The sequence below is a fragment of the Triticum aestivum genome, chromosome 5D (assembly GCF_018294505.1).
Source record: "Triticum aestivum cultivar Chinese Spring chromosome 5D, IWGSC CS RefSeq v2.1, whole genome shotgun sequence".
In the NCBI taxonomy this organism is placed as follows: Eukaryota; Viridiplantae; Streptophyta; class Magnoliopsida; order Poales; family Poaceae; genus Triticum; species Triticum aestivum.
Window position 1 is genome coordinate 475428462 of NC_057808.1, and position 72089 is coordinate 475500550.

Here is a 72089-nt window from a genome sequence, read left to right on the forward strand (position 1 = left end):
GAGCAGCTCCAAGAAGGCTCGGGCATTCATTGGCAAGGAAATGGACTCTGAAGCTGAATCTGAAGAAAATGAGGAAGAGGAGGCATCTAAGGATTCCGTATCCGGTGTGGCGAGCCTAGCCCTCGCTACTGCATTCGTCAACAAGTCTATCTTCAACCCTGAAGAAAATGACCTCACCAACAAGGCTGATGAAGGCAATGATGACTACGCTCCCACCTATTGCTTCATGGCAAAGGGTGCCAAGGTACTCAAATATTCCTCATCTGAATCAAGTGAAAATGAAACTGATGAAAACCTTAAGCCCAGCTATTCTAAACTTGCTAAGATTGCTGTGAAACAACAAAGGGCTCTTGAAAAGGTTCAAAACATGCTAGACAAAAGTGATGATATGTTGGGTGAAGAAATGGATCGCACTAAAACCTTGACTGAAAATCTTCAGAGAATTCAGACTAGGTTTCACAACCTTCAAGGTCATCATAACACTCTCTTGTCTGATCATGAGAAGCTTTCTTATGAATTTCTTCAAAGAAAGCAAGATCTTGAAAAGCTAAGAGTGAGTTAGGAAGATCTTCAGAAGGAGCGCGATTCATTACTTGCTCAACAAATCAGTGCTGCTCAGGAAGAATTTGTTCCTCCATGTTTGAAATGCATTGAACGTGAATCTGCTAATTCTTCACCTGAATGTTCAAATGCTTCTAATGCTACAAATTCCTCAACTGTCTCTTCTATCATTAATTCCTCATCTGAGGACATTGCTAGTATCACTGACAATGTAGGGCTGAAGGAATTGTACATGACAGGCATGTACAAAAGCCTCAAAGGGCATCAGACTCTTTGTGATGTGCTTAAAAAGCAGATCCTCAACAGGAACCCTAGGAAAGAAGGTATTGCCTTTGAGAGGAAACTCAATGCTGATGGTACATATTGGAAGCCTGAGCAGTACTCCAAAACCACATGGGTTGTTGCAAAGGGACCTCCAGTTGATCCATCTAATTTATCTGGCTTTACATGTGAATCTTCTCATTCTTCTGATGAGTCATTTGACTCCAACTATAAACTATTCAAAAATCAGAATGGTGAAGTATTTGCTAGATATGTTGGCACTAACTGCAGGAACGGTCCTCCTATGAAGAAAATTTGGGTTCCCAAAAGATGCCTTGAAAGTCTTCAGGTGAATGTCCTCATGATACCACCTGTGAAGAACAGGAACCTCAGATCAAATTCTTCATATGGACCAAATTCTTCATATGGATCCAAGTCCTCATACAGACCAAATTCCTCACATGGACCAAATTCCTCAAGAGGATCAAAGTCCTCATATCAACATCATCGTGCTAACAACTCTGTTTCGCAGGGAAGAGCCAAGGGCTATGAATATGAGCATTATTCTTCTAATCATTATGTTCATAAGTCCTCGAAGAATTTCTCTGCTTATTCATATGCTTACCCTAACTTCTCTTATGTGAAACGAAATGGATTGACTTCTATGCCACCTTTCTCATATGGATCTCACAGAGTGATGAACTCTTTGCCACCCCTTCAGATGTGGGTGGTGAAGAAAAAGAACTAATCTCTTCTGCAGGGTTAGGTCTCCAGACGTGCTCGAACGTCTGAAGAATTTGCTGGAGACCTGAAGAATGCCTGAAAGGACGTAGGCTAATCATGAAGAAATGAACTTTCATTTCTCATGTCCTCATACTGCTTTATCTGTTCTATTGCTTGATGAAATTGATCTGATGAATTGATCTCATATTCTTCACTGATGAAGTATATGAAGTTCATAAGTTGCACTAATTCATCTGCAGGATGATCAACCCAAAGCCACTGAGTGGGTCCTCGATAGTGGATGTACAAATCACATGACCGGTGACAAGAATCTATTGATTGATGCTCCCTTATCACCATTGCATCTGAAGCATATCATCTTCGCTGACAAAGGCAAAAGTCAGGTATTGGGTCTAGGTAAGGTTGCGATCACAAAGGATCGACACATGGACAAAGTTGTTGGGGAACGTAGCAATAATTCAAAATTTTCCTATGTGTCACCAAGATCAATCTAGGAGATGCTAGCAACGAGCGAGAGGGAGTGCATCTTCATACCCTTGAAGATCGCTAAGCGGAAGCGTTACAAGAACGCGGTTGCTGGAGTCGTACTCGTAGTGATTCAAATCGCGGAAGATCCGATCTAGCGCTGAACGGACGGTGCCTCCGCGTTCAACACACGTACAGCCCGGGGACGTCTCCTCCTTCTTGATCAAGAAAGGGGAGAGGAGAAGTTGAGGGAGAACTCTAGCAGCACGACGGCATGGTGGCAATGGAGCTCGTGGTTCTCCGGCAGAGCTTCGCTACGCACTACGGAGGAGAAGGAGGAGTATGAGGAGGGAGGGCTGCGCCAGGGAAGAGGTGCGGCTGCCCTCCCACCCCTCCACTATATATAGGGGCAAGGGGAGAGGGGGAGGCACCCTAGGGTTTCCCCTAGGGGGCGGCGGCCAAGCAGATTGGATCTCCCTAGGGAAAATCCTAGGGAGACTTGCCCCCCAAGCCAAGCAGGTGGAGGCTTGCCTCCCAAGCCAGGTGGAGGCGCCCCACCTCCCCAAGTAACGTGGGAAAGGGTGTGGGGGCGCACCACCCCTTAGTGGGCTGGTTTGCCCCTTCCCCTTTGGCCCATGAGGCCCTCCAACACTTGCCGGGGCTCCCGAAACACCTTTCGGTCATGCTGGCCATAGCCTGGTACCCCCGGAACACTTCCGGACTCCAATACCCTTCATCCAATATATCGATCTTCACCGCCGGACCACTCCGGAACTCCTCGTGATGTCCGGGACTTCGAACAACCTTCGGTAACCACATACTATTTCCCATAACAACTCTAGCGTCACCGAACCTTAAGTGTGTAGACCCTACGGGTTCGGGAACCATGCAGACATGACCGAGACACCTCTCCAGCCAATAACCAATAGCGGGATCTGGATACCCATATTGGCTCCCACATGTTCCACGATGATCTCATCGGATGAACCACGATGTCAGGGATTCAATCAATCCCGTATACAATTCCCTTTGTCTATCGGTATGTTACTTGCCCGAGATTCGATCGTCGGTATCCCAATACCTCGTTCAATCTCGTTACCGGCAAGTCTCTTTACTCGTTCCGTAACGCATGATCCCGTGGCTAACTCCTTAGTCACATTGAGCTCATTATGATGATGCATTACCGAGTGGGCCCAGAGATACCTCTCCGTCATACAGAGTGACAAATCCCAGTCTCGATTCGTGCCAACCCAACAGACACTTTCGGAGATACCTGTAGTGCACCTTTATAGCCACCCAGTTACGTTGTGACGTTTGGTACACCCAAAGCATTCCTACGGTATCCGGGAGTTGCACAATCTCATGGTCCAAGGAAACGATACTTGACATTAGAAAAGCTCTAGCAAACGAACTACACGATCTTGTGCTATGCTTAGGATTGGGTCTTGTCCATCACATCATTCTCCTAATGATGTGATCCCGTTATCAATGACATCCAATGTCCATGGTTAGGAAACCATAACCATCTATTGATCAACGAGCTAGTCAACTAGAGGCTTACTAGGGACATGTTGTGGTCTATGTATTCACACATGTATTATGGTTTCCAGTTAATACAATTATAGCATGAACAATAGACAATTATCATGAACAAGGAAATACAATAATAACCATTTTATTATTGCCTCTAGGGCATATTTCCAACAAAAGTCATGCTTGTCGAGTCCTTAGGATACAATCTTATGTCTGTCTCAATGCTTTGTGATCTTGATATGGTAGTTGTCTTTGGCAAGTATCGTTGTGTTGTGGTTTTGGAAGCTGACAATTCCAAAGTCTTCGAAGGCTTTAGGAGAGGAGACTTGTATATTGTTGATTTCTCTACAGGACCACAACCAGCCGTGTGCCTACTTGCAAAAGCTTCAGAAGGACGGCTATGGCATCGACGACTTGGTCATGCAGGCATGAGGAATTTGTACACGCTTGCGAAGAAGAAGCATGTCATTGGCATTGAGAATGTCAAATTTCTCAAGGATCACTTGTGTGGAGCTTGTGAAGCTGGAAAGATGACCAAGGCTAAGCAGCCAGCGAAGACTATCATGACCACTACTCGACCATTTGAATTGCTTCACCTGGACCTCTTTGGTCCTAACCATTACTCAGCTGTCACAAATGACGCATCTCTCTATGGGCTTGTTATTGTTGATGATTACTCTCGCTACACATGGGTACACATTGTTACTTACAAACATGAAGTGCAGGAAGTCTTCAAACGATTTTCCTCGAGGGCTTCAACCAACTTTGGTGTGAAGATCAAGCACATCAGAAGTGACAATGGAACTGAGTTCAAGAATTCTGGTCTTGATGACTATCTTGATGAACTTGGTATTACTCATGAGTTATCTGCTCCTTACACTCCTCAGCAAAATGGCGTCATGGAGCGCAAGAACAGAACTCTTGTTGAGATGGCTCGCACTATGCTTGATGAGTACAAGATGCCTCGTCACTTCTGGGTTGAGGCAATTTATACTGCGTGCCACATCATCAACAGGGTATATCTTCACAAATTCTTCAAGAAGACTGCCTATGAACTCCTCACTGACAAGAAACCCAATGTGAGTTATTTAAAAGTCTTCGGTGCTAAATGTTGGATTAGAGATCCTCATCACAATGCTAAATTTGCACCGAAAGCACATGAAGATTTTATGCTTGGTTACGGAAAGGACTCGCACACCTACAGAGTCTTCAACACCGTTCTTCACAAGGTTGTTGAAACTGTAGATGTGCGGTTCGATGAAACTAATGGCTCGCAAAGAGAGCACCTACCCTCTGTGATAGATGAACCAGCACCGGAGGAAACTATCAAGTTCAAGGCAACTGAGGATGTCATTCCTACTGAAGAATCTGCTAAAGAATTCATTCCAGAACGTGAAGAGCGTCGAGCTAATGCACCTGAAGAAATTGCTGAAGAAAATGGTGCTGAAGAAAATGCTGATCAAATTCCTCGACGACAACCAACTCATCCTCGCGTTGCAAAAGAAGTGCAAGTTGAGAAGATCATCGATGACATTGAAGCACCAGGTCCTCTCACATGCTCAAAAGCTTCACATTTATCTAACTTTTGTGGGTACTATGCTTTTGTCTCTATCTCAGAGCCCACTAAGGTAGATGACGCATTTCTGGAGCCTGAGTGGATTCAGGCCATGCAAGAAGAATTACATCAGTTCGAGCTCAACAACGTGTGGGAACTGGTCAATCGTCCAGATCCTCGCAAACACAATATCATTGGCACAAAGTGGATCTACCACAACAAGCAAGATGAAAATGGCCTTGTGGTGAGGAATAAGGCACGGCTAGTATCTCAAGGGTACACACAGGTTGAAGAAATTGATTTCGATGAAACTTTTGCACCTGTTGCTAGACTTGAAGCTATTCGCATATTACTTGCTTATGCTAACCATCATGATATCACTTTATATCAAATGGATGTGAAAAGTGCATTCCTCAATGGTAAGCTTGAGGAAGAAGTATATGTTGCTCAACCACCAGGTTTTGAAGATCCTAAGCATCCTGACAAAGTCTTCAGACTAAATAAGGCCCTCTATGGCCTCAAGCAGGCCCCTCGGGTGTGGTATGATACTTTGAAGGAATTCCTCATGAAGAAAGGCTTCAAACCCGGTTCACTCGACCCTACTCTTTTCACTAAATCATATGATGATGAATTGTTTGTATGCCAAATATATGTTGATGATATCATCTTTTGGCTGTACTGACCAACGTTATAGTGATGGATTTGCCTATATGACGAGTGAAGAATATCAAATGTCTATGATGGGAGAGTTGAAATTCTTCTTAGGTCTTCAAATTCGTCAACAGCGCAATGGCATATTCATCTCTCAGGAGAAATACCTCAAGGATGTACTGAGGAAATTCGGCATGCAAGATTGCAAAGGCGTCAAAATTCTGATGCCCACAAATGGCCATCTGTGCACTGATGAAAATGGTATTGACTTCGATCAAAAGGTATATCGCTCCATGATTGGTTCTTTATTGTACTTATGTGCATCTAGGCCAGATATTATGCTTAGTGTTTGCATGTGTGCCCGATTTCAAGCTACACCGAAGGAATCACACCAAAAGGCTGTGAAGCATATTCTTCGATATCTAGCTCACACACCAACACTAGGATTATGGTATCCCAAGGGCTCGGCTTTTGATCTCGTTGAATATTCTGACTCTGACTATGCTGGTGATCGTGTGGATCGCAAGTCAACATCTGGTACATGTCATTTCCTCGGATGATCTTTGGTCTGTTGGTCCTCGAAGAAACAGAACTGCGTATCACTGTCTACTGCTGAAGCTGAGTACATTGCTGCTGGTTCTTGCTATGCTCAATTGCTATGGATGAAGCAAACACTCAAGGACTACGGCGTCAACGTGAAGAATGTGCCTCTCTTCTGTGACAATGAGAGTGCCATCAAGATTGCTCACAACCCAGTTCAGCACTCGAAGACAAAGCACATTCAGATTCATCATCATTTTCTTCGCGATCATGTGTTGAAGGGCGACATTTCTATTGAGCATGTGAAGACTGAAGAACAGCTAGCCGATATCTTCACAAAGCCCTTGGATGAGAAGAGATTTAGCAAGTTGCGGTGTGAGCTAAATATCTTAGAATCTTCGAATGTTCTTTGAAAAGGACACTCATCCTAACACTTATGCAAAATTGATGACTTAGATGTGCAACACATGAAGAAACGTTTTTCTTCAATCAATGAAGAATAACACTCTAAATGTGAAGAAATGAAGAATTTGATTCTCAGAACCCTACGTCAATTGTACGCGGTGTCTGAAATCATCATTCTTATACGGTGGGTCACGCCACCACAAAAGTTGAAAATCTTCAATTTGAGTTTTTCCTCAGTTTTTTGAAATTCCTCAGTTGCTCATATTCTTCAACTTTGCAAAATCTTCACTGTTTCCGTCGTTGGCTATATAAGTTTATGTCCTCTACAGCATTCACTTATGGCTAATTCTTCAAGTTGGTTTTTCTGCTAAGTGAATGTGATCGGACCCTTCCCCCTCCATTCTATACTCAACCCAATCTATTCACAAATTCTTCATGTGCGTTCTATTTGAAACTCGTTCAAAATCTTCACTGTGTCCTTGACAGCTGAAGAATTTGCGAACGGAACTTTTAACTTATCTTATCCAAAAATTTCGGTTTTGCCGCTCAAACCGTTCCGCTTCCCACGATATACTTATCTATTCACCCACGATCTAACACGATCTCCACTTCTCAGTACGTGGGTGACACGTCATGCGGATGAGAAGGGTCAGGGGCACGTTCGTCCAATTTCTTTGGCTGAACCGTTTTTCACCGTGGCTATAAATACCCCCTCTCCGCTTCCTCACTTCTCTTACTCCGCTCGACCTCTCTCCCGCTCAAGCTTCTCAAACCCTAGCGCCGCCGCTACATCATCATCGCCGGTGAGGAAGAGCTTCACTGCCTCGACCTCGTCGCCGCCGTACTCACGCCGGCCGCGGAAATCTTCACTCCGCCGCCGCCGTAGCCGTCTTCCTCCGCCAAGTTAGGGCGTGGAAGATCTGCACAGACGAGCTTCACTTCTCCACACCTCAGTTCATCGTGTTCTTCGTTCAGGGTAATTAAAAGTTACTTTTACTGCCCACTTTGATTCAAATATTTACTACAAAATCTTCAAAGGTTTTTTTCTTCAAATCCTCACACGCTAAAACACCTCACATGTCATCTGTTCTTGATTCGTTTCTCTAAGCACCATTTTTCTTCAAGATTCCTCAATTGTGTGGATCTTCGATCTATACAACTCTGGAACCTAAGACAAAGAACGCTTAGTGAAATTCTTCAAGACTCATCTGGTCAAATTCCTCAAACTTGTTCTTTTTGAAAAACCTTCTGAGAACGCATATGACCTCTCCAAATTCCTCGCAACTATACTCTGTTCACAGGTACTCATGTCCGCTGCTGAATCACTAGGTTCTCATCAACTTAACTCATTTGCAGCGTTCCTTGAAGAAAAGTGGCATACTTCTTCTGAGAGTTCAATTGTTCAAATTCCTCAACTGAAGAAAATGGCTAGTGAAAAGAGGCCATAGAAAGGAGGAAAGAGGCCTGAGGTCAATACTGCCTTTGAAATCCCTGAGGACATTTATGCTGGGTACTGCACACCCCCTGAGGAAGATAAAAACCAGCGCAAGGTGCGCATTCAGAAGATAGAGGAAGGAGTATAGATATGTGACTCCAAAATACATGAAGAAATTCACTGACAGACAAGTCAGGGCTGCTAGAGCCAAGGGCACAGAAGTGCCACTGCTTTTGGATCCAAAGCTGATCCTCGAGTATATTGATCTCTGGCACAAGGACCCAAACACTCCTATGCCTGATTTCAAGTTGACACCTGGCCAAAGTCACATGCTGACCCATTTCATCAGTGAAGAAAAATGGAAATATGAGAAGGCCGGACAGCTCAAGAAAGCACAGTACAGGAAGGAGAAGTTCCTGAAGAACAACGTTGTCTCTATGACAACTGATGAACTTGTAAAGCTCCAGTCTGAAATAAAAGTCCTCAGCGATGATTTCAACGCTTACTATGCTGATTGGAAAGGAGCCAAGGTCAGGTTCGTCAATCTGACAAAGACACTCACTTCAAGTGTCGCTGCCCCTGTGCACATTGAAGTCACTCAGGCTGAAGCATCTGCTCAGCAAACTGAAGAACATGCTAGCACCGCTGATGAAAATCAGGCTTCTGAAGACAATGTGAGTTCCAAGGCTGATGACTGCATTCCAGCCACTGAAGAAATTCCCAGGGCACCCACTAGTGGTGCGCCTGAAGAAAATGAAGAGGTCAGGGCAACTGCATCAGTTGTGCCTGAAGAAACTGCACCAAATTCCTCTGCTCCTCCTGCGCCTACTCCAACTCCAATCCTTCCATCTGCATCAGATGCGAAGAAGACCAAGGCTGCAGAGTGTGCAGCTGTGAAGAAAAGGAAAGCATCAACTCCTTCAGATTCTTCAGCACCGAAGAAAATGAAGCCTATGACCAGCTCTTTTGCAAACCCGATTGATGATGTTCCAGTCTCAACCATGCCATCAAAGGACCTTGTTCCTTTTGATGAAGAATATGTGATCCCTATCGGATCTGATGAAGAAACTCCTTCTGCTGCTACTTCAGAGGAGATGGATGAAGAAATTGAAGTGGATAAAATCCCTTCAACCCCAGTTATTTCCTCGCCGATGCCTCAGTTCACAGCTGAAGAGGCCGGCATTGAAGAAATTGAAGATGAAGATGTGGACATCGGCTGTACCACACATGTAATGAATGATGACTTTTGGGAAAGTCAGCACCCCAATTCTCCACTCTTCACTCCACTGCAGCAAATTCCTCAGTCCCCAGTCACTACAGTTCAATTGGGATCTGATGAAGCTCATGAAGACATTCCAGCCGCTAGTGCTGAAGAAAATGAAAATGAAGAAATGAAGAACCAGGCTGCCACTGAAGAGGAACCAGAAATTCCTCATCCTGAAGAACCTGAGATTGCGATTCCTGAGGTTGTGATGCAACTCACTGACACTCCTCTGCCCAAACCAAAGGATCCATTCTCCAGGAAGTAGAAATTCAAGACTGATGCCTTCTTTGGCGAGCATGTATTCTTCACTGATTACAACCCTTATGACTCTACTCGCATAAGGAAGAGGCGTTTCTGGACTGCCAGCCAGGCAAATTTCTATTCCTCGGTGCTGTTCGACAAAGACAAAGTCTTCGATCATGAGCACATTCCTCACGTGGACATGGAATCTCTACCGTGCTTCGATACAGTCCTCAGTGTTCTTCATGATGCTGGATTGCTAAACTTCTGCACTGACATATGTGATTGGAACGAAGAACTAATTCTTCAATTTTATGCAACACTGCACATCACTGGAAATTCTGAAGATGTGAATTCATGGGTGCTGGACTGGATGTCGGAAAACACTCATTACAAGGCACCAGCTTCTGAATTGCTTCGTGCCTTACCTCTCAGTCCGCCCCTTGAAGGTGCTTGTTGCGTCTACAATGAACCTGAGCTTACTGATCACTACATGCAAGTGCTGATGAAGCCTTTGAAGCCAGGTCAGACCCCAAGAACAAGATTCCTTGTGAAGGAATTGCTGTATGTGCCTCGGATTGTCTATCGCATTCTGACGAAGACATTGAGTCCAATCAAGGGCCACGACTCAAATGAAGAAGAAGTCGTTGGCATCATGAAGAATCTGCTTTTCAATATCATTCATGGCATCCCCATAAACTTCCATGATTTCTTCATGAGGACTCTGGCCAACGTCGCCATGTCACCGTTTGAGCTGAAGCCTTATGCACCTTGGATTATGAGATTCATCAGGACAAGGTCTTCACTCAACTATAAAGCTGATACACTTAACCATTGCAACTACTTGCCCCCAATTGAAGTCCTCAAATGGACATTTTCCTCAGCTGATGAAAAGGGCAAGGCTACTGCTGTAATTGATGAAGGCATTCGTCCATTGGATGGACAATTTCGCAAGGCTGCATCCTACTCCACCAATGATGACTCTGCCGCCAACGCTCCCAAGCAAAATCCTCAAGGCACAGCACCCAGGGTGATGACTGACCGTGAGCTTCTCCTCAGTCTTCACCAGAAGGTTGATCGCAATCATAAATGGGTCAAGCATCAGTTTGGTTCAATTCTTCACAACATGACCGCTACCCATAATGCAGTGAAGAAAAACCACTACTACCTTCATGAAATCCTCAACCGCACCTGGGCTGTTCTGTCTCAAGTATATAGTGAAGAAGATCTGAAGACAATGGGTCTCAAGGACGATCTTGATTGGGCTGCACCTCCTCTAAAGAAGTACAAGAAGTTCAAGGTTCCTTCCTTGGTGGCTAGCTCCTATTCTTCATCACGTGACACTGATGAACATGAAGATTTGGACGACACTGCAGCAGGCCCTACATCGAAAAACGACCCCAACAACGCTGACGCTCCTTCATCACCTTGATATTCTTCAGGGGCGTTAGTCCTCCTTTTCAACCCTTTTGGTCATTTGATGACAAAGGGGGAGAAATTTGAGTTAGTCTTCAAGCGGGCCTATCTTATATGGGCGTTTTTTTTCTAAGTTACAACTCTCGTTCTTTTGAAGACTTTGCTGGATCGAGTTGTAAACTTAAACTCTATGGTGACCTGATACTTTTGCTGTGTTCTTCTGCATGCTTATTCCTCATTAAAATATTATTACACGCATGCTGAATTACATCAGTCACCATATTTCATCATGCATTTCAAATTCTTCATATATTATGTCAAATACGTGTATGAATTACAAGATATAGGGGGAGTTCTCCATGATTCAACTCTTCAAGTGTGCATTGCTTCAAAAGCAAATTCCTCACTATGCACATCTTCAGGGGGGTTCTTCTATATCTTGCAATCAAGTTCCTCAATATCAGTATTTACACTTCATATGTTTATCCCTGGTGAAAACTTAACCTATATTGTCATCAAGCACCAAAAAGGGGGAGATTGTAAGTGCATCTAGTGCCCCTTAGTGATTTTGGTGTATTGAAGACTTATAGGTTAAGGGACTAATGCGTTTGTGAGTGTACACAGATCTATAAGTCTATGAGGAGTTTGATATTTAGACAGAAAGTCGACCCCTAAAAATGAAGTTCTTCGACTGAAGACTTTCTGAAGACTTTGAAAGTGAAGAAATTGGTGTGACCTTGAAGACTTAGTATTCATTTGAGGAATATGAAGCGTGAAGACTTTTGTTTTTATAGTTTTCATTTTCTCTTGCTTGAGTCATAGGAAACACTGTACTGTTAAAGGGGTCGAGGAAATACTAAGGAAAATTTTCCATGTGATGCTCAACTCAAAATCCTACACCTACCAATCCCTTCGAGTGAAGCCATTGGAAATCTCATACAGTTCAGTCATCTTCTTCAGTGACAGAGACAAAGTTCTTCTGGTCTCTGAGGAATTTGTTCTGACTGAGGAGTTAGGAATTCGCCAGTGCGGATTGCCTACACAGTGAGGAACATGATAGCCCTGAGGAATTTGATACTCAAATTTCCGACCGTTGCTATGCTATGCGCCAGCTGTCCCAAAATATCTACCCACCTAACGGTCATATCATTGAAGGGCATATATTTCTTATCATGTCGGGCTGCTCCCTAGGCTATAAATAGCCGCCCCCTACAACCACTAGCTGGTTGGCTGCTCCGAGAGAAACTGACACTTGTCATTTGAGAGCATCCCATCCTCCGAGGACTTTGAGCGAAAATCATCAAGTGAGGAAAACCCCAAACCCAAACACCTACAAACCCCAAGTGATTGAGCATCACAGAAGAGATTGATCCTGCGTGGATCCGACGCTTGTTACCTTTGAAGACTGTGCTTCTTCCAGACGGTTAGGCGTCAAGGTCTAGAGCATCCAAGAGGAAATTGTGGATTGCCGAGTGACCGAGTTTGTGAAGGTTTGGAAGTCACCTGAAGACTTACCACGAGTGATTGGGCGAGGTCTGTGTGACCTTAGCTCAAGGAGAATACGGTGAGGACTGTGTGTCCGGGATTGGGTGTCCTCAGGTTTAAATACCTAGCCGCTCCAACCAGACGTACAACCGAGACAGCAGTTGGAACTGGTCTACCAAATCATTGTCTTCACCAAGCCAACTGGTTCTATTTCATCAACTCTTTCATTTCCTCATTACTGTGTTGTACAATTGTTCATATCTGTGTTTGAAGACTTTGACTGAAGACTTTGTCAATTTCCTCAGTTCAATTTCTTCAGTCTGTTTGTCTTCATCATGTGTTATCCTGTGTTTACGCTTTCTGTACTCTTGATTGTCTTCATTTCATCATGTTGACTATGCTTGTGTTCTGCTATGCATACTTTTGAGTACTTATTCCGCTGCAAGTAGTTCTTCGCTAAGGAATTTCCTCACCCACAAATTCCTCAGTGAAGAATTTCTAAAAATCGCCTATTCACCCCCCCTCTAGTCGATATAACGCACTTTCACAAATCAATGACCATCGTCAATGGTGAGTTACACCGATGCGGCGTCACAGGAGTGTTCCAGTGGTGTGTTTCTCCTGATGAGGGCCGTGAAATCCTACGAGAGATTCATGAAGGAGATTGTGGTCATCATGCCGGCTCAAAGTCTCTAGTAGCTAAAGCCTTTCGTCATGGGTTTTACTGGTTGACGGCTCACGCTGATGCAGAAGTTCTGGTTAGCAAGTGTGATGGTTGTCAGAAATTTTCAAAACGAGCTCATGTGCCGGCTCAAGAATTGAGGATGATTCCAATTACCTGGTCGTTTGAGGTTTGGGGCATGGATATGGTTGGGCCTTTTAAAAGGTCTAAGGACAAAAAGACTCACCTCTTTGTGGTAGTTGATAAGTTTACAAAGTGGGTGGAGGCAGAGCCGGTCAGTAAGTGTGACGCTGCAACGGCGATTCAATTCATCAAAAAGGTGATTTTCCGTTTTGGTTACCCTCACAGCATTATAACTGACAATGGCACGAATCTGTCTAAAGGCTCTATGAAAGAATTTTGTCAACGAGAGCACATCCGGCTTGACGTTTCATCAGTGGCTCACCCCCAGTCCAATGGTCAAGTGATGTCGATTGAAGCTACGTCGGTATTTCCCCCAAAGAGGAAGGGATGATGCAGCATAGCGGCGGTAGGTATTTCCCTCATATATGAAACCAAGGTTATCGAACCAGTAGGAGAACCAAGCAACACAACGTAAATAGCCCCTGCACACAAATAACAACCACTCCCAACCTGACGTGCTAAAGGGGTTGTCAATCACTTTCGGGTAACGGCGCTAGAAATTGGTGCGTGGACGGGAGAAAGTTGTAATAGATTCAATAAATAGATCGCAAATAAATAAAGGTGCAACAAGGTATTTTTGTATTTTTGGTTTAATAGATCTGAAAATAAATGCAAGGAAAAAGTAGATCGCTAAGGCAAATATATGAGAAAGAAGACCCGGGGGCCGTAGGTTTCACTAGTGGCTTCTCTCGAGAAAGATAGCAAATGGTGGGTAGACAAATTACTGTTGGGAAATTGATAGAACCTCAAATAATTATGACGATATCCAGGCAATGATCATTATATAGGCATCACGTCCAAGATTACTATACCGAATCCTCCCTGCATCTACTACCATTACTCCACACATCAACCGCTATCCAGCATGCATCTAGTGTATTAAGTTCATGGAAAAACGGAGTAATGCAATAAGAACGATGACATGATGTAGGCAAGATCCGTTTATCTATGGCGGTAGATATAGATGTCATATTTTTATCCTTAGTAGCAATGATACATACGTGTCGGTTCCCTTTCTGTCACTGGGATCAAGCACCGTAAGATCGAACCCACTACCGGGCACCTCTTCCCATTGCAAGATAAATAGATCAAGTTGGCCAAACAAACCGCAAATATCGGAGAAGAAATACGAGGCTATCAGAGATCATGCATATAAGAGATCAAAGAAACTCAAATAACTTTCATGGATATAAAAAGATATGACTGATCATAAACTCAGAGTTCATCATATCCCAACAAACACACCGCAAAAAGAGTTACATCATATGGATCTCCAAGAGACCATTGTATTGAGAATTCAGGGAGAGAGAGAGAGAGAGAGAGAGAGAAAGCCATCTAGCTACTAACTACGGACCCGAAGGTCTACAAAGAACTACTCACGCATCATCGGAGAGGCACCAATGGAGGTGGTGAACCCCATCCGAGATGGTGTCTAGATTGGATCTGGTGGTTCTGGACTCTGCGGCGGCTGGATGAATATTTCATCGACCGTCCTAGGGTTTGAATATTGGGGTATTTATAGAGCAAAGAGGCAGTCCGGTGGGCACCCGAGGTGGGCACAACCCACCAGGGCGCGCCTGGGCCTCCTGGCGCGCCCTGGTGGGTTGTCCCCTCCTCGGGACTCCCCCCAGGTGCAACCAGGGCCCAATTTCTTACTTCTGGTCCATAAAAAATCACCGTAAAGTTTCGTGGCATTTGGACTCCGTTTGATTAGGATTTTCTGCGATGTAAAAAAACATGGAAAAAACAGCAACTGGCACTTGGCACTATGTCAATAGGTTAGTACCAAAAATGATATAAAATGATTATAAAACATCCAAGATTGATAATAAAATAGCATGGAACAATAAAAAATTACGGATACGTTGGAGACGTATCATCAAGCTGAAAGAGCCAATCAAGAAATCTTGAGAGGCATAAAACCCCAGCTTATGGTCCCTCTGAAGCAGACGTCGGGTTGTTAGGTTGAGGAGTTACCTTCAGTGCTTTGGAGTATTAATACTATCCCAACAGATCCACATGCTATACACCTTTTTCATGGTTTACGGGGCTAATGCGGTTCTCCCTAGTGACATCCAACATGACTCGCCTCGTGTGGCGGCTTATGTTGAAGCTGATAATGAAAAAGCACGACAAGATGCTCTGGACCTTTTGGATGAGGAGCGTGACCTTGCAGCGGCTTGTTCGGCGATTTACCAGCAAGATTTACGTCGATATCATAGCCGCCGGGTTAAAACTCGAACCTTTCAAGAGGGCGACTTAGTGCTCCGGCTCATCCAGGATCAAACAGATATGCACAAGTTGTCCCCACCTTGGGAAGGGCCCTTTGTGGTCAGAAAATTTTTGAACAATGGTCATATCACCTCATTGATGTTCGAGAACACAAGGACTCTCGCAAGTCGGAGGAGGAGACCCGCCGCCCATGGAATATCGCTCATCTGTGGCCATATTACACTTCAGCTGCGAGTTCTAGTATTGTACATATTTAGACCAATGTATATATTATGATTCAGTTTAATAAAGCCGGCACCCCTGTGAATTCGGGGCCTCTGTCATTTCAGTTTCCAGCAAAATTGAGTCTTTGTTCCCTGATTCTGTTGGTCTCATGGGGGCTTCCTGCTCATCGAGCATAGCTGTTCACACCCATGAGATCTGGTTCTCAAGCCGATTCATTGGTCTCATGGGGGCTTCCTGCTCATCGAGCATAGCTGTTCACACCCATGAGATCCGGTTCTCATGCCGATTCATTGGTCTCATGGGGGCTTCCTTCTCATTGAGCATAGCTGTTCACACCCATGCGATCCGGTTCTCAAGCCGATTCATTGGTCTCATGGGGGCTTCCTGCTCATTGAGCATAGTTGTTCACACCCATGAGATACGGTTCTCAAGCCAATTTATTGGACATTTGGGGCTTCCGTTCAATGAACAGAGCTCGCTCACCCATCTTGATCCGGCCTCCGGACACCTTATTGGTCACATGGGGGCTTCCTGCTCCCCAAGCATAGCTGTTCACACCCATGTGATCCAGCCTCCGGCCACCTTATTGGTCACATGGGGGCTTCCTGCTCCCCAAGCATAGCTGTTCACACCCATGTGATCCGGTTTCCAAGCCGAACATTGAGTTAAACCTATCTGTTTGCTTGATGCCGCTCCGCTAGGTGACCCGCCGAACTCTTGAGAGTTACTCTCTTTTAATAAGACCCTGAACTTGTCAAGGTTAAAATGGCGGCCTTTGTCACGTGAGAGCCAGCTTACACAGAGCTAGGATAAACTCACCCGTTGTCGCAGTCTCTCCGCTATGTGGCCCGTTTGTACTCTTGCCAGTTACTTTTTTCAATAACACCCTGAACTGGTTAAGGTTAAAACAACGGATTTATGTCACGTGAGAGCCGACTTATGGAATAAAAACAAAAAATTTCAAAAATAGAATAGAGCTTCCGGCTTGCAGACTTACATATTTACAGCATCAATATGCTATTGGTCTACTGGTACGATATTATATTTGAATAAGTATTTGGTTTTTTCAAACCGCCCTGGTTATAGACTTTAAGTCGCCACGACATATCATGTGGGATGTTATGACCCGCCCTGACGAAAACCGCCAGGGTGTTTTTTCTTCCATGTGTGCAGGTACATTATGAGTACCATCAGTTTTCCAGAGGATAAAACGTACACAATGGCACGACAAATCATTGTTTTACTAGTCTATTACATGGCTCCACGAGCCCAAATGATTAAGTGTTTTTAGGAAACGTCTGATGATGCAGATTATGAGCCATCCAGCGGATCAATTTTCCTGGTCTTGGCGGGTTGAGGCTTCCGGGTCATCCTGCGCTGGTTCTTCTTCTTCCTCCTTCGTCTGGAAGTTAGGTGATAACCAATTGATGCCAGTCAAGGCTTGAAATTCAGCTTCATCATCAATAAGTTCAGACGGATCGATTTCAGGAGCAAAAGTATGCTTACGGATTGGAGGGATAAGATCCACAATTTTATAAGCCGACGTTGGCATTTTTTGATTGTCTGCTGTATAAGCCGCCTGATATCTTGATAAGTCTGTTTCTTCGACGAGTTGACTCGCCAGCGGACACATCTCTTTCACACAAGCAGCAAAATCCTTCTTATCAAAGGGAGACCCGCCCTCTTTGAAACTAGGCAGTTAGTAGCTAGCTCGGCCAGGTCTAATTCTGCCTGCCATGCCTTAGCCCGGCTTAAAGCCGTCATGGCACCAGCTCTCGCAGCCGACCACTTGATTTCTTCAATTCTTGCGAGCAAGACAGAAAGTTTGCTTAAAACATCACTGAGAAGGGATGGTGCTTGATTGGTTGTGAGATGGTGAGTATTGTGCGCTGAGCACCAGTATATAATTGTTCCACCAGCGTGTAAACCGCCTTGAGCTTTATCAACATCTCTTGACCAAGATTGCTACTCCTGGGGCCTGTATAACATAATGTGGTTAAGTCACCAGGCGGCTCACAAAGTGGAGTGTGGAAATTAATTACAATATTTAACCCTTACTTACCAAAAATGGTGGAGGTCATCTGTGTGATATGGCGTTTTAAGCTGGTAAGTTCTGTGGTGACCTCTTGCAAAGAGGCTTCAGCATTTTCGGCTCTCTGTACCAGGGCAGTCTTTTCTTCAACCCAGGCGGCTTTCTCGGTGTTAAATCCGGTTTTAAGCTTTTCTGCTTCATCCAAGCTGAATTTCAACTTGGAGTCAGCTTTCCGGGTCTCCGCTTCTTGCAGTTCAAGTCGGTTTTTTAAATCTGCCAATTGAGATTGAAATTGAGTTGAGGCTTCCTGTAAGTAAGAGGTTAAACAGTTATCAACAGTTATGTCACAATACAAATTCAAAAAAGTCCCAAGCCCTTTGCAAGCAATAGCACTTTCTTTTATAAGGCAGTGACAGACAAATCCGGTTCATCTTTTTTCAAAGATAACCCGGCCTGTGAGGGTTATAAGGTGAGATTTTATTTGGCAATGATTTAACTGATCCGGTTCATCTTTTTCAAGATAAGCCGGCTCAGGGTGGCTATGACTTGAAGTTTTTTCTAGGATATAATGGTTGAAGTCTCTGGCACAGTCAATACAATCTTTCCTATGACTAAAACTTGGGGGCTGAAGGAATATATCTTAAACAGACGAATCAAAACTTCGTACCTCATATTTCTGATGCATTTATTTGACCATATCAATCTCAAGATTACGGCTAGTGTGCACTTGGCTGAGGTAGCCGGAGAGTACTTCACTGATGGTCAGATGAGAATAATTGGCCATGTCAAACTTGACTTTGCGTTTCTCAATCAATTCTTCTTCGGCAGAGTGTTTCGTCAGGACAGTGGGATTCCTCGGTTCTTGGAAACCAGTGCCTGTGATCAGAACTTCTTCAGTATTTGGTTCTGAAGGCTTGATTGGGCTTGGAGGACCCAAAGGGTCGATAATTGTATGACCAGTGGAGGCATCAGGATTCTCTGGTGGTGGGTCATCGGCAAGCTCCTCCGGGTGTTGCACGGAGGCTTCAGATACTAGTGCTTGCTTCTTCGGTTCATGAGTTTTGGGGTCTTCGATCGATTTTTTTTGTTTTCGCCTTCTTGCTAGGCTTTGCTATTCCACTACAAGAAGATTGAAGGGATCAGTATAAGTATAAAAATGTGCAAACAGCATAAATAAAGTCATTACCCAGGGGCAGTTTTGAAAGCCGGCAACTGGGTCTGAGATGAATCGTCACAGGAAGAATGAGAAGTCCCCTGATAATTGGAGTCGGAAAGATTAAATTGTTGGCGAATAAGACCCGCCTTTAGATATAAAGAGTTTGAATTTTGAGGCACATCTTGTCAGTGTCAAAACCGGCCGATCTCGGGTAGGGGGTCCCGAACTGTGCGTCTAAGGATCGAAGGTAATAGGAGGCAAGGGACACGGTGTTTACCCAGGTTCGGGCCCTCTTAATGGAGGTAATACCCTACTTCCTGCTTGATTGACTTTGATGAGAATAGGGGTTACAAGAGTTGATCTACCTCGAGATTGTAATGGCTAAACCCTAGATGTCTAGCCTATATGATTGTGATTGCCTCTACGGACTAAACCCTCCGGTTTATATAGACACCAGAGGGGCCTAGGGTTGTACAGAGTCGGTTTACAGAGAAAGGAATCTTCACATCCGAACACCAAGCTTGCCATCCACGCAAAGGAGAGTCCCATCCGGACACGGGGGAAGGCCTTCTATCTCGTATCTTCACAGCTCATCAGTCTGGCCCATGTCACATAGCCCGGACGCCCGGGGACCCCCTAATCCAAGACTCCCTCACCTCTTTCCGGCGCTTGCGTGGGGCTGGTGTGTTGGGTAACCCGGTGGATAGTTCTCCGCCTCCAGTAGTCCGAGTTCTGCGCCGGTTCTCATGTTGTTGTTGCTTCAAAATAAAGTTGGGATCCAAGTAAGCTAAGGGGTGAGAAAATCTCACTTTCCGGGTTACTTGTCAAATTTTCTGTCTTGGCAAAGGCTCTGAGTCGGAGGAAATAATAGTTACCTCTTCATCACCCTCCTGGCTGGTTTTCGCGTCATCCTGATAGCAATCAGTGTCAATAAGATAACTAAAAAAGAGCCAAGGGAATCAAGGTCTACCTCCGACTCATCATCCTCCTCCAAGTTTAAAAGCTCTAAGGCGGTGGATTTATTCTTATTCTTCTTAAGGGCTTTAGTCTTAGCCCTGGCTTTCTTGGCCGCTTTCTCGTCATACTTCTTGTTCCAAAAGGCGGATGTAGCCTGTGTAAGTCATATGAAGGTAAGAGATACGCAGATCATATAAATAGTGAGGCAAAATAAGAGTATTAAGGAACTTACATCAGGTGGCGGGTTAAGTTTGCAGAAGGGGTTCAGCCCCACTTTGCTGCAGCTTTCCAAGCTTTCCCCCAGAAGGGTTTTGGTCATATCATTGATTGCTTTATCAGACAAACGTGCTGGGCAGTGGCGCAGAGGATCTTTGGCATCACCAGTATATGTGCACATTAACCCGGGCCGACGGCTCAAAGGTATGATCCTCCAAGCCACCCAGCAACGGACCAGGTTGACACAAGTCAATCCATTGGCCAACAACGCTCTAACCTTTGAAAAGGTAGGCATATACTTGGCTCGTTCAGCGGTAGTAAGCCAGTCTAGAAGAGGGTGCTTGGCGTTGAGCCGGTGGTCGCGATAACCCGGGAAGGGATTTTCTTCAGATGGGGATGTATCTTGGCAATAGAACCAAGTTTAATTCCAGTCTTTAGGATGACTTGGAAGCACAGCAAAAGGAAAAATGGCGTCTCTTCATCGCTGAATTGAGACTCCCCCAAGTTCTAGGCTGGGTCCATCAATGAACTCATTCTGGCGGTTCAAATAAAAATATTCTCTGAAGAGTTTGACATTGGGTTCCTCTTGAAGATATACTTCACAAAAGAGTTGGAAATTGCAGATATTTGAGATGGAATTGGGTTCGATGTCTTGAGGATGAAATTGAAAGAAATGCAGAACGTCACGAAAGAATTTTGACCCGGGCGGTGAGAAACCCCGGTTCATGTGATCAGTAAAAACAATAATCTCGTTATCTTGTGGCTGAGGTCTGACTTCATCTGGGTTTGGAACACGCCAGTGAATGACATTTTTCGCTGGCAAGAAGCCGATTTTGACATATTTCTGAAGCATTTCTTCTGTGACGATAGAAGGGACCTAGTCGCATGATGTAACTGTCTTAGTCATGATTGAGGTGCACGGCCTAAAAAGACGATATTAGAACGTGATTAAACCGATAAGGTATAGCTGGGTTATATCAACATTGAGTTGGTGATTTAAAAGAAGTTTCAAGTTAAACCGGTAGGTACCTGGTGGGTTACAAATTATTGTTTAAACCGCCGTGAAGGGCTAATGGCTATGGATCTACAACAGTTCAGAAAATGAAGTAAATTTTAAACCTGAGGTGACGGATTTCGTTTTTGACATTGTGAACTGCAGGAGAACATATTGCCAGATTATATAAGTTATGAAGCACATGCTGGCGGATCAATGGGGCCTAACGTTATATGGCGAGTCATGGTTTATGGTATAAGCCGCCATGGTAGTTATGGTACTTCAGATCTATCAGCGAAAATTTTGCTAAGTGATGGACAAACAGATTTTGCAGATTGGTTCTGTAGTTTTGGATCTGCCATAGTTCGAAAAAGAAAAGGAATTCTAAACCTAAAGGCTGTGACAGCGGAGGAACTTGTTTGCTTGAGGATTTTTCTGTATAAGAAAGACGATTCCTATGATTGAGAGGGGGTGTCAAACAACTTCCGCGTGCCTTCAACGCTATTTTCAGACTAAAATGAGCGTGCTACGGAGGAATGGTGAAGAACGTCAAGAACACTGACGAACTAAATAAACCCTAGTGCAGATCTGAGGCATGGGAAGATGAGCACTTACGGATGCTGATGGACAGCAGTGGTGCGCCGGCGTTCTCTGGTCCAGTCAGGTTGATGCAGCGACCTGAGTTGGTGTAGCGGACGGAGGTCGGCGGCGGCGGAGCTCGGGTCTGCAGAGGAGTCGCGAGGAGGAAGACGAAAATGAGGAGGCAAGGGGGGGAAATGAAAAGGACCCCTGTCCCTATTTATAAGGAGATGGATAACAGGCATGCATGGGAATCAAGGAGGCCAAAAAGTGATTATGTGGCTGCATGGGCGCCTCGAATTTCGGAAAATCCATTAAAGATAAAGATTTGTTGAGATGCTCTGGGCTTTGTGTGAAATTAACGCAAGATGACGTCATGGCGGGTTAACGAGATTCGATGAGCTGACGTCATGGCGGGTTATATCAAGTTCATGAAAATTGATAATGCAAGATTCTGCTAAGTCAAGCACTGAAGATTTATGTGAACAAGTTCAAATCAACCTGGGGCCTAATGTTGAGGATATAACTACCGGGTATGACTAGCCCAGGAGGGGTCGGGTCATACCACTGGCAACTTAAAGAGGAAGATGGCGGGTCATGAAGCAAGCCTATTGATGGCCCAAGACCCAGAGGCGACTTGAGGCCCAAGAGGATGAACCGCCATATGTGTAACTTGTATTGTAAGGCAAACTTAGTTAGTCACCGAGCCAGACACATTGTGTATGAGCCGGCCGGGACTCTGTAAGCCGCCGGGCATCAACCTATGTATATAAAGGGGTGACCCGGCGGCGGGTTAACTCAAGAAACAACAAGTCGAGAACTAGGTCAAATGTATTCGCTCCCTGGTAATCAAAACCCAAGCAATACAACCCCAACTGGAGTAAGCCTTTAGCTCATTGCGAGGGGCCGAACCAGTATAAACTCTCTATGTCTTTTGTCCCGATTAACCCCTTTAAGCTAACCTAGTTGCGATGGCTCCACACCTAAGTCCTTTCGCTAGGGCATCTGTCGTGTTAAGTCCACAACATAATCCATGCTCTCTCATATCCATATCAACTTCTTGGCATGCTTGCTGGATAAATCTTCAATCATTAAACAAATCCTTTGGAACCAACTCAAACACATATTCTTTCTGGAACCTTCATGACATGAGACGGACAACTCAATGCACCCTTTATTCCAAATTGTCTTGCCGATTCATGCAAAACAATTATGAAAACCTTTTGTATGACCTTTTTTTAATTTATTATTTTGTTTGATCTATTTATATTGTGGAAGCCTACATTATGAATATGGATGGAAGTAAATTGCTTAAATTGCAAATTAGAAAATGAACCATGCCAAAAAAATGTATACAAGTTACTTTGTATCACTAACAAGTACGAGCCAAAATAGATGGGCGCAGCAATGTGCGCCATCAACGATCTAGTAAAACTACAAGATCCCATAAAAAAAGGTGTGCTCCGTGGCTTACTAGCGCGGCCAGCCTGAGTGTGGCGATTGCGGTCTCCTGGTTCCCGGGGCCTCGGAAGGCTCCCGATTAAGTCGTGTGGGCGCCTCGTCTTCGCTTTGCGTTCTCCATGCATGATGATGGTGGTGTGTGTGGGCAGAGGCACACCATGTGTCCTCGTCGGTACACGCACCACGGAAGACGTGACTTTTATGCTAGTCACGCCTGCCCTCGCCATGGCGTCTCGTCGGTCTTGGCGGCGTTGATGAACTTGGTGTTGAAGTTGTATGGGTCCTGCTTGGCTCGGACTTCTTGATGACCTAGCGGCCTCGCCGGGGTATGCAAGGGGTACGCCTCGTAGGAGTAAGTAGTTTAGGAGACCAGTGTCGGTGTAAAATCGTTGCAGGCTCATATCGGCATGACCTGTGTGGTTGGCGTCTCGTCTCGGCTAGACGCCGAGTATTCGGCGGTCCACCAAGACAAAGGGCGCCACCTCACATGGCCGTGGAAAGGTGGCGTCGTAGAGGTCGCGTCGCCTTGAGCTGGTGCTACACCAAAGAGCGACCTGTATGCCGGCAACGCCATGGATCTGTAAGCCAAAGACTTGTCTGTCGTGGTGGGTACGACTGACTTGACTGAACGATAAAACAATGGCAGTCCGTTTTTTGAAGGACGCCGCCTGGAGAGCTCGTGGAGAGATGGCGTCATAGAGGGCCGCGTCGCCTTGGGCAGGTGCTACACCAAAGGGTGACCTGTACGCCAGTGACGCCGTGGACCTGTACGCCGAGGACCCATCTGCCATGGTGGGTGCGTCGTCTAAGCTAGACACGTATTCAATGATCTGCCCAGACACGGCGCCGAGGCTTGTACATTGGTGACATGTTCGTCATGGACTTGTCTCGGAGTATGTCATCACGACCTCTAGTTTCGCCATGTCGTTTTCTTCAGGATGCGGGACGCCGGCCCCGTCCAGCGCTATTGGAATGCCATGGACCTATGCACATGCGTCTGTTCGCCATGACCCGCGCATCGTGACCTGTACACCGTGACTTGTTCGCCGGGAATGGGTAGACTGCCATGATAGAGCACCGGGGCTAAAGGTTGGGCTGCGTCGTTGGCGAGCTCCAGCTGCTCCCAATTCGAAGGTGGCATGCGAGCATGATGGGCTCGGTGAAGAGTGGAAGGAGACATAGCACAAGTACATCATGCAGGCGCCGTCTCCGTGCCCTCGGCAAGGCCCTCCTTTGTGTGGATGGATGTGCCCGTGTGCGTTAGTGAATGAATGGATCTCCCTTTTCGGCCGTGTGTCGTCTTCATGGGCTCCAGGTCGCAGGAGTCAGGTGGACTCCATAGCGTCCGTCGTCTTCATGGGCTCCAGGCAGTTTTCTATTAAAGAATAAATTAGTGGCATTGGTATTATCCTTTAAGAAGAAAGAAAATGAAACATAAATATAAAACAGGCCTACAAAATTCACACACAGATTACAAAAAATTGAAATTTTTATAATATACAAGAATATGCATATGGTAGGGGAATTTTTGATTAAAAAATCCTAAAAAGGAATGAATTAGTGGCATTGGGATTACAATAAAATAAAATAAATCTGAAATAAGACTAAAACAAAATCAAAATAATGAAGTTTGATCAAGAAGAATGAATTATTTGCATAGGCATTACCCCTAAAGAATAAAGGAAATGATATAAAAACTAATACAATATTAAGTTAACAATTTTTTCTAAGTAAGAATGAATTAGTGGCATTGGTATTACCATCTAAGAAGAAAGAATACTAAAATATGTAATACAAACAATCACACACTATATACCAAAAAATTGTGCTTTTTAAAATATGCAAGAATAATGATATAATAGTGCAATTAATGGCAACGGTATTACCTCGAAGAGGGAAGAAGATAAAATAAAACCTAACAAATTAAAACAATGAAGTTTCCTAAGTAAGAATGAATTAGTGGCATTGGTAACCCTTTAAGAAAAAAGAAAATTAAAAGCAAAATCGAAAAACAATGAAGAAATTTACACACAATATACGCAAAAAATATTCTTTATTAATATATGCAAGAATAAATACATGATAGTGGATTTCTCGCAAAAACATAAGTTTACTAAGAAGCAACGAATTAGCGGCATTGGTATTACCCTTAAAGGAAAAAAGGAAATCAAATATAAATTAATAGAACTTAAAATAGAAAAGTTTTATAAGGAAAAATGAATAGTAGCATTGGTATTTCCCTTTAAGAAGAAAGAAAATGAAAAATAAACTTGCACACAACTTTGCACTAAAATTGCACTTTTCTAAGATGCAGAGATTAATCGTATAATAATGCAATTTTGCACATATTGTGTAGTATGTGTGTGTGCATACATTTACACTTACCCAATATCGAAAATTGCACCTTGTATAGTATGCAAAGGACAAACATATAATAGTGCAATTTTCACACTTTAGTGTAATTTGCATACATGTTGTATAGTATTTGCATGTAACTTACACACACAGAAATAAAAAGTAAAGTTTCCATAATAAATACATTTTGACATATTAAAACTAAATTAAAATAAAAAGTAATGAACTTATCTAAGGAACAATGAATTAGTGGCATTGGTATTAGCATTTTAGAAGAATGAAAAAGAAAGAAAATTCTAAAACAAACAATTATAAAATCTGCACATAGTTTGCACAAAAATTGTAAGTCTTTTAATATGCAAGAATAAGCATGTACTAGGAGAATTTACCAAAGAAGAAGTTTCATGCAAAGGAATAAATTAGTGGCATTGGTATTACGATTAAATAAATCAGAAAAATGAAATAAAACTAAAACTAAATCAAAATAATGAAGTTTATAATAAGAATGAATTAGTGGCATTGGGATTACCCTTGAAGAATGAAGAATATGAAATAAAACTAAAATATGAATTTTCGAAAGGAAGAATAAATTAGTGACATTGGTATTGCCATTTAAGAAGACAGAATACCTAAAAAGTTGTAATACAAACAATGATTTTATAAAATTTGCACGCTATATACAAAAATATTATGCTTTCTAAGAATGCGCAAGAATAAGAAAATATAATAGTGGCATTAGTGGCATTGGTATTACCTTTGAAGAAGTAAGGAGATAAATAAAAAATCAAAATAATATAGTTTCCTAAGAAATAATGAGTTGATGATATTGGTATAACCATTTAAGAAGAGAGAAAATGGAAAACAAATTTAAAACAAAGAATCACAAAATTTGCACACAATATACACAAACAACGTCTTTATTAAAATATGCAAGAATAAACATATGATAGTGGATTTTTTTGCAAAAGAAAAGTTTCCAAAGAAGGAGTTAATTAGTGGCATTGGCATTACCCTTAAAGAAATTAAAAAGTAAAACAAAATTAATATGATAAATTTTATAAGGAAAAACGAATTAGTAGCATTGATATTATCATTCAAGGAAAAATAAAAAGGAAAAAACTTGCAAACAACTTTGCAGTGAAATTGCACTTTTTAATATGCAAAGATTAATCATATAATAGTGCAATTTTAGGACATATTGTATAGTATTTGTTTGCATGCATTTACACTTACCCAATATATAAAACTAGCCACAAAAGAAAAGAAAAGCAACTAATAATGAAAAATGAAAACAAATGCAAAAACAGATGTAAAAAGAAAAAACAGAAAAAACAAAGGGAGAAAGAGGAAGGCTAGATTGCACCTGGTAATGTGCTTTGGTCCATTAAGAAATCGACTGACCCAAATATGCGGTGAGTCGATTTAACACAGTCTAAACACCTCTGAGAACAAAACAGAAGAAAAATAATAACATGAATCGCAAAGCAAGATCAACGACACACAAAAACGTCAGATACAAATAAAATTCCAGACGACTTACATGCAGCTAAATGGGTTAGCTAAATAGGTCCTCGGCCTCTCGCGATTGCAACACCAATGACGTTGCGACGACCACATCCAACGGCTATATAACGTGAATCCAGTGGGTCGTTAACCCTGTTGATTGACGCATAGCATCCGTTTTTAGATGTTTCTTTAAGTTTTGTTAGGGCTTGTGTCCTCCTCGGGAAGGCGAGATGTCGGTGGCTGTGTGGATGTGTTTCTCTGGCGTATCTGTGTTCGGTTGATTTGATCGGATCTTGTCATTGTTCGTCTGCATTCATGTGTCTTTGGGTTGGATCCTTCCTATCGGCGGTGATTGTTGTTTTGTTGTGCTAGCCCAATGAGACCTAAGCAAGACTACTTTTCGACTGTTTAATATAACAAGTTTTGCGAAGCTCCGGCGAAGGAGAGGCGATGGCAGCGGCATGCCTTCGGCTTGCTTCCGTGCTTGTAGTCGTCTTTAGGTGGACTACGGATCTGAATGTATTTTTTTATTATTTATGATGTTTGTTGTACTGACATGATTAAAAATAAATACATCAAAAAATTTCATGCAAAAAACAAACGTATTGTGCTGCCTACGCACGTGAGAACAAAGCAAAAATGATTGCATCTACACATGGTGCACAGAATGAGTGCATCTACCCGGACATAGTTTACTGGCTATGCACATGAGCAATAGAGCAAAAATGACAGTTTCTCTCTGCAACTTGCCGCCGCTGCCTCCCAACCCTACCCGCCATAGCTTAAGTCCCCCTCCTCTTCTCCGTCCAGCGGCCTCGTCGGTGACAAGAGGAGTGGGGCCTGTTTGTCTTGTTTTATTTTTATTAGGTTTTTGCTTCTCTCGCGTCATCGACGAGGTGATGTCGACGATGGCGTGTTGGAATAATGTCTCTTCGATATCTCCCTACCTCAACGATGTACGATCCGGCATCAACAATGGGCCTATGAGCGTTTGTCCCTAGATATGTTGGTTCACTACATATCTTGGTAGCTCGTGTGTCTTTCTAGGAGAGATTTTGGCGGGCTATTGATGTCGCGACTGTTGAGAAATGTACTAGAAAACAAAAAAAGTAGCCCTATGATCATCTAGAAACACTATGAAGATGCAATCACGGTGTAGAAAACTAGAGAAAGCTCCAAAAACTTATGTATACGAAAGTGCCAAAACCTCTAGTATATATGTTGGAGGAGGAGGAGAGGGTGCCACACAAGGGGAAAAAGTCCCCCCCCCCTTGGCCGGCCAAGAGGAGGGGAAAAACCCCTCCAATTCGGCCTCCCCTTCCTCCCACAAGGGGGAAGGGGCGCCACCTCCTAATTGGACCCGAGTGGCTCAAATATCTTTCCACCACTTGGCCTTTTAAGGCCGTTGATATTTAAATAAATATAAAAGCCTCCTAATCACATTTAGATCCTTTTTAATATTAATTTAACATCACCGGAAACCATTTTCACCTGTATATAATTTATCGGTATTACCCGGTAAACCCCGAAACGCTTTCGTTTCCTCTCGAAACTATTCCGAATATTAATGAAACTATTTCATAAATATTTTATCATTACTCTTGTCCTACTAACACTCAATAGATCATGATTACCTTAAGTTTGTGACCCTGTAGGTTCGGTAAAACATAGACATGAACAAAACCCCTTGCATTCAGTGACCAATAGTGAAACCGTGGACGTCCATATCAATCCCTATGAGTACACGAATGACATTTGAGTGAACATTTGGTTATCATGTGTTATCCCCTTTGCTTCGCGATACTTTACAAAACACGAGGTGAGATATATCGGTATCCTCTTGAGTCATACACATGCTCACTATACCAGTCTTCTTGTTACCGGTTTTGTTCTTCTTTCTCGTTGACATATTCCGGTATCCCCGTCACATAGTTACATGTATCTGGCCAGACGATGATGGATGCCCTCACACCAAGAGGGCCTTAAGAATATCTCTCCATCTTCGGAGGAGCAAATTCCACTCTCGAGCTATCTAGTCCCTTGTCAAACTTTCTGATGAACATGTAAGTTGTCGTTATGACCACTGTGTTATAGATGACGTTTGATAAAGCCCAAAGTTCATCAGTTCATCGTACGGTAAGGAGTGACTACGATACTCTCATGGTCAAAGGAATTAAATCACATGTTAACTCTACGTGTTATAACAATTGAGTTCTGACGATATTATCTCAAAGTATAACAAATAAGTTTGGGTCGACTCAATATGATTGTTCTTCTATCATCATATTCTCAAAGTTGTTCTAGGACAATCGTTACACTTAACAATATTTTAAGATCCGGAAAACATGATCAACACCTGAGCTAGTTTTAGAGGCAAGACTAGGAATCAGGTTTTACCGTTTATCATTCCACACGTGCATATGAGTTTTCCACTGAATCGCATATTTCAGGATCATAGCGGTTATAGCACAGAATATAAACTCTTAATTATAAATATGAAAATATAATAATACAATAGTATTGCCTCTATGGCATATTTCCAACAGCGACTTCGACATCTTCTTCTATGTTGGTCTGTGGCTTGGTCCGGTTTCTCCAACCCTCTGAACCGGTGGTGATGGATTGCAAGCCTTTCCTACGTAGGGTGATGCTCCAGTTGATGTTGCTTCAACGATTTATAGATCTCATCTCAAGGGCGAACAACTATTGCGGTCTTCAAAGTCTGATATGACGAAGGCGTTTGCAGGTGTCGCTTTTCCTTGCTGTTGGCTCAGTGCGATTTTCAATCTCCAATGGGCGGCGTACAATCGAACAAAAAGACTAGTATGATTTTTAATGTAATTTTATTTTTTACCGGCTGTTCTACGTCTATATTCGCCTTTATTTTTCTCAATATTAATCATTTAATCAGATGTGGTGTCATTATTAAAAAAAATGGCTGCATCTGCATATGCACATGGTGCACATGCTTACTTACATTGACATGGCTCTCCTCGAGAGTTCCTTGCTTCCAAAGCAAAAGGCCTCCAAATAATAATCATGCGTATGGATGCGAATCTCGAGTTTTAAATTTGCCTTTGCAACCGGAAGCAAGAGGGATCTCGATCCAGCGCCGCACGGACAACAAGGTAAGCCACGACCGTTTGCTGTACGAACCAATAATTCTTTCAACATTTCCACGATCCACAGATTGCCATGGACGTCAGGCATGGCGTATGCAGGTTAAGCCATCTAGTTCTAGAAGAAGATGAACCACGCAATATATAGGCCGCCATGCAGGATGGTGCCACACAACACACATCCAATCAACGCACATCACTTTCCCTTATGACACAGTTAACCATGGATAAGGCATATATCGCCATCCTCTCCTTCGCCTTCCTCTTCCTGCTCCACTACATTCTAGGCAAGGTCAGCAATGGCAGGCGCAGCAAGGGCGCCGTCCAGCTGCCGCCGAGCCCCCAGGCCATCCCGTTCCTCGGCCACCTCCACCTCCTGGAGAAGCCGTTCCACGCCGCTCTGTGCCGCCTCGCCGAGCGCCTCGGCCCGGTCTTCTCGCTGCGCCTCGGCTCGCGCCGCGCCGTGGTCGTCTCCTCGGCGGAGTGCGCCAGGGAGTGCTTCACGGAGCACGACGTGATCTTCGCCGACCGGCCCCAGTTCCCCTCGCAGCTGCTCGTGTCCTTCGACGGCATCGCGCTCTCCACGTCCAGCTACGGCCCGCACTGGCGCAACCTCCGCCGCGTCGCCGCCGTGCAGCTGCTCTCTGCGCACCGCGTCGCCTGCATGTCCGGCGTGATCGGGGGCGAGGTGCGCGCCATGGCGCGCCGGCTCTTCCGCGCCGCCGCGGCGTCCCCCGGTGGGGACGGCGCCGCGCGGGTCCAGCTGAAGCGGAGGCTCTTCGAGCTCTCCCTCAGCGTGCTCATGGAAACCATCGCCCAGACCAAGGGGACCCGGTCGGAGGCCGACGCCGACACGGACATGTCCGTGGAGGCCCAGGAGTTCAAGAAGGTGGTGGACGAGATCATCCCGCACATCGGGGCCGCCAACCTGTGGGACTACCTGCCGGTGCTGCGGTGGTTCGACGTGTTCGGAGTGAGGAACAAGATCCTTGCCGCGGTGAGCAGGAGGGACGCCTTCATGCTGCGTCTCATCGACGCCGAGCGCCGGAGGGTTGACGGCGGCGCCGAAGGCGACAAGAAGAGCATGATCGCCGTGTTGCTCACTCTGCAGAAGACGGAGCCGGAGGTGTACACCGATACTATGATCATGGCTCTCTGTGCGGTAAGTCTTCCAATAACACTCGGTGAATTCTCTATAGAATTACTCACGTCACGATCTCATCAATAACACTCGTTTTCTCACTGAACTCTGCAGAATTTGTTTGGGGCTGGGACGGAGACCACGTCGACGACGACGGAGTGGGCGATGTCGCTGCTGCTGAACCACCCGGCGGCGCTCAAAAAGGCGCAGGCCGAGATCGACGCGGCGGTGGGCACCTCTCGGCTGGTGACCGCCGACGACGTGCCGCGGCTCGCCTACCTGCAGTGCATCGTGAGCGAGACGCTGCGGCTGTACCCGGCGGCGCCGCTGCTGCTGCCGCACCAGTCCTCGGCGGACTGCAAGGTGGGCGGCTACAACGTGCCGAGCGGCACGATGCTGATGGTGAACGCGTACGCCATCCACCGGGACCCGGCGGCGTGGGAGCGGCCGCTGGAGTTCGTCCCGGAGCGGTTCGAGGACGGGAAGGCCGAGGGGCGGTTCATGATCCCGTTCGGGATGGGCCGGCGGCGGTGCCCCGGGGAGACGCTGGCGCTGCGGACCATCGGCATGGTGCTGGCGACGCTGGTGCAGTGCTTCGACTGGGAGCGCGTGGACGGTGCGGAGGTGGACATGACGGAGAGCGGCGGGCTCACCATCCCCAAGGCCGTGCCGCTCGAGGCCGTGTGCAGGCCGCGCACGGCCATGCGCGACGTGCTTCAGAGCCTCTGATGATCCAACTTCGTTCTTGGCATCATAAAATGCATGGACTGGTGGCGTGCTGAAATAGTAGTAAATAAACTTGTGAGCAGAGTCAAGCTAGCTATCATCATATGTAAATTACAGGTACGTGTCAGGGTTTTGTAAGAACTAGCTAAGCTATCTAGGTAGCTAGCTCGTAGTACTACCAAACCAGCAATTTGTAATTTAGCTTGTATCAAGAATGTTTTGTATGGAGTAACTATTTATATCATCTCTCTCTAAAATTGCAAATAAAAAAATGTCGGGAACGAACGTTCATGGTTTGGGCTTACACCGATCTGGACACGCGAGGGAAGGGCAGCTTCACTTAGAATCTGAGACTTCGAATCAAAAATAATAATATCATTTTTTTTCTTGTATTTGCAAATAAGCGGATGATGGAGGAACAGAAAACGGAAGCGGGAAATATCCACCTGTGAATTTTCATGCGGTTTTGTTATTTATACGGTTACCTTTTTTTTGAGGGATTTATACGGTTACCTGAAAACGAAATTTGGACTAGTCAATTCTTTGGGAGAAAGAGCGACACTCCGAGGTCCAGGTGGGGAGCAACGCCGCAAGGCCGGTCCAGAACCTCGTTGGAGACTGGGACAAAGGCGGTGATGGGAGGAGGAAGATGAATGGGCCGACCGTCGGGTCGATCTCCAATGGTTCGGCCGAAAAGAAGCGTGCAGGACGTTTAGATGCACAATGCTGTCCCATTTTCTTGCTGTTTGGTCCCATTTTCTTATGATTCCCGTCAAACTACCAGTTTACAACACATGCCAGACACAAAATCCCGTAGCTAGAAGGAGTCCAAAGATGTGCGGCACTGAGCAACATTTCTGTTGTTGATTCTTTGTTGCTTACCTAAGCACCATTGCCCATTGGGTTGGGTCAGGACTAAGGAATGGATTCCATTTGAGGTGCAGCCGTGCAGGACTCTGGCTGGTAGTACACCCCAATCGCGTTTCAACCTCAGACTACGGGTGCACAAAAGTAGATCACCGGACGCACGTCTGTTTCCACAAGGCCACTACTACGGGTGGATTTTCACGGGCGTGTCCGGCACTCTACCCACGCGCGCAAGCAAAACATGCCACGGCGGGTCAGGGCAGCACCTCGTGCTTGTTATTTAACCCGTGCTGCAGTAGAGCCTAGAGCGTGACCATGGGCCATGGGGCGGCGTGGGACGGCACCGGCCGGCCGACGACCGGCGGTTCCCTTCCACCCGAGGCGATGCCGTCACAACTGACAAGGCAGCGTTAACAGTTTAGTAAATCGGCCAAGATGGAAAAACGAACTGAAGCCTGTAAACATCTTATTCAGTCATGAATGAGGATTGCCCAGACTGCGTCCTTCTTATCTGTCAAGTTCACAAGCCCAGGCTACAATGGCCTACCATTACTTGTCAGTCAGTCGCAAGGGCTTCAAGATAAATGGGTAAAGCAACGGGTAGCTCACATCTACAACAAATGCAAACAGAGTTGTGACCACTGTCGAACAGTCATGGATGTGCCGAACACACCGTAGAGGTGCCTTGGCAGGTTAACTGGGTATCTTCAGCTTCTGGGTCTTCTGCATCACGACGGGCAGCTTACGGGCGACAAGATTCGGGTCTGCGTATGCCGCGGAATCAGAAGGATACCCTTCCTACATTATGTGGAAAATGGATTAGAAACATAAATTAAATTGCAGTTAACTTGTTGAAAGGAAAATACTTGTGAGAGAGAGAGAGAGAGAGAGAGAGAGAGAGAGAGAGAGAGCATACCGCAGACATTGCAGCAAATGTTGCTTCCCTCCAGCAGAGTTCACGCAGTACAACCGGCTTCGCTTCCTTACTTCCAAAAGAACAATGTAAACGGGTATCCCTCAATCTCATTAGCGCACCATCAACCCTAAGCTGTGGAATGTGGTATATGCAGGGGTAATAAGAAGTCGTTAGGCTCCTGTGACTTATGTATAAATGGATCTTAAAATAGCTATTAATGTTCAAACATCTGCACATGAGACTGCCTGCCGGCGTTGTGCCCAAAACCACACCAGCTTGGTGGGTGTCATGCTTGAATTTAAGCTTCCAGAATTCTAATCCCCTTCAAAAGGGTATTTGTTTTAGATTTTCTGAGAGTCAACCTTAGACCTGGTTTATTTGAGAAGAGTGAACACACTGAAGAACTGTAACTATTATAACACTAAGCTCTTGCCATTCTTTGTGGGAAAACTGGAAAAAGTAGAATTATATACTAAAAGTAAAACTATTTAGCGATTTGCTTCTTTGTGTATAACATTACATGGCACTTATAGATTCTCTTACTACTAGAGACACATCAGGTGTAAAATGCAGGGCAGTAGATCATACCCAAAAGCGCAAGAGCAGAAACCAACCGGTTGGCATCACCCTCTGCAGACATGCAATCAAAGAATATCAAGTATGTTGAATTAACCATAAAAATAAGTATGTGAAACTAAAGTTGATGTTACGATACAAAAAGTCCAGTTAAAAATAAGGATAACTAGGGAGAACTTACCACTCGCGCTGTAAGGAATGAAATACCACTATCAGCTAGCTCATCTTCATACAAGATAACCTAAATATGTCATGTCAGGGTAAACCAATGTATAGAGCAATCAAGAACAATTTAATCTGTTTCCGTACCTCATCGTAGAAAAGAATTGGTTCTTTTGCAGAAAGGGCAACAAGGTCTATCCTGTCATCAGTGTCCTCCCAACACAAATTGCTACATTCATCTAAACTTGTTTGCGTCTGGAAAAGAAATAATGATGGTCAGAAACCTACCAGTACGAGAAGTAAATCAGCTTAAGGAGGCAAATGAAGCGAAAACAGGTGAAATTAGAGTAGAAGTAAGGTACATACAGCGTCTTGGTTCAGAACCACATCACTCCCACAGTATGGTGTCGTGAATGTATAGTCATAGTCAAGTACCACTTGATCAGCAGGATTACTGCAAGAAAACATATACTGAATGAACCTTCTCTTGGTTCTTTGCCTAATAAAGCCACAACACGTTAAATTTCTAGTTAATTATTCTACAAACAGAGACTGGAGTGGAGTGAACATATACTCGTTGATTGAAATAAGAAATGCACAGCTGACCTTTTTTATAGTATTTATTGACATTTTTTTATAGTAATGCACGACTGACCTTCCCACAGTAAAACATAAAGTAAACCATCCTAAATGTATTTCTTTACTGTGTTGGTACTTGTGGCGAAAGCTTGACCCTTTAAGACAAACAGCAATGCTCCCATATAATAGTGACCCCAAAGAAATCCAAAATACTTTTCACTAGAAACACTTCCTAGCATGAATAAGTAACAGAGTACAGGTATACAAGAACCTTCTGAATTTCCATTTTGCTGCAGCAGGAACTTGAACAGGTGGCAATGCCTCTTGTTTCCATGCCTTGAGAGCATCAAGCGCATTGAAATGTAATTTGACACCAGTTTGAGCATTCTGAATAGACACAAAACTCTCTCCAAACACCATCTCAGGTAAATGTGTCGTCTGAAGTTTATCTTCATATCTGAAGAAGAACATTGCATAAAGGTTTCAATTAATTCATACACAACCATTTATATGGTTACAAACCAAGGATCTACTAACAGTGGACAGATCCAATATTAGTTAAGAATGCAAAATGCACTCCTTATGACAAATAAATCAAAACCAGTAAGAAATGTTATACATATTGCCTGACTGCACGCAGCAATAGAATGACGGGTATGCTAGTACTATTTGTTAATAATCGATTACTGGTTCATTGCTGGAGATAACAGAGGAACGATGATTCAGATTTCATGTTTCAGTTGGCAGGTGCGGCAGTTAATTGGTGATGGCCAACGGAGTAAAACATAAAGGATTCAACCTCCATGGCTGAAGAACATAAGCATAAAAAACTTAAGTAGTTTTAAATTCCATGAATGACCAGCAACTAAGCAAACCATACCAAATTCCTTTCTACTACTATTACACAACAAAAGGAGTACGGACACAGGAAAAATAGGAAATCTACCAGCAGACTGAATATGATTGAGTACCAGATAATGTTCAAGCTATATCAAGCCAAGAATATGAGTTTCCAAATCTCTACTGCGCTAATCAAATGGAAAGGGGAAGAAAGGTTAGGGTTTAAGGTTGGGGATGGCTCGTACAGGCTCACAGATGCGGAGTTGAGGATGGGCCCCTTGTGAGTCTGGATGACCCAGCCCTTCACCCGCACGCCGCCCGGAATCGCCTCCGCGCCGGCCGCTTTCAGCTCGCCCGCCGTCGGGCCGTCCCACGCCGCCGCCGCAGCCATCTTCCGCTGCGTCCCGTCCCGGTCTCTTGCTCTGGTTCGGTCGCTAGTCAATACGGACCCACTCTGTGCTCTAAGAACAGAGCACATTGCCGTTAGCATCACGACCGTCTGATTAAACATTGATGGCTGTGATTCACTGCTACTTCTGTCAGAAGAACGTTTCCTACGTAGAGTACTAGGTAAAAACACATGTTCTGTCGATTAAATGTGTTTTCTATTCCCAAAACTACATTTTTAGCTAAATACGTGCTCTCTCCATCCCATAATATAAAAACGTTTTTGACACTAAACGTTCTTATATTATGGGACGGAGGGAGTAGGTAATAGTAGATGCAATGCATTGAGCCCAGATCATCTACGTAGATAGTAAATGCTCTTATGTCTTTTCTTACAGAGAGAATACTTATAACAGAGTACTTGACATAAACACGAAAAAATGAGATAAAAAAGAAAACGGCATCACTAGTCCACGTGACACAATCGCTAGTCCATTTTATAAAGGTCAGGATAATGTTTCATTTTAGATGTCAGTCTAACCAATTAAATCTAAAACATCAGCACAAAGATAATACCTTCAACAGAGGGCGTCCACATATAGCGTCATTGTTATGTTCTAGCAATAAAGGCATATATAGGTTTTCATTTGGAATGTTTGTTTTGAAAACACCGATTATAATATAGACACATACACTCGCACCATCACGGACACACACTCACAGAACATCTACTGAAGAGGGTTGGAGTTGTGGAGCTTCAAAATTGATGATCGGGGTTTGATCTTTGGGTTGGAGTTGTGGAGCTTCAAAATTGATGACCGGGGTTTGATCTTTGGTGGGTTTATGGTACCATCGCTACGGTTTTAACCATCCAATGATTGATTTTTTCACTATCGGGGTAATGTGAAGTGAAGTTTTAGTCATTTTTTTTTGACAGAAAGACTGTAAGGGAACCCCCTACAGTATAATTTATGCAACAAACCCAAATTGCAAGTACCATGACTTGAACCTGGGTGGGTGGGAAGGCATCGGCCCCTTCCCACCACTAGGCTATGCCTTATTCTGCAACCAAAACTGTCATGGTGTCCCTCAAACATAACCGGCATTAGTTTGTTTATTTTGGATAGATTTTGTATAAGATAATGGATGGCGATCTGAACATGGATTTTTTTCAACTATTTCATTTAGAATTTTGTTTTCATTGCCGCTTGATCATATGCTAGAGATATTGGTGAAACGACGAAAGTACTCTTCTGAACTCAAGCTTAAATGAGCTCGGATAAACAGTAAAATCGAAAAAAATATATGAAAAAAAACTGTTGTTAACTTTGACAAATGTTCTAAGTGTTCGTAAATTTTTATCATGAGATCACATTCGTGGAAGGTGTGAAAAAAATTCAGTGCTCCAAAATGCTTTCGAGAGTAGCATTTTCGGAGCATCCATTTTTTTTTCACTGAGTGGAGTGGAGTGACTAGAATTTGGTCCGGGAAGCAGATGGGGATGAATATTTGTGGGGTCGGGTTGACTAGTGTGGGTCGGATCTGCCATGGCGGACACACCCGGCCTCCCATATCCGTCTCAAATTTGGGTTGAATATAAAGTGTGCCGGTCAGTCCGGGCGTTTGGGCTAGTACAGGGCATTCGTCTGGGTTGGCTTTTTTTAAGACCGGGTTGTCCGCCCTAACGTTTGGAGCCGGTTTGAGGCGTCCGACTATAGATGCTCTCAATGCACAAGATGCAGATTTTTTTTGTATTTTATAAAGAAAAGAAAGAAAGAAAAGTATATTTTTGGTCCTCAAGTTTTAATGAAGTAGACATTTGACTTTTTTTTGTTTGACATTTCCTCTCATGTTTTAAAACTGGACACGTTTAAACCAAGACCGGAAACCAAGCTGTATTGGGCTGGCATGTCCTCGGTTTTGACTAGAACATCTCAAGTTACTGCCACCCCATCTCATCTCATCTCTCTGGGATGCAGAGGCAGCATTTTGTCGATCATCTTGTGTGCGTTCGGCCTCCGCACCGCCGGCGTAACACCGAGCTCAAGTCCGGCCACCTTGCGCTGGTGGAAGGAAGCACTACACCAGCTCGCACCACGCACGCCGCCACTCATCGTCGACGAGCCTGATGAGGTGGTAGACGGCGCATACGAGCAGGAGAACGGTCCAGCTCCTGAGCGAGGCATCGCGCAGGCGGCGCCGGCGCGTGTCGTGGCGGCGCCAGCGCGTGCGCCACTCGAGCGCACGGCGGGTAGCTTCCGCGCGTCGAGGTCCATGCCTGTGACGGATCGCGTCGGGAGCAGCAAGCCGGCGTTGCTGAGCATGACGCACGCGCTGTGCTTCATGCTCCCGCGTCGGCGCCATGTTGGAGCTAGTGCAATGGCCCAAAGCGTGTGGCGGCGTGCCGGTCGACCAACGTCATGTCGCCGCCGAGGAGGGCCACCAAGGTCCGCACATCGCTGGCGGCCACGGCCCAGCTCGCCGACGATGAGGCAAGTGTGATTACCCCGGGAAATGCATGCCAACTGTTCGATAAAATGCCTAGAATAAGGTTTCAATACCAGCCCAATACCGCTCCATTTTCTGGTTCTGGACGAAACATGTCTGAATTTGAAACACAAGGGACCAAATTTCGACGGAAAAAAGATGAGGGATCCAATGTCTACTTCTTGTAAACTTGAGGGACCAACAATATACACTTTTCTCAAAACAAAACAGATATGAAACTCAAACAAATATTCATGTTTGTCTCGATAATGTGCAAGAAGGATATATATATACAAGCATGCATAGAGTGGTGTTCTTCAGTTCTTGCATATTAACTGAGATTCATTTTTGCGCTTGCAGCATACAACGAAGACAAGTTGCGACTTCAGTGAACGAAGGTCTTCGCTCAGGCTCAGTTAACCAGCATTGCTCCATGAGTTTCCTCCATTCCGGGTTACATGAAGTGGGCACTGGCGGCCTCAGTGTGTCACTCAAAATGCCCCCTGCACACTCCCAATGGGGACTAATATTAATCTTTACTCAAGAAGAGTGAAGGTATGTTTTCAATTAAATTAGCATATAAATTTACCACTGGGTTCCCTGAACTTGACAATTACATGCCCAGGTCCCTAAACTTGCAGAAATGAGTAAATTCAACTACCTAGGTAACTAGTAACTATATACTGTAATTTTGCTATAATTTACTGTTTGGCTTTGTGTAGGTCATGTGAAAATAACGAATAACTGATGTTTTTTTGTTTAAATTAAGTTAACATAGATCCTTAAAACATACTCGCTTTGCATGACCTTTCTTTTCAAGAAGATCTCAAGCTTTAACTTAATTACCTACACAAAGCTATTTAAGTAGTTTGAGCTTATCCCTACTCACAAGTATATGGTTCTACTCATGTTTAAGGACTTAAATGTGCGGTTCCCAAGTTTAAGACCCAAGTGGTATAACTACAGAACCATGGAAGTTCAGAGAAATGCCATTTATATATAAACAATTCAGAAGATGAGATTTCTACTACAGCCTACAGATGGATGATCATACTGTTGCATACCTATAACTCCTCCATAGTGCATGCCATCATATGGATCCTCACCAGTGAGAATTTCCCACATCACAACACCAAAAGAATAGACATCGACCTGTGTTACCATAAAGATGGCGTATTTGAGAATACAAAACAGAAGAACATGTCAGGCCTAAGTATATTCTAGAAATTTTACAAATTTTTTTGTCAGCGTGTGTTAAATTCTGCAAGAAAATTCTTTTTTTTCATGAATCAAATAGGAGGAATGCTCCCGTTCATGTTTAAAGTGAATTCTCATTAATCGTTTCTCCTTCTATATCACAAAAAAGTAACGTCTTGGACATGCTTCCAGTCAAACTTTTAAAACTTTGTCTGCAAATATCATTTTAATTGTTATGTTTGAAAATTTTAACATCATATCTATAGATCTGTCTCAAAAAGCATTTCTGGAATATCATGTTTTTCAGTCTTGTACATATATTGGTACTATAAATTAGTGCTCAAAGTTATATCTCAAAGACCATGTCAGTATCTAAAAAGTCACTTATTTGTGATATGAAGAGAATATATCACTCCCGATGAGCATGTCAAATATCTTCAACTTCATGCCACAGTTTGAACAATGTTACATTCATATGACTGATAAGTATGTCGTATAACCTTTGTGCATGAATGTCAAGTGAAATTGTGAAACAAACACAATGCTATAATTTGTTTTCTTCGCAATTTGTAGCACCTCCACACTTCCAGGTCATTAAAAAGATTCATCATAATACCTTTTCAGATACTTTGGTGCCGCTCATTGTCAACAATTCTGGGGCCATCCATGGAAGAGTTCCTCTCATTCCACCAGAAACCATGGTGGCTTGTTTCATCTTTGATAAACCAAAATCAGCAACCTGCAGTCATTGTTTCTCTATTATGGCCTTCATTTATATCCAGAAGTCCATCATATGTATTTTGTAAATGCATATCATTTTCTTCAACCATTCACATTTGAAACTCAAATACAAAAAAAAATGCTATTGGAAAACTGGAGTTCTGGCATACCTTGCATATGGGACGAGAGGGATCCTTAACATTCACTAGCAAGTTATCGCATTTCAGATCAAAATGGACAATGTCCTTGGAGTGCAGATATTCCATTCCAATGGCGGCATCCATTGCAACAAGTACCCTCTTGCGCCAATCGAGATATTTGTCCTTGCGACTGAGTACTTTCTTTAGAGATCCATTGACCATGAATTCAGTTACAGTAGCTAATGTCCCCCCTGGCCCATTATTCACAACCCCGTAAAGTGCCAGAATATTTGGATGGTGAAGTTTTGAGATGATAGCGGCCTCCCTCCAAAATTCTGTTATCTGCATGATATTTATGTTTAATGATGAATACATGCTGTATTTCTCAATTTCAACCCTTGCATTTAGAATAACGGTATTGTTCCACTAAACACAAGCTTCTTATGTTTCTTTTTTACACTAAATATGTTGGCCTATACAGCATTGTCAGAATGACATTGTTTTAACAAACAGTGAGTTTCTAGTTTACAACAGATGCAATTGATATGGCTACTCTTTGGATCCGTACGTGGTCCTTACTACATCATGTGGAGGCGTGAATACTCTAGTTTCTTAGTGCAGCCTTACCTGGCCAATTTCATAAACTGGTCCCCTTGATTGCAACTTCAAATAACGCAGGTGAATTCATATGGGCTTACCAGTTTATCTGCCTGGGATGATTGGTATGAAAAACAACTGTTATTTATCCGTTTAATGGCAACATCTGTTCCCCTCCATTTTCCATGAAAAACAGTTCCAAATGCTCCGGCGCCCATCTCACGAAGATCTTCGAGGTCATCGTTGCTTATTATCTGCCATTTGTATGACATCAACTTTAGGAAGATGTCCTTGTTAATGAAAAAGTTAGGAAATGTGTTGTGAATAATATTTTCAGATAAATGCCTTTCTTATGTCTCTGACAAAAACAATCCTAGCTTGACATGCCTATGTTACAGACTAGTACATGTGGAACTAATTACAAACCTGGACATTACTCATAAGATCTCTGCCCAACACTGCATTTGCAGGCAGAGATTTTTCACTGCTCTTGGTTTCGCGTAGCTGACGGTAGAAGACAAAACAGAAGTTATATGGTTAACCGTTCCATCAAATTGTACCATATGAAACATGGGGTGCAGATATGATGACATACCTCAGCCTCTGGGATTGATGGTGCAGCATTATCTTCAGCTTCATGCAATGGAGCTCTGATTTGAGGATTAATGATGCCAGTGCCAACCGAGCGAAATCGAGTGATTTCTGATGCATGCTCATCTGTTGTTGGACTGCTGGGTCGTTCTTGTATTGTATCACTTGAAGCACGCACAAGAGTATTTGGTTGCAGGTTTATTCTTTTGTCTAAAGGTGTAGAAGCAAAAGGAAGCAGCGATGTTGCAGGACCTGCAGGCTGGTTCTTCTGGATGCTGTTGGTTGCAGCCGACCTCTCGGGATACTGCAAGTTTGCACTGATGTTGCCGCCGCCAGGACTAGTGGATTCATGACTAGGTTCAGATATCTCCACCCTGTTGTGCGGTTGGAAATTAGTGTTCCTCCTTAGTGAATTCGATGGCTGCGTCGTCACACTACTGTTGTCCAATGGTATCTGAAGCTGTTTCCTTGGTGATATTTTTTCCTGTGCCCCAGTAGTTCTGTAAGTGTCTGTGGCAGTCTGTTGATGCTGCACCGTGGATTCAGAAGGCGCAGATGCACCAGGGGAAGCTTTACTAGTCTTTCTGGCTGCAGAGATCATGATCTCTTCGTTACCTTGTGCCTTATAACACTGGTTGATCATCCGTCTCTGGGTACTTGGGGGCGTCCTCTCCAGCTGACCACTTGCCGTCACTGGCGGTACCGCGATGCTCTGCAAGGGCTTGCTTTTGATGAGCACTGAAGCTTCCTCTGTTCTGCCTGCCGGCGGCCCTGCTTCCACACTGATGCCAAACATCAGCTGGTCCAGGTCATTGGCTGAGGATCTACCGACGCTGTGTGCTCTCGGCTCATAACCTGGTGTGGTGATGATCCCATTGACAAGAGCGATGAACTGCGCCTCTTTCTCGGCATCTGATGAGCCTTGTACCACGAAACGCACGTGGCGCTCATCGTCCTTGCGAGAGAAGAGGTACATGTTGATCATTTCTCTGTTTTCCTCTAGCACAATGCACTCATCAATCATATGCCGGAGGTCATCATCGGAGGTGATGGAGATGAGCATGCTCAGTTGCTCCCCCGGGAGGTGGTACTTTATCGTGTGGGCTCTCCTTATTAGCCTTGTTGTCTTGCTGACCAACTCTTGCCAAGAAATGTCCCGGCTAACTTTCATCAGATGCCTGTCACCACCGATGTACCGGAGCTCGCCGTCGCTTGGCCTTGGTAAGAAAGTGCCGCCGAAGTTGCAGATAAGCTTTATCTTCATTGATTTAAAATCGTAGTAATCTCGAGGGAGCTGTCTGCTGGTGAAACTCAGTGGACCAGATGTTGGCAGATCCTTTGGTCCTTTCAGGTCAGAAATGTTAAATTGTTCCACCCAGTCCATGTTGCTGGTGTGGTGCTGTTCTCCTTGACGGTAATCAGAACGATGGACTACTTGTGTTTGCTCTCTCTTGCATAAATTCAGAAGAAATTTCTCGCCAATCTGTCAGAACTAGCTCAGTACATGGCGTTGGTCATATTTTACCGAGAACTTTGTAGACCTAGGATATACAGTCTGTCAGAAAAAAAAAAATCTGAGACAGCTAAAACTAAGACATACAAAGATTATACAGAAGCTTAAGAGAAAAGGAACCCACAATTGAAAGGAGAAGAAAGGTAACTAACCTCTTGAGAGTTCAGGCTGCTACTGGGACTCAAAACTTCATGGTTGCCAACAGCTTCATATTGCTTGCCACAGTGCCAGTGGTGTTTGAGATACTAATATGATGAACAGGTGAGTGGATTCAGGTTTAGAAAGATTGTTTCTGAGGGAAGTTGGATTGGAGTTGGTGAGTTGCTGACTCACCTTTGAAGCAATGAGTGGGTGGTGTCTGCAACACTTAAGTTTTATTACTAACAATATATGTCATGTGGACTGTTGAAGAAGATTCCATCATCAGCTGCCACTTAACCTGGGGCAAGGGGCGGCCCTTGATACCTTTGTTGTCGTTGTCAAATGGCAACAGGATATGAACCATCGTCACTATATGGCCGCCCATAGCCCAGTTGCATTTGTCATTTTGTTTTCTCTTCTTTAAAATGGGCGCCGTCACTGCTGAAACTTGGCTTCCGGTTGTTGATAACATATTTATTATCAAATATGCATGTTGCAGGAAGGTAAGCAGTGGCTGTCATGCATTGGTATTCTAATCTAAGGTTGAAAATGGTACTACTGCAGAAAGATTGAACGTTTCTTTCCCAGGTAAAGATAAAGCTTACGTATGACTGGTTGACCTATGACTTTTTTACAAAAGTCTTAACGTTTAATCTCCTTTCACTTTTGTATCGTTTGTGCTATCTTCTACTCCTCTGTTCCCAAATGTAAATATTTTTTCTAGAGATTCCAACAAGGGAGTACATACGGAGCAAAATGAGTTACATTCTAATATATATATATATATATATATATATATATATATATATATATATATATATATATATATATATATATATATATATATAGGACGGCTGTTTGGGACACCTAGGTGCCCAGGCTCCTTACTTCTCTATCTTCGGATTACTTTAAGATGTGTGCCATTGTGTTGGGTATAGACACTAACGGGTATACCCGTTTGCAGTATTAAAGGCGGAGAGTTATTGCAATTTACTAATTAATTTCAATTAAATGCATGTTAATTAGCGGCCACTTACTCTAATTTGGACGGAGGTATTAATTAGCATGCACACACCAAATACTTGCTTAGAAAACAAGAAACTGCCTAATTTATTCATGAATGTACGTGTGAAACAAGAAAAAATTTCTGTAGTAATTAATGCATAGAAGGAAATTATTAAAAATTGCCTAATGTTTTTTGTGCATAATAGTAGTATTACTAACATGCCTTTTAAACAGATTTAGGTGTGCGTATAGTGGATATTGTGATTTTCTGCCTCCGCTATGGTATAAGAAAAAACTTGTTTCTCCTTGTACTCTATCTAGTTGTTTTTAGGGTATATACCCAGAAATTATGTGAGGATAATATGTATTTTTTGGTATCATTCATCAGTATCATCACATTTGATACATGTCTATCGTGGTATGTTGTATAGGTATTCATTTATATGAACATAGCATATCATTTGTCGAGGTATTTAGTTTACGTATTTGTATCCACTTATAAAATGGTAATGACATTTACGAGTATGTACCAATAAATTTCACGTCGAGGTATTCACACAAAAATGTTGAGATGCACTGTTATTTTAAAAAAACTTAAGTATCCACTTACAAATATATCGAACTACGTATGTAGGTTTCTAATACATAGAATAAATTATAGGGTATATACGTGCATGCAAATTATTTGGAATAAATTATAGGGTATATATATCTGCATGTATCTAATACCTAGAATAAATCATAGGATATATACGTGCATGCAAATTATTTGGAATAAATTGTAGGGTATATAAAAATACCTTCAATGAATCGTAGGGTATGTACATTTGTAGGTATATGTTCCAATATGTAGAATAAATCATGCAGGAATCATCTACAATTAATGATCGTGGAGGATACAAGTGCATGCACATAGAAAAGGAAAGCAAATTATTTGGAAGGGTAGTAGTGATTATTTCTAAGCAGGAAATGCATTAGCGGGTTGGACCCGAACAAGGTGCCCAGGCACCTAGGTGCCCCAAACATTATATATATATATATATATATATATATATATATATATATATATATATATATATATATATATATATATATATGTTGTAGTCCATTTGAAATCTCTAAAAAGACTTATATTTAGGAACGGAGGGAGTAGTTTTCTTCATTTTTACTTTGTTAGCTAACTAAGAATGAAAGAAGGGTACGCTTACGTATAGTTTGGTTAGATACTTAGATTTGTCTTGTTTAGAAAGGAGGATAACCCCTGCCTCTACATCGATTTATGCACACATCCATATATAATTCATTATTAAAGAATATCAAATAGTATTGGTGGTGAAGATTGCGATCTCCTCCTTGTCAAACCCTCCTCTGGATGATCTCCTAAGGCTAGGGTTATGCCTTCTGGACGAGTTTCTGGTCTCTCCTTGCGTCTGATCCCCGATCCGATTCCACATGGGTGAAAAATAGTGGACGCGGCGGCGGCGTTGGCACCTCATACGACCGCGCATACGAGCGGGCACGCTCGTATGGAACGCCATCTTTGGCTCTAGAAGCGTCGTGTCGACTCCTCCTTTGGCTGCTTTGCTCCATTCTTTTACGGTAGATGATTATCACATTAAATACGTGATTCCACTGCCATTTCTTGGGATTCCTTTCGTACTGTGTTATTTGCTCCGAAAGGCGTCACTCGAGGAATATCGACAAAAAGAGGTGCGCAAATGCAGTAAAATCCCACAAAGCCTACCATGTAGGCACAAGATAACTATCAAAATCATCACATAATTTGGACTCATCAGCAACGTGTAGGATCGATTTCCCCATTGCTCACCGCACCATCAATTCGCATAGGTTATGGACGAATGGACGAAGCTGGTAACTGAGGCAACATCACTGATAGTTGTGATTCATGCATGGCTCATGTTGATCCACAATAGAGCTGTTCGTTGTGGTGACAAGCATGTCATTCGTTATGCTCCAATGTTAACCCGGGATCAGGAGAGGATAGCAAACCCGAACTACATCTACAACTGAAGTGAGACAGAGGCTATGCGGATGCTAAGAATGAAAAGAGCACCTTTCGCCAGGCTTGTGCAGGCCTTCAGGAGTAGGGGGCTACTACAAGAGAGCATCCACACCTGTGTGGAAGAGCAAGTTGCCATGTTCCTCCATGTTGTCGGTCATAACCAGAGGTTCAGGGTTATCCACAACACGTTCAGGAGATCAATTGAGACCATTTCCAGGTACGTCAGGCAAGTGTTGTATACTCATGGGTAACTCAGAGGAGGGATGATCAGGTCACCAACCGTCCAAACTCCTAGCAAGATTCGCACTAGCTCAAGATGGTATCCATATTTCAAGGTGAGCACTAACAATATGTAGTTCATGCCTTGACATGCTTCTGTTATTCTGCTATAACCATAACACAATCTTGTAATGCCATTTCAGGGTTGCATTGGAGCAATAAATGGTACTCAAGTCACTGCTAGAGGGCCCAGGTCATAGTCTGCAACATACAGGGGGAGAAAGCACTACACAAGTCAGAATGTTCTTGCTGATGTTGACTTCGATCGGAAGTTCATATATGTGCTAGCTGGCTGGGAAGGATCAACACATGATGCTAACATTCCAAGTCACAACATGACTAGACCTGATGGCATCAATGTCCCTGATGGCAAGTTCTACATAGGAGATGCTGGCTATGCATGTCGGCCAGGTGTTCTTCTACCCTTGAGGAAAACCAGGTACCATCTGAACGAGTTCTCTGGTAGGAACTATCCTAGGACTCCATATGAATTGTTTAATATCAGACACTCCAGCCTTAGAGTTACAGTTGAGAGTGCATTTGGACTTCTGAAGAATAGGTTTAAGATCCTGCATCAGAAGCCATTTCACACTTTCCCCATTCAGATTAAGCTTGTTCTTGCTTGTTGCATTCTGCATAACTGAATCCTGCAATGGGGTTGTGCTGAACTGGTGTCGAGGGAGGAAGAGGTAACGCCTGACGATGTTGTCAGCTCCGGCCATGGTGTGAAGACATTTGACAACGAAGGCTGAAAGAGAAAAAAGATGGAGTGGGCACAGTCAATATGGAATAACAGAGTCAGATAAGGATCCGAAGAAGAATAAGAAGTCAAAAGGATGGACTTCTAGCTAGTTTGACATCGATGGGCTTTCACCTATTAAGCCATTTGACTGTTATATTTGTAATGATATTTGTCAGGCTAGGATGAAGTGTGATTTGTTTCCTAGCTAGGACTGAAACTATGTTCACAACATGTGTGGTAAGGTCACCACTAGTGAGAAGTTGTGATAGTACCTTATGCAGTTTGCAACCAAATAGTGTGCGCCCAATGCAACGTAGGAAACCAAACGGCAGGTCAATATTTATTCCCTTGTGCAGTCAACCTAGATGCGGACAACCATACTATGAGTAGATGCTGGGTTTTGGCCGGTTTATCTTAGCCAGGCCCAGCTGAGACACACACTCAAAAAGGCAAAAAACAGTGCACATAACTAAACACATCCAATACAACTCGTCGTAAGCAAAGAGGCACATATCAAATCTTACTCAAGATGATGTGTCGACTCAGTCTTTCGCAGATGCTCATAGGGGATGAGGGTGTGCGTGCGTTCAATAATATGAGTGTATGTGCATATGTACGAGCGTCTGTACTATGCTAAAAAATGGCACTCTACCCCCAAGTTGGAACATGATCTAAAAATTCAAAAGTATTGCATTCCGCTATCCCATGGGCACGACACACTATTTTCCATTACGATCTCTGGTTTGGTAGCAACAGACACCAATTTGGCCTCGGGGGAGTCTCTCCTCCAGTGCCAAACGCCAGAACCAGAACGGGCAGCCGCACACAATCTCCAAAACATCCACTAAAACAAAAATCCAGACAGAAACCCCACCCAATCCCTCTCCCACCACCCACCTACCCAAATCCCAGCCTTCCTAAAACCCTAGGCCGCTGCCACAATGTAGGTCGCCGCCGCTGTCCATCGACCGCACCTCCTCGCGGCGTGATACGTCCATTTTGCATCATGTTTTCTTACTGTTATTTATAATGTTTTTATCCATAATAATGCTTTTTGGAGTAATTCTAATGCCTTTTCTCTCATAATATGCAAGGTACACACCAAGAGGGAGAATTCCGGCAGCTGGAAATTTGGACCTGGAAAAGCTACGTCGGGCTACCTATTCTGCACAACTCCAAACAAGCTGAAACTTCACAGAGATTTTTATGGAATATTTGAGGAATATTGGAGCAAATAACTACCAGAGGGGGCCCACCAGGTGGGCACAACCCACTTGGGCGCCAGGGAGCCCAGGCGCGCCCTGGTGGGTTGTGCTCACCCAGGCCCACCTCTGGTGCCCATCTTTTGGTATATAGGTCATTTTGACCTAGAAAAAATAAGGAGAGGGCTTTCGGGACGGAGCGCCGCCGTCTCAAGGCGGAACTTGGATAGGAGCACTTTTGCCCTCCGGCGGAGCGATTCCGCCGGGGAACTTCCCTCCGGAGGGGGAAATCATCGTCATCATCATCACCAACAACTCTCCCATCTTGGGGAGGGCAATCTCCATCAACATCTTCAACAGCACCATCTCATCTCAAACCCTAGTTCATCTCTTGTGTTCAATCTTGTTACCGGAACTTAGATTGGTGCTTGTGGGTGACTAGTAGTGTTGATTACTATATGGTTTATTTGGTGGAAGATTATATGTTCAGATCCAATATGCTATTTAATACTCCTCTGATCATGAGCATGTTTATCATTTGTGAGTAGTTACTTTTGTTCTTGAGGTCAAGGGAGAAATCATGTTGCAAGTAATCATGTGAACTTGATATGTGTTCGATATTTTGATAGTATGTATGTTGTGATTCCCTTAGTGGTGTCATGTGAACGTCGACTACATGACACTTCACCATATTTGGGCCTAAGGGAATGCATTGTGGAGTAGCAATTAGATGGTGGGTTGCGAGAGTGACAGAAGCTTAAACCCCAGTTTATGCGCTATTCCGTAAGGGACCGATTGGATCCAAAAGTTTAAGGCTATGGTTAGAATTTATTCTTAATACTTTTCTTGTAGTTGCGGATGCTTGCGGGAGGGTTAATCATAAGTAGGAGGTTTGTTCAACTAAGAATAGCACCTAAGCATCGGTCCACCCACATATCAAATTATCAAAGTAGCAAACAAAAATCGAACCAACATGATAAAAAGTGACTAGATGAAATTCCCGTGTACCCTCAAGAACGCTTTGCTTATCATAAGAGGCCGTTTTGGCCTGTCCTTTGCCTCAAAAGGATTGGGGTACCTTGCTGCACCTTTGTTACTACTATCGTTACTTGCTCGTTACAAATTATCTTGCTATCAAACTACTCCGCTACTTACAATTTCAGCACTTGCACATATTACCTTGTTGAAAACCACTTGTCATTTCCTTCTGCTCCTTGTTGGGTTTGACACTTTTACTTATCAAAAAGAGCTACAATTGATCCCCTATACTTGTGGGTCATCAAGGCTATTTTCTGGCGCCGTTGCCGGGGAACTTCCCTCCCGGAGGGGGAAATCATCGTCATCATCATCACCAACAACTCTCCCATCTTGGGGAGGAAAATCTCCATCAACATCTTCAACAGCACCATCTCATCTCAACCCCTAGTTCATCTCTTGTGTTCAATCTTGTTACCGGAACTATAGATTGGTGCTTGCGGGTGACTAGTAGTGTTGATTACATCTTGTAGTTGATTACTATATGGTTTATTTGGTGGAAGATTATATGTTTAGATCCAATATGCTATTTAATACTCCTCTGATCATGAGCATGTTTATCATTTGTGAGTAGTTACTTTTGTTCTTGAGGTCACGGGAGAAATCATGTTGCAAGTAATCATGTGAACTTGATATGTGTTCGATATTTTGATAGTATGTATGTTGTGATTCCCATAGTGGTGTCATGTGAACGTCGACTACATGGCACTTCACCATATTTGGGCATAAGGGAATGCATTGTGGAGTAGCAATTAGATGATGGGTTGCGAGAGTGACAGAAGCTTAAACCCCAGTTTATGCGCTATTCCGTAGGGACCGATTGGATCCAAAAGTTTAAGGCTATGGTTAGAATTTATTCGTAATACTTTTCTCGTAGTTGCGGATGCTTGCGGGAGGGTTAATCATAAGTAGGAGGTTTGTTCAAGTAAGAACAACACCAAAGCAACGGTCCACCCACATATCAAATTATCAAAGTAGCGAACAAAAATCGAACCAACATGATGAAAGTGACTAGATGAAATTCCCGTGTACCCTCAAGAATGCTTTGCTTATCATAAGAGACCGTTTTGGCCTGTCCTTTGCCTCAAAAGGATTGGGCTACCTTGCTACACTTTTTTTACTACTATCGTTACTTGCTCTTACAAATTATCTTGCTATCAAACTACTCCGCTACTTACAATTTCAGCACTTGCACACATTACCTTGCTGAAAACCACTTGTCATTTCCTTCTGCTCCTTGTTGGGTTCGACACTCTTACTTATCGAAAAGAGCTACAATTGATCCCCTATACTTGTGGGTCATCAAGGCTATTTTCTGGCACCGTTGCCGGGGAGTGAAGCGCCTTTGGTAAGGAAACATTTATATAGTGTGCTGAAATTTATTGTCACTTGTTACTATGGAAAACAATCCTTTGAGGGGGTTTGTTCGGGGTATCTTCACCTCGTCCGGAACCACAATTAGCTACCCCTCAACCTACTGCACCTACTGAAAATATTGAATATGAAATTCCTTCGGGTATGATAGAACAACTGCTAGCTAATCCTTATGCAGGAGATGGCACCGAACATCCTGACATGCACTTGATATATGTAGAACAAATTTGTGGATTGTTTAAGCTTGCAGGTTTACCCAGGGATGAAGTTATGAAAAAGGTTTTCCCTTTATCTTTGAAGGGAAAAGCATTGGCATGGTATAGGCTATGCGATGATATTGGATCATGGTATTGGAATCGTTTGAAATTGGAGTTCCACCAAAAAAAATCCTATGCATCTAGTTCATCGTGATCGGAATTATATATATAATTTTTGGCCTCGTGAAGGAGAAAGTATCGCTCTAGCTTGGGGGAGGCTTAAGTTAATGTTATATTCATGCCCCAATCATGATCTCTCAAGAGAAATTATTATCCAGAATTTTTATGCTCGGCTTTCTCGTAATGATCAAACCATGTTTGACACTTCTTGTGTTGGTTCTTTTATGAAGAAGACTATTGAATTCCGGTGGGATCTTTTGGAAAGAATTAAACGCAACTCTGAAGATTGGGAATTCGACAAAGGTAAAGAGTCAGGTATTAAGCTTAAGTATGATTGTGTTAAATCTTTTATGGATACCGATGCTTTTCAAAAGTTTAGCACTAAATATGGACTTGAATCTGAGATAGTAGCCTCCTTTTTTGAATCATTTGCTACTCATGTTGATCCCCCTAAAGAGAAGTGGTTTAAATATCACCCACCTATTAAAGAACAAATTAAAGAACCGATACCAGTTAAAGAAGAAACTATACTTTATAATGTTGATCCAGTTGTTCCCTCTGCTTATATTGAGAAACCACCTTTTCCTGTTAGGATAAAGGAACATGCTAAAGTTTCAACTATGGTTAATAAAAGATATATTAGAACACGTAAACCTGATGAACAAATCAAAGTAGAACCTAGCATTGCTATGGTTAAAGATATCTTAGAAGAAGATATGGATGGGCATGTTATTTACTTCTGTGAAGAAGCTGCTAGAATTGCCAAACCTGATAAAAAAGATAAACATAGACCTGTTGTTGGCATGCCTGTCATCTAAGTTAAAATAGGAGATCACTGTTATCATCAATGTTGAGGATATCGCTTATCGTTATCGTCTTGGTCAGCTATGGATTAGAGACCAATCTGAAATCGGCCGATTAATCAATTTTATCGGTCGACTATTAATCGGATATTTTTTTTGCAAATATGAGGTTCCCAACACTAAAATACACTATATTCAACACCAAAAAAATATTGGACAGAAGTTTTACCTTGAATCCTAGCCTTTGAATCCTCGTATAATGACAAACAAAATAGGACAACGGTACATATTGCGTAACAAGGTCCACAAAACATAAATAAACATAGCTTTTGCAAACATAGTGCTATGAATAGGTCTAATTTATCAGTAGATTCCCCATAAATTGCTTGTTAGAGCGATAAATCGGTCCAAAAGATAAACAACAATGATAAGGCATAATCTTATCGGTCACCCCCTGATTAGCGATAAATCGGAAGATTAATCGTTGAATCGGAAGATTTTTTGAACAGTGGTTATCATGGTTTATGTGACATAGGTGCTAGTGTGAGTGCTATTCCTTACACCTTATATCAAGAAATTATGAATGGCATAGCACCCGCAGAAATAGAAGACATAGATGTTACTATTAAACTTGCTAATAGAGACACAATATCACCGATTGGGATTGTTAGAGATGTTGAAGTCTTGTGTGGGAAAATTAAATACCCTACTGATTTTCTTGTTCTTGGTTCCCCACAAGATGACTTTTGTCCCATTATCTTTGGTAGACCTTTCTTGAACATCGTTAATGCTAGAATAGATTATGAGAAGCAAACTGTCGGTGTTAGTTTTGGTAATGAGTCTCATGAGTTTAATTTTTCCAAGTTTAGTAGAAAGCTTCATGAAAAAGAATTGCCTAGTAAGGATGAATTAATTGGTCTTGTTTCTATTGCTGTACCACCTACTGATCCTTTAGAACAGTATTTGCTAGACCATGAAAATGATTTTCATATGCATGGAAGAAATGAAATAGATAAAATTTTCTTTGAACAACGTCCTCTGCTTAAACACAATTTTCCTATTGAAACTCTAGGAGGTCCTCCTCCACCTAAAGGTGATCCTGTCTTTGAATTAAAACAATTACCAGACACTTTGAAATATGCTTATCTTGATGAAAAGAAGATATATCCTGTTATTATTAGTGCTAACCTTTCAGAACATGAAGAAGAAAGATTATTGAAAGTTCTAAGGAAGCACCGAGCTGCTATTGGATACACTCTTGATGATTTAAAGGGCATTAGTCCCACTCTATGTCAGCACAAAATTAATATGGAACCTGATGCTAAACCCGTTGTTGATCACCAACGTCGGTTAAACCCGAAGATGAAAGAAGTGGTAAGAACGGAAATATTGAAACTTCTGGAAGCAGGTATAATCTATCCTATAGCCGACAGTAGATGGGTAAGTCCTGTTCATTGTGTTCCTAAGAAAGGAGGTATTACTGTTGTTCCTAATGATAAGAATGAACTTATTCCATAAAGAATTGTTACATGCTATAGAATGGTAATTGATTACAGGAAATTAAACAAAGCAACTAGAAAATATCATTACCCTTTGCCTTTTATTGATCAAATGCTTGAAAGATTATCTAAGTACACACACTTTTGCTCCGTGATGGATATTCTGGCTGTTCACAAATACCTGTTTCTCAACCTGATCAAGAAAAGACTACTTTTACTTGTCCTTTTGGAACCTATGCTTATAAACGTATGCCTTTTGGTTTATGTAATGCACCTGCTACCTTTCAAAGATGTATGACTGCTATATTCTCTGAATTTTGTGAAAAGATTGTTGAGGTTTTCATGGATGACTTTTATGTTTATGGGAAGTCTTTTGATGATTGTTTAAGCAATCTTGATCGTGTTTTGCACAGATGTGAAAAAACAAATCTTGTCTTGAATTGGGAGAAGTGCCACTTTATGGTTAATGAAGGCATTGTCTTGGGTCATAAAATTTCTGAAAGAGGTATTGAAGTGGACAATGCTAAGGTTGATGCAATTGAGAAAATGCCATGTCCTAAAGATATCAAAGGTATTCGTAGTTGAAGGAAATATGCCCTAGAGGCAATAATAAAGTTATTATTTATTTCCTTATATCATGATAAATGTTTATTATTCATGCTAGAATTGTATTAACCGGAAACATAATACATGTGTGAATACATAGACAAACATAGTGTCACTAGTATGCCTCTACTTGACTAGCTCGTTGATCAAAGATGGTTATGTTTCCTTGCCATAGACATGAGTTGTCATTTGATTAACGGGATCACATCATTAGGAGAATGATGTGATTGACTTGACCCATTCCGTTAGCTTAGCACTCGATCGTTTAGTATGTTGCTATTGCTTTCTTCATGACTTATACATGTTCCTATGACTATGAGATTATGCAACTCCCGTTTACCGGAGGAACACTTTGTGTGCTACCAAACGTCACAAAGTAACTGGGTGATTATAAAGGTGCTCTACAGGTGTCTCCGCAGGTACTTGTTGGGTTGGCGTATTTCGAGATTAGGATTTGTCACTCCGATTGTCGGAGAGGTATCTCTGGGCCCTCTCGGTAATGCACATCACTTAAGCCTTGCAAGCATTGCAACTAATGAGTTTGTTGCGGGGTGATGTATTACGGAACGAGTAAAGAGACTTGCCGGTAACGAGATTGAACTAGGTATTGAGATACCGACGATCGAATCTCGGGCAAGTAACATACCGATGACAAAGGGAACAACGTATGTTGTTATGCGGTCTGACCGATAAAGATCTTCGTAGAATATGTGGGAGCCAATATGAGCATCCAGGTTCCGCTATTGGTTATTGACCGGAGACGTGTCTCGGTCATGTCTACATAATTCTCGAACCCGTAGGGTCCGCACGCTTAACATTTCGATGACAGTTATATTATGAGTTTATATGTTTTGATGTACCGAAGGTTGTTCGGAGTCCCGGATGTGATCACGGACATGACGAGGAGTCTCGAAATGGTCGAGACATAAAGATTGATATACTGGAAGCCTATATTTGGATATCGGAAGTGTTCCGGGTGAAATCGGGATTTTACCGGAGTACCGGGGGTTACCGGAACCCCCCCGGGGCTTAATGGGCCTACATGGGCCTTAGTGGAAATAGAGGGAGCAAGGAGAGTGTGGGGCGCGCCCCCCCAAGGCCCAAACCGAATTGGTTTAGGGCAAGGGGGGCCGGCCCCCTCTTTCCTTCTCCTCCTCTCCCTTTCCTTTCCTACCCCTTGGCGCGCCTCTCCCTGGCCGGCCGCCTCCTCCCCTTGCTCCTTTATATACGGGGGCAGGGGGCACCCCATAGACACAACAATTGATCGTTTGATCTTTTAGCCGTGTGCGGTGCCCCCCTCCACCATAGTCCACCTCGATAATACTGTAGCGGTGCTTAGGCGAAGCCCTGCATTGGTAGAACATCATCATCGTCACCACGCCGTCGTGCTGACGAAATCTCCCTCAACACTCGGCTGGATCAGAGTTCGAGGGACGTCATCGGGCTGAACGTGTGCTGAACTCGGAGGTGCCGTGCGTTCGGTACTTGATCGGTCGGATCGTGAAGACGTACGACTACATCAACCGCGTTGTGCTAACGCTTCCGCTTTCGGTCTACGAGGGTACGTGCACAACACTCTCCCCTCTCGTTGCTATGCATCACCATGATCTTGCGTGTGCGTAGGATTTTTTTTGAAATTACTACGTTCCCCAGCAGTGGCATCCGAGCCAGGTTTTATGCGTTGATGTTATATGCACGAGTAGAACACAAGTGAGTTGTGGGCGATACAAGTCATACTGCTTACCAGCATATCATACTTTGGTTTGGCGGTATTGTTGGATGAAGCGGCCCGGACCGACATTACGCGTACGCTTACGCGAGACTGGTTCTTCCGACGTGCTTTGCACAGAGGTGGCTGGCGGGTGTTAGTTTCTCCAACCTTAGTTAAACCGAGCGTGGCTACGCCCGGTCCTTGCGAAGGTTAAAACAACACCAACTTGACAAACTATCATTGTGGTTTTGATGCGTAGGTGAGAACGGTTCTTGCTAAGCCCGTAGCAGCCACGTAAAACTTGCAACAACAAAGTAGAGGACGTCTAACTTGTTTTTGCAGGGCATGTTGTGATGTGATATGGTCAAGACATGATGCTAAATTTTATTGTATGAGATGAGCATGTTTTGTAACTGAGTTATCGGCAACTGGCAGGAGCCATATGGTTGTCGCTTTATTGTATGCAATGCAATCGCCCTGTAATGCTTTACTTTATCACTAAGCGGTAGCGATAGTCGTAGAAGCATAAGATTGGCAAGACGACAACGATGCTACGATGGAGATCAAGGTGTCGCGCCGGTGACGATGGTGATCATGACGGTGCTTCGGAGATGGAGATCACAAGCACAATATGATGATGGCCATATCATATCACTTATATTGATTGCATGTGATGTTTATCTTTTATGCATCTTGTCTTGCTTTGATTGACGGTAGCATTATAAGATGATCCCTCACTAAATTATCAAAGTATAAGTGTTCTCCCTGAGTATGCACCATTGCGAAAGTTCTTCGTGCTGAGACACCACGTGATGATCGGGTGTGATAGGCTCTACGTTCAAATACAACGGGTGCAAAACAGTTGCACACGCGGAATACTCAGGTTAAGCTTGACGAGCCTAGCATATAACAGATATGGCCTCGGAACACGGAGACCGAAAGGTCGAGCGTGAATCATATAGTGGATATGATCAACATAGTGATGTTCACCGTTGAAACTACTCCATCTCACGTGATGATCGGACATGGTTTAGTTGATATGGATCACGTGAGCACTTAGAGGATTAGAGGGATGTCTATCTAAGTGGGAGTTCTTAAGTAATATGATTAATTGAACTTAAATTTATCATGAACTTAGTACCTGATAGTATCTTGCTTGTCTATGTTGATTGTAGATAGATGGCCCGTGCTGTTGTTCTGTTGAATTTTAATGCGTTCCTTGAGAAAGCAAAGTTGAAAGATGATGGTAGCAATTACACGGACTGGGTCCGTAACTTGAGGATTATCCTCATTGCTGCACAGAAGAATTACGTCCTGGAAGCACCGCTGGGTGCCAGACCTGCTGCAGGAGCAACACCAGATGTTATGAACGTCTGGCAGAGCAAAGCTGATGACTACTCGATAGTTCAGTGTGCCATGCTTTACGGCTTAGAACCGGGTCTTCAACGACGTTTTGAACGTCATGGAGCATATGAGATGTTCCAGGAGTTGAAGTTAATATTTCAAGCAAATGCCCGGATTGAGAGATATGAAGTCTCCAATAAGTTCTACAGCTGCAAGATGGAAGAGAATAGTTCTGTCAGTGAGCATATACTCAAAATGTCTGGGTATAACAATCACTTGATTCAACTGGGAGTTAATCTTCCGGATGATAGCGTCATTGACAGAATTCTTCAATCACTGCCACCAAGCTACAAGAGCTTCGTGATGAACTATAACATGCAAGGGATGGATAAGACGATTCCCGAGCTCTTCGCAATGCTAAAGGCTGCGGAGGTAGAAATCAAAAAGAAGCATCAAGTATTGATGGTCAATAAGACCACCAGTTTCAAGAAAAAGGGCAAAGGGAAGAAGAAGGGGAACTTCAAGAAGAACATCAAGCAAGTTGCTGTTCAGGAGAAGAAACCCAAGTCTGGACCTAAGCCTGAGACTGAGTGCTTCTACTGCAAGCAGACTGGTCACTGGAAGCGGAACTGCCCCAAGTATTTGGCGGATAAGAAGGATGGCAAGGTGAACAAAGGTATATGTGATATACATGTTATTGATGTGTACCTTACTAATGCTCGCAGTAGCACCTGGGTATTTGATACTGGTTCTGTTGCTAATATTTGCAACTCGAAGCAGGGGCTACGGATTAAGCGAAGATTGGCTAAGGACGAGGTGACGATGCGCGTGGGAAATGGTTCCAAAGTCGATGTGATCGCGGTCGGCACGCTACCTCTACATCTACCTTCGGGATTAGTTTTAGACCTAAATAATTGTTATTTGGTGCCAGCATTAAGCATGAACATTATATCTGGATCTTGTTTGATGCGAGACGGTTATTCATTTAAATCAGAGAATAATGGTTGTTCTATTTATATGAGTAATATCTTTTATGGTCATGCACCCTTGAAGAGTGGTCTATTTTTGTTGAATCTCGATAGTGGTGATACACATATTCATAGTATTGAAGCCAAAAGATGCAGAGTTGATAATGATAGTGCAACTTATTTATGGCACTGCCGTTTAGGTCATATCGGTGTAAAGCGCATGAAGAAACTCTATACTGATGTACTTTTGGAACCACTTGATTATGAATCACTTGGTACTTGCGAACCGTGCCTCATGGGAAAGATGACTAAAACGCCGTTCTCCGGAACTATGGAGAGAGCAACAGATTTGTTGAAAATCATACATACAGATGTATGTGGTCCGATGAATGTTGAGGCTCGTGGCGGATATCATTATTTTCTCACCTTCACAGATGATTTAAGCAGATATGGGTATATCTACTTAATGAAACATAAGTCTGAAACATTTGAAAAGTTCAATGAATTTCAGAGTGAAGTTGAAAATCATCATAACAAGAAAATAAAGTTTCTACGATCTGATCGTGGAGGAGAATATTTGAGTTATGAGTTTGGTCTTCATTTGAAACAATGCGGAATAGTTTCGCAACTCACGCCACCCAGAACACCACAGCGTAATGGTGTGTCCGAACGTCGTAATCGTACTTTACTAGATATGGTGCAATCTATGATGTCTCTTACTGATTTACCGCTATCGTTTTAGGGTTATGCTTTAGAGACGGCCGCATTCACGTTAAATAGGGCACCATCAAAATCCGTTGAGACGACGCCTTATGAACTGTGGTTTGACAAGAAACCAAAGTTGTCATTTCTTAAAGTTTGGGGCTGCGATGCTTATGTGAAAAAGCTTCAACCTGATAAGCTCGAACCCAAATCTGAGAAATGTGTCTTCATAGGATACCCAAAGGAGACTGTTGGGTACACCTTCTATCACAGATCCGAAGGTAAGACTTTTGTTGCTAAATTCAGAATTTTTCTGGAGAAGGAGTTTCTCTCGAAAGAAGTGAGTGGGAGGAAAGTGGAACTTGATGAGGTAACTGTACCTGCTCCCTTATTGGAAAGTAGTTCATCGCAGAAACCAGTTTCTGCGACGCCTATACCAATTAGTGAGGAAGTTAATGATGATGATCATGGAACTTCAGATCAAGTTATTACTGAACCTCGTAGGTCAACCAGAGTAAGATCCGCACCAGAGTGGTACGGTAATCCTGTTCTGGAGGTTATGTTACTAGACCATGACGAACCTACAAACTATGAAGAAGCGATGGTGAGCCCAGATTCCGCAAAATGGCTTCAAGCCATGAAATCTGAGATGGGATCCATGTATGAGAACAAAGTGTGGACTTTGGTTGACTTGCCCGATGATCGGCAAGCAATTTAGAATAAATGGATCTTCAAGAAGAAGACTGACGCTGACGGTAATGTTACTGTCTATAAAGCTCGACTTGTTGCAAAAGGTTTTCGACAAGTTCAAGGGATTGACTACGATGAGACCTTCTCACCAGTAGCGATGCTTAAGTCTGTCCGAATCATGTTAGCAATTGCCGCATTTTATGATTATGAAATTTGGCAAATGGATGTCAAAACTGCATTCCTGAATGGATTTCTGGAAGAAGAGTTGTATATGATGCAACCGAAAGGTTTTGTCGATCCAAAGGGAGCTAACAAAGTGTGCAAGCTCCAGCGATCCATTTATGGACTGGTGCAAGCCTCTCGGAGTTAGAATAAACGCTTTGATAGTGTGATCAAAGCATTTGGTTTTGTACAGACTTTTGGAGAAGCCTGTATTTACAAGAAAGTGAGTGTGAGCTCTATAGCATTTCTGATATTATATGTGGATGACATATTGCTGATTGGAAATGATATAGAATTTCTGGATAGCATAAAGGGATACTTGAATAAGAGTTTTTCAATGAAAGACCTCGGTGAAGCTGCGTATACATTGGGCATCAAGATCTATAGAGATAGATCAAGACGGTTAATTGGACTTTCACAAAGCACATACCTTGACAAAGTTTTGAAGAAGTTCAAAATGGATCAAGCAAAGAAAGGGTTCTTGCCTGTGTTACAAGGTGTGAAGTTGAGTAAGACTCAATGCCCGACCACTGCAGAAGATAGAGAGAAGATGAAAGATGTTCCCTATGCTTCAGCCATAGGCTCTATCATGTATGCAATGCTATGTACCAGACCTGATGTGTGCCTTGCTATAAGTCTAGCAGGGAGGTACCAAAGTAATCCAGGAGTGGATCACTGGACAGCAGTCAAGAACATCCTGAAATACCTGAAAAGGACTAAGGATATGTTTCTCGTTTATGGAGGTGACAATGAGCTCATCATAAATGGTTACGTTGATGCAAGCTTTGACACTGATCCGGACGATTCTAAATCGCAAACCGGATCCGTGTTTACATTGAACGGTGGAGCTGTTAGTTGGTGCAGTTCTAAACAAAGCGTCATGGCGGGATCTACGTGTGAAGCGGAATACATAGCTGCTTTGGAAGCAGCAAATGAAGGAGTCTGGATGAAGGAGTTCATATCTGATCTAGGTGTCATACCTAGTGCATCGGGTCCAATGAAAATATTTTGTGACAATACTGGTGCAATTGCCTTGGCGAAGGAATCCAGATTTCACAAGAGAACCAAGCACATCAAGAGACGCTTCAATTCCATCCGGGATTTAGTCCAGGTGGGAGACATAGAAATTTGCAAGATACATACAGATCTGAATGTTGCAGACCCGTTGACTAAGCCTCTTCCACGAGCAAAACATGATCAGCACCAAGGCTCCATGGGTGTTAGAATCATTACCGTGTAATCTAGATTATTGACTCTAGTGCAAGTGGGAGACTGAAGGAAATATGCCCTAGAGGCAATAATAAAGTTATTATTTATTTCCTTATATCATGATAAATGTTTATTATTCATGCTAGAATTGTATTAACCGGAAACATAATACATGTGTGAATACATAGACAAACATAGTGTCACTAGTATGCCTCTACTTGACTAGCTCGTTGATCAAAGATGGTTATGTTTCCTAGCCATAGACATGAGTTGTCATTTGATTAACGGGATCACATCATTAGGAGAATGATGTGATTGACTTGACCCATTCCGTTAGCTTAGCACTCGATCGTTTAGTATGTTGCTATTGCTTTCTTCATGACTTATACATGTTCCTATGACTATGAGATTATGCAACTCCCGTTTACCGGAGGAACAGTTTGTGTGCTACCAAACGTCACAACGTAACTGGGTGATTATAAAGGTGCTCTACAGGTGTCTCCGAAGGTACTTGTTGGGTTGGCGTATTTCAAGATTAGGATTTGTCACTCCGATTGTTGGAGAGGTATCTCTGGGCCCTCTCGGTAATGCACATCACTTAAGCCTTGCAAGCATTGCAACTAATGAGTTTGTTGCGGGATGATGTATTACGGAACGAGTAAAGAGACTTGCCGGTAACGAGATTGAACTAGGTATTGAGATACCGACGATCGAATCTCGGGCAAGTAACATACCGATGACAAAGGGAACAACGTATGTTGTTATGCGGTCTGACCGATAAAGATCTTCGTAGAATATGTGGGAGCCAATATGAGCATCCAGGTTCCGCTATTGGTTATTGACCGGAGACGTGTCTCGGTCATGTCTCCATAATTCTCGAACCCGTAGGGTCCGCACGCTTAACGTTTCGATGACAGTTATATTATGAGTTTATATGTTTTGATGTACCGAAGGTTGTTTGGAGTCTCGGATGTGATCACGGACATGACGAGGAGTCTCGAAATGGTCGAGACATAAAGATTGATATATTGGAAGCCTATATTTGGATATTGGAAGTGTTCCGGGTGAAATCGGGATTTTACCGGAGTACCGGGGGTTACCGGAACCCCCCCGGGGGCTTAATGGGCCTACATGGGCCTTAGTGGAAATAGAGGGAGCAAGGGGAGTGTGGGGCGCGCCCCCCCAAGGCCCAAACCGAATTGGTTTAGGGCAAGGGGGCCGGCCCCCTCTTTCCTTCTCCTCCTCTCCCTTTCCTTCCCCCTCTCCTACTCCTACTAGGAATAGGAGGAGTCCTACTCCTAGTGGGAGTAGGACTCCCCCTTGGAGCGCCTCTCCCTGGCCGGCCGCCTCCTCCCCTTGCTCCTTTATATACGGGGGCAGGGGGCACCCCATAGACACAACAATTGATCGTTTGATCTTTTAGCCGTGTGCGGTGCCCCCTCCACCATAGTCCACCTCGATAATACTGTAGCGGTGCTTAGGCGAAGCCCTGCGTCGGTAGAACATCATCATCGTCACCACGCCGTCATGCTGACGAAACTCTCCCTCAACACTCGGCTGGATCGGAGTTCGAGGGACGTCATCGGGCTGAACGTGTGCTGAACTCGGAGGTGCCGTGCGTTCGTTACTTGATCCGTCGGATCGTGAAGACGTACGACTACATCAACCGCGTTGTGCTAACGCTTCTGCTTTCGGTCTACGAGGGTGCGTGGACAACACTCTCCCCTCTCGGTGCTATGCATCACCATGATCTTGCGTGTGCGTAGGAATTTTTTTGAAATTACAACGTTCCCCAACAGTAGTTTCCTAGGTCATGCTGGTTTCTATAAGAGATTTATCAAAGACTTTTCAAAAATTTCTAGGCCTATCACGAGTCTTTTGCAAAAGGATATCCCTTTTGTTTTTGATGATGATTGTTTAGAAGCCTTTGAAACACTCAAGAAAGCCTTAATTTCTGCACCTATTGTTCAACCACCTAATTGGAACTTGCCTTTTGAAATTATGTGTGATGCTAGTGATTATGTTGTTGGTGCTGTTCTAGGACAAAGAGTTGATAAGAAATTGAATGTTATCCATTATGCTAGTAAAACTCTAGACAGTGCTCAAAGAAATTATGCTACTACTAAACAAGAATTCTTAGCAGTGGTGTTTGCTTGTGATAAATTTAGACCTTATATTGTTGATTCCAAAGTAACTATTCACACAGACCATGCTGCTATCAAATATCCTATGGAAAAGAAAGATGCTAAACCTAGACTTATTCGATGGGTTCTCTTGTTACAAGAATTTGATTTACATATCATTGATAGAAAAGGAGCTGAGAACCCAGTAGCTGATAATTTATCTAGGCTTGAAAATGTGCTTGATGACCCACTACCTATTGATGATAGTTTTCCTGATGAGCAGTTAGCTGCAATAAATGTTGCTCACAGTACTCCTTGGTATGCTGACTATGCTAATTACATTGTTGCTAAATATTTACCACCTAGCTTTACATACCAACAAAAGAAAAAAATTCTTCTATGATTTAAGACATTACTTTTGGGATGACCCACATCTTTATAAAGAAGGAGTAGATGGTATTATTGGATGTTGTGTACCTGAGCATGAACAGGGACAAATCCTACGGAAATGTCACTCCGAAGCTTATGGAGGGCATCGTGCTGGAGATAGAACTACTCACAAGGTATTGCAATCTGGATTTTATTGGCCTACTCTCTTCAAGGATGCCCGTAAGTTCATCTTATCTTGTGATGAATGTCAAAGGATAGGTAATACTTGTAAGCGTCAAGAAATGCCTATGAATTATTCACTTTCTATTGAACCATTTGATTTTTGGGGATTTGATTACATAGGACCTTTTCCTTCCTCTAATGGGTATACACATATTTTGGTTGCTGTTGATTAAGTTACTAAATGGGTAGAAGCTCTTCCAACTAGTAGTGCTGATCACTGATGACCCACAAGTATAGGGGATCAATTGTAGCTCTTTTAGATAAGTAAGAGTGTCGAACCCAACAAGGAGCAGAAGGAAATGACACGTAGTTTTTAGTAACGCGATGTCTGCAAGTGCTAAAACTGTAAGTAGCGAGTAGTTTGATAGCAAGATAATTTGTAACGAGCAAGTAACGACAGTAGCAATAAGTATGCAGCAAGGTAGCCCAATCCTTTTGAGGCAAAGGACAGGCCAAAACGGTCTCTTATGATAAGCAAAACGTTCTTCAGGGTACACGGGAATTTCTGTTGGGAATCGTAGCATAATTTAAAATTTTCCTACGCTCACCAAGATACATTTATGGAGTATACCAGCAACGAGGGGAAAGGAGTGCATCTACATACCCTTGTAGATCGCGAGCGGAAGCGTTCCAATGAACGTGGATGACGGAATCGTACTCGCCGTGATTCAAATCACCGATGACCGAGTGCCGAACGGACGGCACCTCCGCGTTCAACACACGTACGGTGCAGCGACGTCTCCTCCTTCTTGATCCAGCAAGGGGGAAGGAGAGGATGATGGAGATCCAGCAGCACGACGGCGTGGTGGTGGATGTAGCGGGATGTCGGCAGGGCTTCGCCGAGCTTCTGCGAGAGAGAGAGGTGTTGCAGGGGAGGAGGGAGGCGCCCAAGGCTGTAATGCTACTTCCCTCCCTCCCCCCCCTTTATATAGGCCCCCAGGGAGGGGGGCGCCGGCCAAGACCCATCTAGGGCAGGGGGCGGCGGCCAAGGGGGGAACTTGCCCCCCAAGGCAAGTGGGGCGCCCCCCACCCTAGGGTTTCCAACCCTAGGCGCAGGGGGGAGGCCCATGGGGGGCGCCCCAGCCCACTAGGGGCTGGTTACCCTCCCACTTCAGCCCATGGGGCCCTCCGGGATAGGTGGCCCACCCGGTGGACCCCCGGGACCCTTCTGGTGGTCCCGGTACAATACCGGTAACCCCCGAAACTTTCCCGATGGCCGAAACTTGACTTCCTATATATAATTCTTCACCTCCGGACCATTCCGGAACTCCTCGTGACGTCCGGGATCTCATCCGGGACTCCAAACAACTTTCGGGTTTCCGCATACACATATCTCTACAACCCTAGCGTCACCGAACCTTAAGTGTGTAGACCCTACGGGTTTGGGAGACATGCAGACATGACCGAGACGCCTCTCCGGTCAATAACCAACAGCGGGATCTGGATACCCATGTTGGCTCCCACATGTTCCACGATGATCTCATCGGATGAACCACGATGTCGAGGATTTAGTCAATCCCGTATGCAATTCCCTTTGTCAATCGGTATGTTACTTGCCCGAGATTCGATCGTCGGTATCCCAATACCTTGTTCAATCTCGTTACCGGCAAGTCTCTTTACTCGTACCGCAATGCATGATCCCGTGACTAACGCCTTAGTCACATTGAGCTCATTATGATGATGCATTACTGAGTGGGCCCAGAGATACCTCTCCGTCACACGGAGTGACAAATCCCAGTCTCGATCCGTGCCAACCCAACAGATACTTTCGGAGATACCCGTAATGCACCTTTATAGTCACCCAGTTACGTTGTGACGTTTGGCACACCCAAAGCACTCCTACGGTATCCGGGAGTTGCACGATCTCATGGTCTAAGGAAAAGATACTTGACATTGGAAAAGCTCTAGCAAACGAAACTACACGATCTTTTATGCTATGCTTAGGATTGGGTCTTGTCCATCACATCATTCTCCTAATGATGTGATCCCGTTATCAATGACATCCAATGTCCATAGTCAGGAAACCATGACTATCTGTTGATCAACGAGCTAGTCAACTAGAGGCTTACTAGGGACACGGTGTGGTCTATGTATTCACACATGCATTACGATTTCCGGATAACACAATTATAGCATGAACAATAGACAATTACCATGAACAAAGAAATATAATAATAACCATTTATTATTGCCTCTAGGGCATATTTCCAACAGTCTCCCACTTGCACTAGAGTCAATAATCTAGTTACATTGTGATGAATCGAACACCCATTGCATCCTGGTGTTGATCATGTTTTGCCCTAGGGAGAGGTTTAGTCAACGGATCTGCTACATTCAGGTCTGTATGTACTTTACAAATATCTATGTCTCCATTTTGAACACTTTCACGAATGGAGTTGAAGCGACGCTTGATATGCCTGGTCTTCCTGTGAAACCTGGGCTCCTTCGCAAGGGCAATAGCTCCAGTGTTGTCACAGAAGAGAGTCATCGGGCCCGACGCATTGGGAATCACCCCTAGGTCGGTAATGAACTCCTTCATCCAGACTGCTTCCTGTGCTGCCTCCGAGGCCGCCATGTACTCCGCTTCACATGTAGATCCCGCCACGACGCTTTGCTTGCAACTGCACCAGCTTACTGCTCCTCCATTCAAAATATACACGTATCCGGTTTGTGACTTCGAGTCATCCAGATCTGTGTCGAAGCTAGCGTCGACGTAACCCTTTACGACGAGCTCTTCGTCACCTCCATAAACGAGAAACATATCCTTAGTCCTCTTCAGGTACTTCAGGATATTCTTGACCGCTGTCCAGTGTTCCATGCCGGGATTACTTTGGTACCTTCCTACCAAACTTACGGCAAGGTTTACATCAGGTCTGGTACACAGCATGGCATACATAATAGACCCTATGGCCGAGGCATAGGGGATGACACTCATCTTTTCTATATCTTCTGCCGTGGTCGGGCATTGAGCCGTGCTCAATTGCACACCTTGCAATACAGGCAAGAACCCCTTCTTGGACTGATCCATATTGAACTTCTTCAATATCTTGTCAAGGTATGTACTCTGTGAAAGACCAATGAGGCGTCTTGATCTATCTCTATAGATCTTGATGCCTAATATATAAGCAGCTTCTCCAAGGTCCTTCATTGAAAAACACTTATTCAAATAGGCCTTTATACTTTCCAAGAATTCTATATCATTTCCCATCAATAGTATGTCATCCACATATAATAAGAGAAATGCTACAGAGCTCCCACTCACTTTCTTGTAAACACAGGCTTCTCCATAAGTCTGTGTAAACCCAAACGCTTTGATCATCTCATCAAAGCGAATGTTCCAACTCCGAGATGCTTGCACCAGCCCATAGATTGAGCGCTGGAGCTTGCATACTTTGTTAGCATTCTTAGGATCGACAAAACCTTCCGGCTGCATCATATACAACTCTTCCTTAAGGAAGCCGTTAAGGAATGCCGTTTTGACGTCCATCTGCCATATCTCATAATCATAGTATGCGGCAATTGCTAACATGATTCGGACGGACTTCAGCTTCGCTACGGGTGAGAAAGTCTCATCGTAGTCAACCCCTTGAACTTGTCGATAACCCTTAGCGACAAGTCGAGCCTTATAGATGGTCACATTACCATCCGCGTCCGTCTTCTTCTTAAAGATCCATTTGTTTTCTATGGCTCGCCGATCATCGGGCAAGTCAGTCAAAGTCCATACTTCGTTTTCATACATGGATCCTATCTCGGATTTCATGGCTTCTAGCCATTTGTCGGAATCCGGGCCCGCCATCGCTTCTTCATAGTTCGAAGGTTCACCGTTGTCTAACAACATGATTTCCAGGACAGGGTTGCCGTACCACTCTGGTGCGGAACGTGTCCTTGTGGACCTACGAAGTTCAGTAGTAACTTGATCCGAAGCTTCATGATCATCATCATTAACTTCCTCCCCAGTCGGTGTAGGCACCACAGGAACATTTTCCCGCGCTGCGCTACTTTCCGGTTCGGAAGGGGTGACTATCACCTCATCAAGTTCCACTTTCCTCCCACTCAATTCTTTCGAGAGAAACTCCTTCTCCAGAAAGGACCCATTCTTGGCAACGAAGATCTTGCCTTCGGATCTGAGGTAGAAGGTATACCCAATAGTTTCCTTAGGGTATCCTATGAAGACGCATTTCTCCGACTTGGGTTCGAGCTTTTCAGGTTGAAGTTTCTTGACATAAGCATCGCATCCCCAAACTTTTAGAAACGACAGCTTAGGTTTCTTCCCAAACCATAATTCATACGGTGTCGTCTCAACGGATTTCGACGGAGCCCTATTTAAAGTGAATGCGGCAGTCTCTAAAGCATAGCCCCAAAATGAGAGCGGTAAATCGGTAAGAGACATCATAGATCGCACCATATCCAATAGAGTGCGATTACGACGTTCGGACACACCATTTCTCTGAGGTGTTCCAGGCGGCGTGAGTTGTGAAACTATTCCACATTTCCTTAAGTGTGCACCAAACTCATGACTTAAATATTCTCCACCACGATCTGATCGTAAGAATTTTATTTTTCTGTCACATTGATTCTCAACCTCACTCTGAAATTCCTTGAACTTTTCAAAGGTTTCAGACTTGTGTTTCATTAGGTAGACATACCCATATCTACTTAAGTCATCAGTGAGAGTGAGAACATAACGATATCCTCCGCGAGCCTCAACACTCATTGGACCGCACACATCGGTATGTATGATTTCCAATAAGTTGGTTGCTCGCTCCATTGTTCCGGAGAACAGAGTCTTGGTCATCTTGCCCATGAGGCAAGGTTCGCACGTGTCAAATGATTCGTAATCAAGAGACTCCAAAAGTCCATCTGCATGGAGCTTCTTCATGCGCTTGACACCAATGTGACCAAGGCGGCAGTGCCACAAGTATGTGGGACTATCGTTATCAACTTTACATCTTTTGGTATTCACACTATGAATATGTGTAGCATCACGTTCGAGATTCATCAAAAATAAACCATTGACCAGCGGGGCATGACCATAAAACATATCTCTCAAATAAATAGAACAACCATTATTCTCGGATTTAAATGAGTAGCCATCTCGAATTAAGCGAGATCCAGATACAATGTTCATGCTCAAAGCTGGCACTAAATAACAATTATTGAGGTTTAAAACTAATCCCGTGGGTAGATGCAGAGGTAGCGTGCCGACGGCGATCACATCGACCTTGGAACCATTCCCGACGTGCATCGTCACCTCGTCCTTCGCCAGTCTCCGTTTATTCCGTAGTTCCCGTTTTGAGTTACAAATATGAGCAACCGCACCGGTATCAAATACCCAGGAGCTACTACGAGTACTGGTAAGGTACACATCAATTACATGTATATCACATATACCTTTGGTGTTGCCGGCCTTCTTGTCCGCTAAGTATTTGGGGCAGTTCCGCTTCCAGTGACCACTTCCCTTGCAATAAAAGCACTTAGTTTCAGGCTTGGGTCCATTCTTTGACTTCTTCCCAGTAACTGGCTTACCGGGCGCGGCAACTCCCTTGCCGTCCTTCTTGAAGTTCTTCTTACCCTTGCCCTTCTTGAACTTAGTGGTTTTATTCACCATCAACACTTGATGTTCTTTTCTGATCTCCACCTCCGCTGATTTCAGCATTGAATATACCTCGGGAATGGTCTTTTCCATCCCCTGCATATTGAAGTTCATCACAAAGCTCTTGTAGCTTGGTGGAAGCGACTGAAGGATTCTGTCAATGACCGCATCATCCGGGAGATTAACTCCCAGCTGAGACAAGCGGTTGTGCAACCCAGACATTCTGAGTATGTTCTCACTAACAGAACTATTATCCTCCATTTTACAGCTGAAGAACTTGTCGGAGACATCATATCTCTCGACCCGGGCATGAGCTTGGAAAACCAATTTCAGCTCCTCGAACATCTCATATGCTCCATGTTTCTCAAAACGCTTTTGGAGACCCGGTTCTAAGCTGTAAAGCATGCCGCACTGAACGAGGGAGTAATCAGCACGCTGCTGCCAAGCGTTCATAACGTCTTGGTTTTCTGGGATTGGTGCTTCACCTAGCGGTGCTTCTAGGACATAATCTTTCTTGGCTACTATGAGGATGATCCTCAGGTTCCGGACCCAGTCCGTATAGTTGCTGCCATCATCTTTCAGCTTGGTTTTCTCTAGGAACGCGTTGAAATTGAGGACAATGTTGGCCATTTGATCTACAAGACATAGTGTAAAGATTTTAGACTAAGTTCATGATAATTAAGTTCATCTAATCAAATTATACAATGAACTCCCACTCAGATAGACATCCCTCTAGTCATCTAAGTGAAACATGATCCGAGTTAACTAGGCCGTGTCCGATCATCACGTGAGACGGACTAGTCAAGATCGTTGAACATCTCCATGTTGATCGTATCTTCTATACGACTCATGCTCGACCTTTCGGTCCTCCGTGTTCCGAGGCCATGTCTGTACATGCTAGGCTCGTCAAGTCAACCTAAGTGTATTGCGTGTGTTCCGAGGCCATGTCTGTACATGCTAGGCTCGTCAACACCCGTTGTATTCGAACGTTAGAATCTATCACACCCGATCATCACGTGGTGCTTCGAAACAACGAACCTTCGCAACGGTGCACAGTTAGGGGGAACACTTTTTCTTGAAATTATCATAAGGGATCATCTTACTTACTACCGTCGTTCTAAGCAAATAAGATGCAAAAACATGATAAACATCACATGCAATCAAATAGTGACATGATATGGCCAACATCATTATGCTCCTTTGATCTCCATCTTCGGGGCACCATGATCATCTTCGTCACCGGCATGACACCATGATCTCCATCATCATGATCTCCATCATTGTGTCTTCACAAAGTCGTCACGCCAACGATTACTTCTACTTCTATGGCTAACGCGTTTAGCAACAAAGTAAAGTAATTTACATGGCGTTATTCAATGACACGCATGTCATACAAAATAATAAAGACAACTCCTATGGCTCCTGCCGGTTGTCATACTCATCGACATGCAAGTCGTGATTCCTATTACAAGAATATGATCAATCTCATACATCACATATATCATTCATCACATATATCATTCATCACATCTTCTGGCCATATCACATCACATAGCACATGCTGCAAAAACAAGTTAGACGTCCTCTAATTGTTGTTGCAAGTTTTTACGTGGTTTGTAGGTTTCTAGCAAGAACGTTTCTTACCTACGTATGACCACAACGTGATTTGCCAATTTCTATTTACCCTTCATAAGGACCCTCTTCATCGAATCCGTTCCGACTAAAGTAGGAGAGACAGACACCCGCTAGCCACCTTATGCAACTAGTGCATGTCAGTCAATGGAACCTGTCTCACGTAAGCGTACGTGTAAGGTCGGTCCGGGCCGCTTCATCCTACAATGCCGCCGAAACAAGAAACGACTAGTAGCGGCAAGAAGAATTGGCAACATCAACGCCCACAACTTCTTTGTGTTCTACTCGTGCATAGTAACTATGCATAGGCCTGGCTCATGATGCCACTGTTGGGAATCGTAGCATAATTTAAAATTTTCCTACGCTCACCAAGATGCATCTATGGAGTATACCAGCAACGAGGGGAAAGGAGTGCATCTACATACCCTTGTAGATTGCGAGCGGAAGCGTTCCAATGAACGTGGATTGACGGAGTCGTACTCGCCGTGATTCAAATCACCGATGGC

General features: G+C 43.6%; 3 protein-coding genes across 4 annotated transcripts; 1 reads left to right on the plus strand and 2 right to left on the minus strand.

The window, feature by feature from the left end:
* Positions 1-30418: 30418 nt before the first annotated feature.
* Positions 30419-32363, plus strand: LOC123122913 (cytochrome P450 81Q32). Its single transcript, XM_044543291.1, has 2 exons — positions 30419-31414; positions 31508-32363. Exons 1-2 carry the CDS (start codon positions 30461-30463, stop codon positions 32120-32122), a joined length of 1569 nt encoding a protein of 522 aa, XP_044399226.1. The 5' UTR covers positions 30419-30460; the 3' UTR covers positions 32123-32363.
* A 1061-nt stretch (positions 32364-33424) lies between these two features.
* On the minus strand, positions 33425-36526 carry LOC123122914 (TIP41-like protein). Its single transcript, XM_044543292.1, has 8 exons — positions 36305-36526; positions 35491-35676; positions 35007-35094; positions 34788-34895; positions 34660-34719; positions 34491-34532; positions 33903-34034; positions 33425-33784 (listed from the first exon to the last, which is right to left on the minus strand). The coding sequence occupies exons 1-8, from the start codon at positions 36448-36450 to the stop codon at positions 33680-33682; spliced, it is 867 nt and encodes a 288-aa protein (XP_044399227.1). The 5' UTR covers positions 36451-36526; the 3' UTR covers positions 33425-33679.
* Positions 36527-39167: 2641 nt separating this feature from the next.
* Positions 39168-44081, minus strand: LOC123122912 (serine/threonine-protein kinase CTR1). 2 transcript variants are annotated; one of them, XM_044543290.1, is made up of 8 exons: positions 43844-44081; positions 42183-43719; positions 42014-42091; positions 41689-41841; positions 41021-41332; positions 40747-40869; positions 39998-40085; positions 39168-39436 (listed from the first exon to the last, which is right to left on the minus strand). In XM_044543290.1, the coding sequence occupies exons 2-8, from the start codon at positions 43560-43562 to the stop codon at positions 39276-39278; spliced, it is 2295 nt and encodes a 764-aa protein (XP_044399225.1). In that variant the 5' UTR covers positions 43563-43719; positions 43844-44081; the 3' UTR covers positions 39168-39275. The 2 variants fall into 2 exon arrangements, with proteins under 2 accessions (XP_044399225.1, XP_044399224.1); XM_044543289.1 differs by having other exon boundaries at positions 42183-43733; positions 43844-44080.
* Positions 44082-72089: the final 28008 nt, after the last annotated feature.

Excerpts from the sequence above, each read along its gene's own strand:
- LOC123122914 (XM_044543292.1), bottom strand. The coding sequence starts at position 36,450 with ATGGCTGCGGCGGCGGCGTGGGACGGCCCGACGGCGGGCGAGCTGAAA. Across the intron at positions 34,896-35,006 it reads TGGTTCTGAACCAAGACGCT|ACGCAAACAAGTTTAGATGA; the intron begins GTATGTACCTTA and ends TTTCTTTTCCAG. Across the intron at positions 34,533-34,659 it reads CATTCCTTACAGCGCGAGTG|AGGGTGATGCCAACCGGTTG; the intron begins GTAAGTTCTCCC and ends GCATGTCTGCAG.
- LOC123122912 (XM_044543290.1), bottom strand. The coding sequence starts at position 43,562 with ATGGACTGGGTGGAACAATTTAACATTTCTGACCTGAAAGGACCAAAG. Across the intron at positions 42,092-42,182 it reads CATCAATCCCAGAGGCTGAG|CTACGCGAAACCAAGAGCAG; the intron begins GTATGTCATCAT and ends TTCTACCGTCAG. Across the intron at positions 41,333-41,688 it reads CATCCCAGGCAGATAAACTG|ATAACAGAATTTTGGAGGGA; the intron begins GTAAGCCCATAT and ends AATATCATGCAG.
- LOC123122913 (XM_044543291.1), top strand. The coding sequence starts at position 30,461 with ATGACACAGTTAACCATGGATAAGGCATATATCGCCATCCTCTCCTTC. Across the intron at positions 31,415-31,507 it reads TGATCATGGCTCTCTGTGCG|AATTTGTTTGGGGCTGGGAC; the intron begins GTAAGTCTTCCA and ends TGAACTCTGCAG.